Here is a 52,500-nt window from a genome sequence, read left to right as displayed (position 1 = left end):
TCGTAGCTAAATGTTTGGGTGTCGATGTCGTCTTTGATTAGTGTAGAAAATTGAGTGAAGTACCGTAAAACTGTGACCTGAACGTCTGAGTTTCTTTAGAGCTCCATGTGAGGATTAGTTATCATAACTCTATAATATATAGTAGCTATGTGGCAAAAGCCTTTTTAAACAAACTATTATGTACGGTAACTGCTTCTTTGGCTTTAACTTTATATTTTATATGTGTGTGAAAGTCTCAAACTTCCTGTTGACAGTCCATAAAACAAACAAAAATAGATCAACACTTTTTAATATATGTAATTTCAATTATTTTAATAATACGTATGTCTTTACAATTTACATGGCATGTCTGTATTTTGAACAATTTAAGCTAAATACTTTGTCACATTTGCAATAAATAGCTAATATTTTATAGTATGAAATCATTGATTATAAATAAGGCCGGTTATTTTTAAAACAACTGATGATTGAAAACATATTTTATAATTTATTTATTTTTTTAAAGTTCAGTATTAAGACTGTGGAGTATCCTGAGTAACTCCTCACCTAAAAAAGACCCATAACACTTAAATAACACAAACATTTTACCATTTTCATTATGTCTTATATTGAACTGTACTCGATACAGTACTGTATCTACAATAATGTACAGTTCAAGGGTTTGCCTAACAACACCCTTAATATATATATATATATATATATATATATATATATATATATATTTATATATATGTATATATATATATTTATATATATATATGTATATATATATGCATATATATATATATATGTATATATTTATATGCATATATATATATATATGTATATATTTATATATATGTATATATATATGTGTGTCACGCACCACTAACCAAGCCAATGCCCTTGTGTGTGTGTGTGTGTGTGTGTGTGTGTGTGTGTGTGTGTGTGTGTGTGTGTGTGTGAATACGTGACCATAAACCATTAAGATTATAAATAAACACACATTGGTTTGTTGTTATTTGGGTGAACTGGCCCTTTAAGGATCAGAAGCATTACTGGATGCATGGGGAAGAAAAAAAAAGTGACTTTCATCATTAGCTTTTAAATATTGCTCTGTCAATCAAACACGTTTGATACGCCCCCCTTGGCAGCGGTGTTTGCTGCACGCTTCTATAAATATATATAAAAGCATTGTAGGTGTTAATGATGAAAGCGGGGCCTCTTTATGCAGATGCAGCAACGTTAAAAAAGATCTGGCATGTTAGACATTTCTCTCTCTCTCTCACTCTCTCTCGCTCCGTCTGTCTGTCTCTCAGTCCTCCCATCCTTGATGTTCGACTCCCAGCGGTCTTCTTCCAGTCAAACCACCAGTGGGGGGATATCACCCGTTTCCTTACATGTCATGAGCGGAGCGAGGATGCAATTTTTAGTGCCAAAGAGTTTATTTTTTATATATATATATATAAAGAAAAAGTAGGCCAAGAGCATTTTTTTTTAAAGGCGGAATGACAGTGAGACTCAGAGGAAAAGACGAAGGAGAAAAAAAAGACGTGAAAACAAGTTTCCATCATTTTTGTGACGTTTTGGTTGTTTGTTTGTGGGACAACCGTCACTCTTGTTTCACGTGGAAAGAAAACAAACGGATGACACGAGGACAAACTCTTTCTCTTTGCTGCTTCCTCTCTTCTTCCTCTTCTCTACGTTCACGAGCGCTGCCTCTGGCCCAATTCAGTGTCATCACATTTAAAGGCAAACGATCAATACTCAAAGTTAGGTTGCATGTACAACGCATACAGATGGACATAACCAACTTATATTTAAGCAATAAGGGACGAGAGGCAGTACTGTATCGTCAATAATGTACTGTTCAAAGGTGTTGTTATGCCCGACGCGCAGCAGAGTGCCGGCAAACCCTTGAACTGTACTCCAGGCAGTACTGTATCTACAATAATGTACTGTTCAAGGGTTTGACGGCCAGGCGCACCCTTAAACAGTACATTATTGACTATACAGTATTGACTCTCGTCCCTTAATGCTTATATATAAGTGAGTTATGTCCATATGTATCTGTATTTGCCTAAAAACCCTTGAACTGTACTTGAGGCAGTACTGTATCTACAATAATGTACTGTTCAAGGGTTTGCCGGCCGGATGCACCCTTAAACAGTACATTATTGACGATACAGTACAGCCTCTCGTCCCTTATTGCTTAAATATAAGTGGATTTTGTCCATATGTATCTGTATTTGCCTAAAAACCCTTGAACTGTACTCAAGGCAGTACTGTAACTACAATAATGTACTGTTCAAGGGTTTGCCGGCCAGGCGCTCCCTTAAACAGTACATTATTGACAATACAGTACTGACTCTCGTCCCTTAATGCTTATATATATAAGTGAGTTATGTCCATATGTATCTGTATTTGCCTAAAAACCCTTGAACTGTACTCGAGGCAGTACTGTATCTACAATGATGTACAGTTCAAGGACACTTATATTTAAGCAAGAGGCAGTACTGTATTGTCAATAATGTACAGTTCAAGGGTTTGCCGGCCGGATGCACCCTTAAACAGTACATTATTGACGATACAGTACTGCCTCTCGTCACTTATTGCCTAATACAAGTGGGTTATGTCTATCTGTATCTGCCTCAAAGCCCTTGAAGTGTACTTGAGGCAGTACTGTATCTACAATAATGTACTGTTCAAGAACACTTATATTTAAGCAAGAGGCAGTACTGTATCGTCAATAATGTACTGTTCAAGGGTGTTGTTAGGCCCAACACGCAGCGCAGGGCCCTCAAACCCTTGAACTGTACTCGAGGCAGTGCTGTATCTACAATATTGTACAGTTCAAGGTTTTGCCTAACAACACCTTTAAACAGTACATTATTGACGATACAGCACTGCCTCTCGTCCCTTATTGCTTAAATAAACTACACCCCTAGACTCACTCTCAACCAATCAGAATGATTGATTTGATCCACTCGTATTATAATAATAAGTATGCTGTACTTAATTCATGAGAATAATGTTGGGTGTTAGATTATATATACAAAAAACATTTTCTGACACTTTCCTTCAGGCTTTTTATGTCTCTCTGGTGTGTAACTGCCATCAAAGTCAATACTCTGTCCCTTATCTGTCTAAAGTGACTCTCTCACACACACACACACACACACACACTTTCTGACAGAGTTTTTTTCCTGAAGTTAGATATTAGTTATCTGTCAAAAAGAAGAAGATGACACTTCGATAAAAAAAGTGTAGTTCACTGGGGAAGCAGAAACCCAAAATGGGGTCGCGATACAAAAAAAAAGTTGTTTAAATGCAAGCTAACTAGCTAAGCTAGCTGGATGGGTCCAACAAACACATCACATGTTTCAGACATTAGGCCACGCCTCCTTCACCGTGTGAAACGAGAAGTAAACTTTGATTTATTTCTGAGTATTCATCACTTCCCTGTTGCTGTTTGAACCCAAGTGACGATGTTTTCCTGAACTTAACTCGAGTTTCGTTGCATAAACGCCGCGAGTTGTTTCCTGTTAAGACAGAAGTTTGTTCTAAAAGACTTTTGTTTTGTTTGCGTGCAACCAGAGCGAATCAACCGTGTTGCTGGACCTCGGTTGGACAACTCATGAAAGCAATCAGGAGCAACTTCACAGTCAACCGCTGGGGGAGGATATGATGCAATACCAGTTGCAAAATGCACAAAACCAGCAAAATTGGAAGCAACTTTCAAAATGTTGCTCGACAACAGCAACAGTGGTGGAAGCTCCACAGGTTCCCGTTGATCAATAGTTTTATTGGCTTAAACTGTTCAGCCTCCAGTGAAAAGGGGACGAAAACAACCTTTTGTGTCCTTCAGTTTGTGGGAATCGTTGAGAGACTCACAGCTGCTGCAATAAAGGGGGAGGAGCCAAAGAAAATGTTGATTTGTGTCATGTTGACGATCTGCAACCAGAAATATTCTGATGGGAGTGAAACTGCAAAGAAGAGAGAGAGGGAGGGGGGGAGGGAAAGAGAGGGAGGGGGAGAGAGTAAGGAGGTGGGGAGGGGGAGAGAGAGAGAGAGAGAGAAGGAGGGAGGGAGGGAAGGACAGGAAGAGAGGGAGGGAGGGAGAGGAAGAGAGAGAGAGAGGGAGAGAAGGAAATGGAGGGAGGGAGAGGGATAGAAGGAGACGGAGAAAGGGAAGGAAGGACGGAAAGAGAGGGAGGGAGAGGGGGAGAGAAGGAGGGAGAACGAGAGATGGAGATAGAGGGGGAGAGATGGTGGGAGGGAGAAAGAGAGAAAGAGGTAGAGAGAGAGAAGAAAGAAAGAGGGAGGGAGGGAAAGAATAAGGGAAAGAAGGAGAGAGAGAGAGAGAGAGAGAGAGAGAGAGAGAGAGAGAGAGAGAGAGAGAGAGAGAGAGAGACAGGACTGTGGTGCAACAGGAGATGTTTCACGTTGGTTTTCTCGTCCAATTCACCCAAATTACCGACGACCGACTCCTGAAGCGAAGAGGAGGGTGAGATGGATGAAGTGTGTGTGTGTGTGTGTGTGTGTGTGTGTGTGTGTGTGTGTGTGTGTGTGTGTGTGTGTGTGCGCGTGTGTGCCGCGACAAGATCTGTCAGATACACTCTCACACACACACACACACACACACTCACACACACTCAGCCCTCTGAAATATTCACGAGCCTCATGTGGGGGAATCTCTAAGGATTATCCCCAATAACCTGTTTAACTTAATCCTTATCTCTCACACATGAATAATAAATCTCTCTCTCTCTCTCTCCCTCTCTCTCTTCGAAGGAGGACTGAGAAGTAACGCCTCTCTCACCTTCCTCTCCATCACCCTCCCTCCCTCCCTCCCTCCTCACACACTCACTCCATCTGCTTCATGAACACGAGCCGGCTGCTTCCTCTGCCTCTCCGAGCGTCTTTGAGCTGTTCTGACATATGCGCTCCCTCTCTTTCATTTTTTTACTCTTTTTTTTTACTCTCCCGTCTTCCCTATACCGATCCCCCACCTCTCTCTCTCTCTCTCTCTCTCTCTCTCTCTCTCTCTCTCTCTCTCTTCCCTCCTCCCTTGCAGGACAGGATAAGGAACGGTAGCAGGCTGCACCAGCGGAAACTGACCACAATGACGGGGAGAGGAAGTGGGCAGCGACCTGCATGAGAGAGGACAGCTTGTGGTCCAACACTGGACGAGGAAAAAAACTCACATCAGAGGCGACAGGACGAGGAGGGAAAAGAGCCAAAGAGACGCGCAAAAGAAAAACCCCTCAACAACCTGGAAGATAAAGACATTCCTCTGATAGAAAACTTTTTAAAAAGCCTGTTTGAGAGAAGAAAGAAGCAACAAGAAGAAGAGCAATTACCTCCGGAGTGAACTCTGCTGTGTCTGGGATTCACTCTCATTCAAGGGGAATCAAACCCTCATCAACACAGACGTGTGTGTGTGTGTGTGTGTGTGTGTGTGTTTGTGTGTGTGTGTGTTGTGGAGGATTTGTACAGTAAAAATCTGGTGGAAAAAGAACCAAGAGCAGAGGAATCCTGCGACACCTGCTGCTCTCTCTTCAACATCAGAAAATAAAAGAAGAGAGCGAGGAGGAGAAGACGTCGTGGTGCTTTTTCTTTTTTTTTTTTTACTCCCCCTCTCCTGCTGAGCACCGACCACCTACCAGCCTCTCATCTCCACCACAAACCGGCCACAACAACAAAGTCTCGCCTCAGTTTTGAGCGAGAGAAAGGAGAGAGAGAAAGGAGAGAGAGGAAGGAGAGAGAGAAAGGAGAGAGAGAAAGGAGAGAGAGAAAGGAGAGAGAGAAAGGAGAGAGAGAAAGGAGAGAGAGAGCACCTTGAAGGATTTGGTTCTTCATCTTGTGCCACAAAAAAAAAAGAAGCAGAAAAAGAGGTTTGATTCCACTCGGCTTGGACCATCTGTCTGTGGTGAGTTTCCTTTCTTTTTATGTCTCGGGAAACACTGATTGTTCATTTTCTGTTACGTGTGTGTGTGTGTGTGTGTGTGTGTGTGTGTGTGTGTGTACCAGTTTGCATTGATGCCGAACAGTCGTGTGTATCGACACATCCAGACTTTAAGAGTCTGAATGGGATTGAAAAGCAGCGAAATGTTTCACCCAGATCCTTTATGTATATATTTTTTAAAACCGCTCCAAGCTACTTCCCCGTCCCCTCCAGGGGGAGGCGCTGACGAGCACAGGTTCAAAACAACCGTCAAGAATAACTTGAAACGACGGTTCAAGGACGGCGGCGGCGGCGTCCGCGCCCGTCACGCCGATGGTCCCGGACAGCTCGGCTGGAGATTTGAACGCTGTAATTGAGCGAAGACGCGCCGCCGCCGCCGCGCGGAGGCCATTAAGGCGATGGCGGACGATCCGGAAAAAGAGCGGGAAATGAAATGAATCCACCGGGGGTTCTTGCTGTCAGGGGACGCAGCGGCGATGAAGTATTGATGGTGATTTCATACGTCTGAAGTGGTGGAGCGGTGTGGTTTCAGCTGAGGAGATGGCCTTGAACAAAACATTGAAGAAAAGCAAAAGAGGAAATGTTTGAGAGGCAATCAGATCAATGGCGCTTCGGTTTAGTGGCGTTTATAACATGAACTGTTTCTGTGTGTGTGTGTGGGAATAGTTGTGTGTGATGTTTTGCTTTTTCTTCTTCGTGGGATCTGGATCCCGCGGCCTTCCAGAGGTGATTTGATTTGGTTTTGTTACGTCGAAAAGCTTTTGATGCAACTAAACCCAGTGGTCTAATTCCTGGAGAGGGAGAACTATCAGTGGAAATCCTTTGGGTGCCATCTGGGAGACCTCACCCTGCCTCTCACACACACACACACACACACACACACACACACACACACACACACACACACACACACACGCACACACACACACAAGATCCATGATTAGAGGCATTCATTCAGATACATGTCAGACTGGCTGACAGGCTGTCCAGCTGTGGCGACGTTAGCGCAGCTGATTGCAACTGAAAGACAGTCAGGGCTTTATATTCAACGACTGACCTGTATATATATATATATATATATATATATATATATATATATATATATATATATATATATATATTCAATGTTTAACTGTAATGTACTTGGACGTTTCCCTGATTGCTACTGCTTTTTTTTAAAAGCTGCAATCAGAGTGATTGAAGAAGAAAAGGGAGACATAATCGTGCAACTACTTAAACGATATTTACGTGATTTATCAGATGATTCGCTCGGCGCCGTGAGCACAGACAGCCTCCTCGTTTTCAGCCTCCTTCAACATGTTCCTTACTCTCGGCGCCTCGGGCAGAGTCCAGGAGGCCGACAGCTGAGCCCGAAACCGATGAGAACGACGCGGCGAAGGCCTTAAATTGTGTTCAGATGTGTGTCGGTTATTACTGTCAGGTTCCTGAACGCATCGCTCACGTCACCGTCAGGACACCTGATTGGTCTTCATGTGGGGGAAGGAAAATAGAATTAACTGGAAGACGCTGGAACGCCAATCAGAGCGCGAGGAAACTCTGTGACATGACGGCAGTCAGCGAGGACACAGTGTGTGTGTGTGTGTGTGTGTGTGTGTGTGTGTGTGTGTGTGTGGCGTTCCTGGTGTGACTTGCTGGCAGACAGATTGTGAGAAGCTGCTTTGTGATTAAACATGTTTTAATCTCAGCAGCAGACACTCTGCTGCGTGCGGCCGTCACGCGTTTGAAGCTGTGGATTTACTTCCTGAGTCATAAGCGCAGTTTCCACGCTGACTTCTTTATTTATTTATGTGCAATTTGATGGGAACCAAAGCGAAATTAGATTTTTTTTTCAAGGTTGCAAAATGAAGGTTTGAGGTTGAGGTGTTTAAAAAAAAATTAAAACTCCTTTGCTGAATAAATTCTGACATATAGTGAACACTTATTTCAAATATATATATATATATATATATATATATATATATATATATATATATATATATATATATATATATATATATATATATATATATATATATACTTACCCAGTTGAAATAAATCCCTGAAGACCTCGTCAGCCACAGAGACGACCTCTTCTTCCTCATCTCCATCTTCTCCTTCTCCTCCTCCTCCTTCTTCTTCTTCTTCAGTAGATCACCGCCATGCGCAGCCTGCAGCGCCACCTTCTGCCAAAACTACGCCATAGAGGAGTTTATTCACGTTAAACCAGTTGATGGAAACGTGACAAATTCGTATTTCACATATTTTTTTGCACCATTTCTAAAATTTACTTGAGACTCCAACAGAAAACACACAATATATATATATATATATATATATATATATATATATATATATATATATATATATATATATATATACCCAGCGCGAAAGTGTTTTGTTTAAAAACGTCAATATCTTTTAGTCCAAAAGTGGCACTTGAAGTCTGTCCTAAATGAAAAAGGTTCATCCTCTGGGGACCAAGAGTAGACACCTGTTCAGGCTACTTTTCAGGTGTTTCGTTCAGGTGTTTCGGTGGTACAGGAAGTCTGTCCTGAATGGACAAAGGTTCATCCTCCCGGGAGCATGAATGAGCTCAATGAATATCACAGATTATCTGCATAGATTTCCAATATTTCTTTTGTACATTGCTGATAGAGTTCAAGGGGACTTTAGGATTCATCCTGTAAGGACAGTGACCATGACAAACTCACAAAGTAACACACTCTTCATGCTTTAAGTTCATCAAAGACACAAACACACAATCCTCTCGAGGTCGTGGCCAGAGGGCTTGTTGTTTCATCCATTAAATCAACGTATCATCTACTTGGAGCATTTTCGTGCCAATCAAAGCAAAATGGCAGTTTTTACTTCTGTACATCGACTCACATCAATATATTCGAGCTTGTTGACATTTTTTCTGGCTCCATCATGAGAGGACGAGGTCCCCGATCTTCATTTCTGTTTCGTGAACTCAGATCGACACCAAACGCCTTTCATTGGTTCGTTCGAGTTAGCTTGGCGCTCAGATTCTCATCATTTCGGCGTCGGCTTCTCGTCGCCGCTGCGAGGATCCGAGTGACGGGACGTCAGACGACGGACGCTACGGAACGACCTCGTGCTTGAAAAGGTTCATATATAATGTATTGAAATACTAAATATACCCGCGGATGAACTTCGGCGACCACGAGAACGTGGACGTCTCGTCGGCTCGTTTCTCCGCTTTCGCCTTCAGGTTGAGTGAAACTAGGTCAGACCTGTCTGCCAGTCACAAAGCATCCCGGAGAATGACAACTGTATCTCAGCGTCTGCTCCTCCGTCACACACACACACACACAGACACACACACACACACACACACGCGCACTCCCTCAGCCCGTGGGCAATGTACAGATGTAATTACAGATATTTTCTGGGTGTTATTTATTCTTCGTTCCTCCTGAAAGATGCCTTTGATAAACGATGCCATAAATAACGGTGTATAATCCCAAAGTAAGATTTGCATGCGTGACACTTGCAGTTGAGTTACATAAATACCAAAAAATAATGACAGATTTTAACAACCGTGCAAACAGGAATATGTTTAAACTTTACGTGCGTGGGCTTGATCACACATTTGAGACTTTGCGAGTCACAGCAGAGGACTTTTAAAAGTATGAGAACAAGTTTAATTGCAACACCCAACTACAAAAAAAAAAGGTGTTAAATTGGCGTCTTTATGCTTCGCTAATTCGCTTTTGAGGTGAGGCGGAGAGAGAGTGATGAAAAAGAAAGAGGTGAAGAGGAGAAGGTGAGAAGAGGGATGACAGGCAGGGAACAGAAATAGACGGCGAGGAAGAAAGTAAGTTTGAGTTTTCACCTCCAGTGATTGAACCCGGAGAGGAGCAGGGAACAGAAACGATGGAAAAGAAGGAGGCGGAAGGACGAGAAGCGAGAGACATGCCGTCAGCGGCCCAGTGCCAGGAAAGGGCGTGTCCGCTCCCTCCCGTGACCCCCTCATTAACGGACATTTCCCAGAGGGCATTGTGTTTACACTTCCTGCTTCTGATGAAGGGGAAGCAGCGACACGCCGGTCAGCCAAGAGGGAAATGCACTTTTTGAATGAAATGCCCTTTTAGGGAAAAAAGCCCCCCAATGGGTTTGTCATCACAGACATTACCGTGTGTGTGTGTGTGTGTGTGTGTGTGTGTGTGTGTAGGCTGTTGTTGTATACGTGTGAGTAAGATGCTGTATGTGATATGAGTCAAGCTGTCCGTTAATTGTTCTTTAAAGCCCCGGGCAAAGTTCATATTTTTGACGGATGATAAAAAAGTTTTATTGTATTTTTTTCGTCGTGTGGAGTTTTTACTTCGTGACTTCATGTCGGAGGAAGAAGTCGATGCTCCCGATGGTCTTATGCCTGTCATTGACTTCAACATTTGTACACTGAGACAACTAAAAACCACCGACGGGAACACACACACACAGACACACACACACACACACACACACACACACACACACACACACACACACACACACACACACACACACACACACACACGTTAATGTTTGATCGATCTCTCATCCTTTGATTTTTTTACGCAGTTACTTTTTATCACAACATTGCTCACATTAGATACAGTAATATACAATATTTTACAGTAATAAATACTATATTACAGTAATATACAGTATATTACAGTATGAAACAGTAATATACAGTACGATATAATATACAATATGTTAGAGTATGGTACAGTAAAATACAGTTTGATACTGTAATATACTGTATATTACAGTAACATATAATATTTTACAGTATTGTACAGTAATATACAGTAATATGCAGTATTTTACAGTAATATACAGTATGATACAGTAATATACAGTATGATATAATATATAATGTTACAGTATGATACAGTAATATAAAGCCAAAAAAGAAGCACTTGAAATAAATGTGTAAATAGTCAGAATTGGTTCTCTTGTAAGAACAACCATCTTAACACACTTCAGTTTGATTCAAGGTCACAACATTAACACCTTTTACACAACATTATTATACTTCCTGGTCACATGGTGACTATAATAATCCTGATTGTGGGTTGACTGTGTCGTCAGATATCGTTGTTTCATAACCGGTAAAACATGTTTTGCCTCTCAATCTTTTCGTTACACAGATCACAGATTCTGCTTGTTTCACTTTCCTTACTTTCATTTCGAGTCATTGAAGGTTTTCATGTTTTTGGAACATGCGTGTGCAGCGGGACGGGCTGTGTTTGCTTTGTTAATCCAGACCGTGTGGAGGGGGGGAGCATGTACGTGGTGACGCACAGCGAGCGATCAGGCGGAAAACACGGCAGGTCTTCGACAGCGGCCATGAGCCACGGCGACGCGTTTCATCTGAAGCAGAAGCGTGGCTCTGTTAATGGAACTAAACTATTGAAAAGCACGACATAAAAAGAGCCAAAGTGAGCTGAAACGCGTGGCCTCCACGGCTGGCGATGAAAGAAAGGAATGACCTTTAAAGATGTTTCCATTGGAGGAAGTATGCAGGGAGACCGACGGCGGTTAACTGTAACATCCAACCGATTTGCCCTTTTGGGGAATATGATGCATCAGTTTTATTTATGTGAGAGTTAATATTTCATCCGCACGGTACAAGTTTCATCAAAGATAAAAAGGAGAACCCTCTTCGCATCGTTCCTCTTGTTCCTGACACCCTAAACCACAACAACAGGAACATGAGACTCTTTTTGTTTTTTTCACGTAAATGGTGGTCGATGGTCGAGGCAATGATATCTCAGACTTAAACATATCTGCAATGAAATTATTGAAAAAATACACTTTTTAAGGATTTAGACCCTGCATCATATCCACCGTTTACCCCTTCAGCATTGGCAGTCATCCAGTTAATAATATTTTTTGCACATTAATGAGGATCAGAATATAAATACGGCTGAATGAGAGGTCGCCGATAAGGCACCGAGACACCGCCGCTGCTTTTAACCAGTGTGTTACGTTCCTGTGTGTTGTGAAGTAGAAAAGACTGGCTCAGTGGTTAGCGTGCCCGTGGTTAGCATGCCTGTGGTTAGCATGCCCGTGGTTAGCGTGCCCGTGGTCAGTATGCCTGTCGTTAGTTTTCCTGTGGTTAGCGTGCCCGTGGTTAGCATGCCTGTGGTTAGCGTGCCCGTGGTTGGCGTGCCCGTGGTTAGCGTGCCCGTGGTTAACATGCCGGTGGTTAGTGTGCCCGTGGTTAGCATGCCTGTGGTTAGTGTGCCCGTGGTTAGCATGCCTGTGGTTAGTGTGCCCGTGGTTAGCATGCCCGTGGTTAGCATGCCTGTGGTTAGTGTGCCCGTGGTTAGCATGCCCGTGGTTAGCATGCCTGTGGTTAGTGTGCCCGTGGTTAGCATGCCCGTGGTTAGCATGCCCATGGTTAGCATGCCTGGGGTTAGTGTGCCCGTGGTTAGCATGCCCGTGGTTAGCGTGCCCGTGGTTAGCGTGCCCGTGGTTAGCATGCCCGTGGTTAGCATGCCCGTGGTTAGCGTGCCCGTGCCCGTCTTTCAATCAGAGGATCAGTGGTTCGAACCCACGTCGTTGTGTCCTTGAGCAAGACACTTAACCCCTCTTTTCTCCCCGTTGCTGTGTCCACGGTGTATCGAGCAGAAATGTAAGTTTTGCATAAAAGCGTCAGCTAAATGAAACGTAAAAGATAAACGCGATGGGCGAAACGGAGACACACATCCACAAATAAACGGCATCAATTCGTCAAGTTAACTCAGTCTATACAAAACAAGTATTGCTTTGAAATAATGGAGCTGGGAGAAAACAACGTAGTGAAGTTATTGAGTAAGAAGAAGAGCTGCGAGAAGGTTGTTAGCAAGTGAGATTAAGACATTACTAGGCTAAGTACTTTGTTGTTAAATTCAGAGTTATAGTCAATATCAACTGGCACTCCACATCCATTCAGAGGTCCACAGTAAACTGCAATAAAAGATGCTCTTCTGTTAATTAATTTAGTCTTGAAAAGGAAGCTAAACAAAGAAAAAACACAAGAGGAGAAAATAAAACCCCAACAATAGGATGTGAACCGAAGGCCAGCAAACCACTGTCGGGTCTTTGTTTGAGCTGATTTGTGGGGAGCCGTGTGAAGAGGTCACGGCAGGTCAGATTAGGCCATTAGAGGGAGAAGACTTTGTGCCGGTATAATCCCCTCATCGTAATCTCTCCGACTCCCTCCCCGCCGCTAATGGCTGGAAGACAATAAGATGCGCTAATCTGACCACAGGGATAACGCGGGGCTGCGCGGAGATATCTACTGGAGTGCAGAGCATATATATAGACTAAAATGTTTTGAAGATTATTTCCCTGGCATTTCTGCTTTATTAGATAGAGCCCAGTGGGGGGAGGCCGGGACCACGGGGGAGACAAAGTATAGCGGCCGAGAGGGGGTGAGATAGGGAGAAAGGAATGAGAGGGAGAAGCTAGCAAGACGGCTGGTGTTTGTGTGCATTTTTATTTTGGTTTAATTGTGCGAAAATGGCCCGCGGGCACGAACTAGTGATGCAAGGCGGTGAAACCTAATCAATCGAAAGCCATTAATCAGTTAAGGTGCAAGTTTGGTTTTATATTTTAGAAGTGACTTCACCAGATTTAAACTTCTCTATAAAGCAGATAAATGTTGGGCTAGGAAATTATATAATTATGATACTTTTTTGTTGTTGTTTTGTTTAGGTTTTTGCAAGAATTTATTTTTTTTTTTCTATTAATCTTCTTGTTTCTGCATGTTTATTCATTGTGTCAAACTAGGCGTAAATGAACGTCATGAACACATGAATATAACACATTTACATGACTTTTACTACACTTTTGGTATTTTTGTTTTTTCAAGGCATTTTCCAGGCCTGGAAATAACCAGGATTTCCAGGTTTTCCATGACCTGAAGAACCCTGACACAAATCCACAAATCATGAAAGGTTTCCAAGATTGTGGGGGGAAAAAAACACCACTTTAATCCAGACTGAAACACTATTTTTTCTATACAGACAGTCGTGTTCTCCAGAGGATGAAGTCCTCATGACTCTTGTGATCCCCTCACTCTTCCTATAGCGCCACCCGCTGGTTGCTTTGTCTCTGTTTGATGGATTGCTTGTCACCTTTTAACGCAGACAGTTGTGTTTTTGTGAACTTCGGTGATCTCCTCGTTACAGTCTTCCAGTGCTTTGTTTGATCTCTTTGGATTATTTCATGACCTCACAGAACCGTAAATGTGGCTGTTGAGGAAATGGCCTCAAAAGAAAGCGTGGGTCTCTGTGCATGTGGACTTTTTAAAAGGTTAGAAGACACAAGCCAGATTTAAGTGATGCCAAAACACTGCATATACTATAAGGATTTCAAAAACCAAATTATCCTCCACAATCTCAAGGTAAACAGAAGAATTACGTTGTTTATTTAATGACGTAATCCACCAGGGAGTGCAAACTGGCTTTTTTTGTTCGTTTCGGCCAATGCCGTTGCATTACATCACAGCAAAAGCATTTTTTTTGCCAAACAAAAGCTCACATTTCATTTGCCGGAGTCCGATGTGTTGACAGCTTTGTCCTTGTCGCTAATGTCTGTCGTAAAAATGAAGGTGATAAACCGCCTCCCTGGATTCCAATCAATAACCGGTATCAGCAACAAAGCCTCCACCCAAACTCTCTTTTTATCCGACAATTTGATGTGCTGCATTAAAAAGGGGGAGCGTAATAAAAAACTGATCAAAAATTCAAAATGTCAAACAGTCCCTTCCTTGTAAATGGCCTTTTCCAATGGCTGATAAAGACGGACATCCTAAGTGGTTTTAATGTCAGCTCCTCTCTCCGTCTCTCCGTCCGACTGTCTCTTTCCGTTTCTGTCTCTGCCTCGCGCTACGCCAGTGGGTCAGGACCTAAAATGGGTCACAAGCCTATGTTTAATAGATCCCCATACGACCACATTAGTGATCTTGCCTCAGCCCGGGTCCCATGATGAGGGGGCTAAATGTTTCATTTGGGTCCCAGGCTGGAAAGGTTTAAGAGCCCTGGTCCTAAACGATAGCGAGACCTCGAGCTCAGCGGCGGCCTGTGAGAGGACCGCGAGTCCTTGGCCTTCACTCCGAGTCTCACCCTGGCACACTGACGGGGTCTGTCCACAGCTGATAAGTGGTTTTAATGTGATCTCCTCCCCTCTTCTTCTTTTCTGCTCCCCCTCTCCTCTCACATTCCCTCTGCTTCCATATTCCTCTCCGCATCCTGCCGTCACCCTTATTCGTTCTTTTACCCCTCACTGCGCTCTCTCTCCTCTTTTTTTTTTCTTCCCGCCCCTCATCCCTCCCTATTACTTCCTGTCCTAGATGATGGCTTGGCTCCAGCTGTGGACTACGGGGCTTATGGCCATTATGTCCGTCTCCCTCGCCGTCGCCGGAGATTCTGGTCTTCCCGCGCCGGAAGGCCACGTCGAGATTGTGAAGAAGGACACCCATCCGGTTCTGTTCAGGCAGAAGAGAGAGTGGATCTGGAACACTCGTAGCGTGGATGAGGAGAAACCTGCGCCCATCCCCTACAAGATAGGACAGGTAGGAAGCTCGTCCAAACCCTAGGATCCTCCTCCACTTCCTCGTAATCTTCTTGAGTATTTTCGTCATTACGATTCAGTTTTTGAAGCTGTAGCCGTGAATCTGGGGCATTAACTTGTTGCTCACAAGCTCTTTGATGAATATTTGAGTGATTTTTGCTGGAATACTGAGTTTATTTGTGGGAAATTTTGCTGGAAGGTTGTTGATTTGAGTCCTCACTCCAGCTGGGGGATAAAAAAAAAACCGGAGGGGCTGAAAACTAAAAGACATTCAACCATATTAATGTGTTTTTTTTTCCTTCCGCAGCTGAAGTCGAACCTGAAAGTGGACGTGAAGAGCTTCAAAATAGAAGGCGAAGGAGCAAACACCATCTTCACTGTGGATGACAAAGGTTACCTGTTCGTCACCAGATCTCTGGACCGAGAGGAGAAGGACACGTACCATTTGACCGCCAGGATGTATGATGGGAACAACAAGTTGATAGAGGATGCTGGAGAGTTTCTCATCCAGGTGACGGATATCAATGACAACATCCCAGTTTTCCCCAGAACATATAACGGATCCATAGTGGAGAGATCCACGATAGGTGAGTTACTGGAGGAAAAAAAAGATCTTCGGCTGGTTGAAAGGTTGTGCACAATTTTTTGTTTTTCGATGTGTGATAGAATAGGGAGATGAGTCAAGTTGGGTAAATTTGTAAAATTTTACATGTTTTTTAATTAGTTGTATTGGGCCACAATATAAGTGTGTTCCTTCCCAGAATGTTGGCTTTGTGCGTTTCTGCCAGCCACAAATAAGTTGAATGTGTTGAGTAACAAGTTATTGAAAGTTCCGTGAGATAGTAACAAGTTATTGAAGTTCTGTAAGATAGTAACAAGTTATTGAAGTTCCGTAAGATAGTAACAAGTTATTGAAAGTTCTGTAAGATAGTAACAAGTTATTGAAAGTTCTGTGAGATAGTAACAAGTTATTGAAAGTTCCGTGAAATAGTAACAAGTTATTGAAGTTCCGTAAGATAGTAACAAGTTATTGAAGTTCCGTAAGATAGTAACAAGTTATTGAAGTTCCGTAAGATAGCAACAAGTTATTGAAAGTTCCGTAAGATAGTAACAAGTTATTGAAGTTCCGTAAGATAGTAACAAGTTATTGAAGTTCCGTAAGATAGTAACAAGTTATTAAAAGTTCTGTAAGATAGTAACAAGTTATTGAAAGTTCCGTGAGATAGTAACAAGTTATTAAAGTTCCGTAAGATAGTAACAAGTTTTAGAAAGTTCCGTAAGATAGTAACAAGTTATTGAAAGTTCCGTGAGATAGTAACAAGTTATTGAAGTTCCGTAAGATAGTAACAAGTTATTGAAGTTCCGTAAGATAGTAACAAGTTATTAAAAGTTCTGTAAGATAGTAACAAGTTATTGAAGTTCCGTGAGATAGTAACAAGTTATTGAAAGTTCTGAAAGAAAGTAACAAGTTATTGAAGTTCTGTAAGAAAGTAACAAGTTATTGAAAGTTCCGTGAGATAGTAACAAGTTATTGAAAGTTCTGAAAGAAAGTAACAAGTTATTGAAAGTTCTGAAAGAAAGTAACAAGTTATTGAAAGGTGATGTTACACTTGTTACATCACCTTTTGTAAGAAAGTTACGCTAAAGACGGTTGTTGTTTATTCACGCTAGTTACAGTTGTTACGTCACACAAAGCGTGACCTTGTTTCTCACCTTGAAGTAGTTTTGTTGCTTAAAGCTAACCAATTGTTTTTACAACATTATAGCTTGTGGTATTAGGCAAAGCGGGATCTTGTTATACTCTTAACCGAGTACGGTTGTTGCTTAAACCTAACCAATTGTTTCACCATGTTAATCATGTGACTTTGTGCATTTTAAACGTGAGGCGATGCTGATATAAAAAGTATAATGCCAACAATGACTTTTGGTGACTGGGTTGCGTGTTCTGACCAGTCCAAACTTTCTTTTGCGTCAAAGTATTTGACCTTTAACTTCCAGTGATTTAATTAAATCAATTAAAAACAGAGAGAACCGTGAAAAGTCTGGGAAAATAATTACAGTTAATGTCAACACCTGTCACAATCATTAGCGCGTCTTGCTGGGGAAAAAAAATATGGCACATTGGTGACTTAAATAACACAATCTTTGGACATAATCATGTCGTGATAATTAGTTCAGCACTGTTCAATACAAGAGCATTTGGGTTGGACATTTTTGCATGTTTGCCGTACCATTTTTTCTAACATTCATGTTCTTCATCCAGGAACTGAAGTATTGAGGGTGACGGCTACAGATGCCGATGACCCCAGCTCTCCAAACTCAGAGCTCAGGTACTCGCTGCTACCAAACGGAGACATTTCTGCCTTCCAAATCCACACCGAGACAGGTAGGCCGACGTCCGACACGACGGTTTTTATCCTGCAGCAGCCTCCTTTGTTTCCCTTAACAAGTTGATGAGAGCGGAGGTGCAGATGACGCAAGCTATTTTTACCTGAATATGAGTCAGCGCTGACCTCGGAGATAACACCCCCTCTCCTCCGTCTGTCTGCCTGTCTCACTGTCTCTCTGCAGGTATGATCACCTGCAAGGCAAACAATCTGGACCGGGAAGACAAGAGCCAGTACGTAGTGGTGGTCCAAGCTCAGGACATGAGAGGAATGGCCACCGGCAGCACTTCCACCACCTCTGTCACCATCACCATCGACGACATCAACGACAACATCGCTTCTTTCACCCGAAGTAAGCGGCGTTTCAGAAGGGGCGGTCCTAATCCGTTGCTCTTCTGGACACAATACTTCGTCAGGAACATGTTCAAGAGTATGGCTTACTTTTATTCACAGCAATATCTGTTTGTTTTTTTTGTCTGCAGAGACGTATGACCTGCGCGTTCGAGAGGACCACAACCTGAACGAGAAGATCGGCACTCTGGAGCTGGAGGACAAAGATGAGAACAAGAACAAGGAGCCCATCTTCACCATCCCAAATGAGAACGGCAAAGTGTTCAGCGTTGACCTCAGTTCCCCCAGCAAGGACGGCAACCTCATGCTCAGACAGGTAGGCGACGAAGGAAGAGACGATATCTCAGGGCCAAATACTAAAATACATGTTTTTTTAGCTTTTTTCTGCCACGTTTGCTGTCTGCATTTGTGAATGAGCTGAACAGTTGAGTGAGATTCAACAGGAGGACACACCTGGCGGAGATCAGAGTAAACGTTTCTACGACAGTATTTCGTACCCATACTGCATCCCTGGTTGAGGTTAAGGTGTTTGGGGTCTTTCTTTTGGGTTTGCATTCATGCTGCTACCCCTTTAAATAGCAAAAACTGGACATTATATGTACAGACTGTTGGTGGTTAAGACAATACGTGTGCTAGCCTTTAGCATTAGCAAACTCTTTTTGAAAAACATGGACCCATTGGCAACTGTAGAAGTGCCCCTTGGAGAAGAAAATAATCCAAAATGAAATGAAAGTGGTCTAGTGTTTCATTCTCACACGTCCTGCTAATTTTACATTTTTAAGTATCTAAGTGGTGCTTTTGTTTCGGCGTGCTCGGCAGCGTCGCCGTTATAAACACCCCGCGGCTGAGGATTAGCATCAACAATCCCCGACAGGATTTCCATGACTTCCAAGTATGCACATTTGTTTAACATCACGGGGTTTTCAACTCCCTATAAACATTGTCCAACACACATGTCAACCATTTACATGAAAAATGGAAATAGCGACGTCCAATGTGAGATTTCTTTCAACCCAACGGCCTCCTCCTCCTCCTCCTCCCCGGTGAGGAGAGCTATTTATGCTCGCGGGGAGTTCTAACAGCTTTACCTCCCCTGGATTGTGCTCCTCGGATAAAGTACTTGGGACTTCAGAGAGCTGGAAATGTATTCTAATGAACCGCGCCGTGTAAAAGCTTCGACCTGGAATCGAATCGCAAGCCACAATCTCCTCTCCCGCTCGACTCGCCCCTTCAGCTCCGCGAGGCCTCCTCCTCCTCCTCGCTCTCATCTTTCTCCTCCGGCTGTGTTTACTCGCGCACAGAGTAAAGCCAGCTATATCGTCCTCACCGCGGTTAAGGTCTTATTCTTGTTAAGCTGTTTACACACGCCTTTCATAACCCTTGCGACGGAGTATTCCTGTTACCATGAATAATCCAGTTAACAGAATATTCCTGCCTACCTACCTGGTGTCCCATCCGCAGATAAAGAAAAACAAGAATTCCTCTAGAAACCACATTTAACTGAACAGTGGGCTCTTGCTTATTCTCGAGGGAGGGGGGGAAGACACGATAAGCAGCAACGTGACGGCAGCAGAGCTCGCCGCCACGTATCTGTTGACATGAAAGAGCATTCGAAACGCCGCGCAAGTCTCAGTCTGTGCAGACTTTGAAGAAGTGAAAGGAAGGAGGTGGTTTTCATGCATGGCTACATGTTTAACACGGAGAGGGGGAAGAAATGGCACTTTGCGGTGTTTCTTAAATCCAGAGTTTGAGCTGAAGCAGGTTGTGACATTTAGAGCCTTTTTACACCTGGCATCGACAGATGTCCTCGCCGCACAGACGCAGGTGTGAATGCACCGAGGATGAAGATGGGCGGTGCATTCGAGCACATTAAAAAAAGAAAGAAGTGCAAATGCACTTGTATCCCGAGTCTAAAAATAAGAGGAAGATATAGAAGGAAATATACACTGAGGAGGAGAAGTTTTTACTGCAGCACCGAGACATAAAAGTGAAGTCTCACAAACTTTATGTTGAAGAGAGAATCTTACATTGAGTAAGTTTACTGCATTTTGATGAGAGGACAGAAGCATTTAGGAAGGAGCCGAGCAGGTTTCAAACCTCAGGAAACAAATAATAATCATAGAAGTCAAGTTAACCTACAACTGTTGACAGCTTTAGTAGAAAAAATAGCAACATGTGTGTGTATATTTGTTGTTTTAGCCCCTTGTGAACTCTTTAGGGTTCATGTGTGTCTCCGTGATTTGTCCATATGCACAAGGATGAGAAGATATCTGCTCAAAAGTAAATAAAATCTTGATCTAATTACTCATATCACTCATAACTCTTACAGGCTCTGGACTACGAGACGACCAGCAGCTACAGTTTCACCGTCCAGGTGCGAGAAAACCTGAAAAACCTGCGTTTCCCCGCGGACAACGTGAACAGCGCCACCACCACCGTGCAGGTAAATACCCCGCAGGCCTCGACAATCCCGGCCGATTTAAATCTTTAATCTGGACCCGACGTCCAGAGAGCGAGCTGTCGTTCACCTGAGTGGATTTGATTGACAGGTGAACATCAAGGTGCTGGACGTAGACGAGGCGCCGGTGTTCCTGCAGCCCATCTACACCTTCACCGTGGTGGAGGAACGCCTGGTGAGCAACGTGGGAACCGTCACGGCCCGAGACCCCGACAAAGCCAACAAGAGCATTCGGTACGATGACGCGCAAAGACACGATTTATGATGACAATTATCATGGAAGTTGTCATGGAAGTTTTAAAATGCTTATTTCCAGGCCTGGAACAAGTCCTAAAAAGTCCCAAAAGTGTAGTAAAAATCATGTAAATGTGTTATATTCATGTGTTCATGACGTTCATTCGCGCTGAGTGTGAAATAATGAATCTGCTTTTAAAAGAAAGAGGCTCAACATATCAGCAGCATACATACAGGCATCTATATGAATGTTTATTCTTTTAATCAAACTATTGTCTCTCATTCATTTGAGTCATTTAAGGTTTACTGTATGCTTTGAATCCTCATTGTTAGTTTAAATACTACATTTTATCACTTTTTACTGTTCACACACACATTTCACACAATGTTTGCTCATGGACATTTGGTATAAAGTCACGGAAATTGGGTTTAAAATTATGAAAAAGTGGTTGAAAATTATGGAAATTTGATTAAAAGTCCTGAAAATTCGGTTTAAAGTCATGGAAATTTGGTTTGAAGTCATGGAAATTTGGTAAAAAGTCATTGAAATTTGGTTAAAGTCATGAAAATTTGGGGGAAAGTCATGAAAGTTCGTTAAAAGTCATGAAAATGTGGTTTAAAATCATGAAAATTTGGTTAAAAAACATGGAACTTTGGTTTAAAGTCATGCAATTTGGTTAAAAGTTATGAAAATTTGGTTTAAAGTCATGGAAATTTGGTTTAAAGTCGTGTAATTTGGTTAAAAGACATGAAAATTTGATTGAAAGTCATGAAAATTTGGTTTAAAGTCGTGTAATTTGGTTAAAAGACATGAAAATTTGATTGAAAGTCATGAAAATTTGGTTAAAAGTCATGGAAATCCATTGGTCAGAATGTGTATGAACCCTCTAATCATGATCATGCATCGTGACACTGATCTCCCTCTCTCTCTCCCTCCCTCTCTCTCTCCCTCCCTCTCTCTCTCCCTCCCTCTCTCTCTCCCTCTCTCTCTCTCTCCATCCCTCTCTCTCTCTCTCTCTCTCTCTCCATCCCTCTCTCTCTCTCTCTCTCCCTCTCTCCCTCTCCCTCTCTCTCTCTCTCTCTCCATCCCTCTCTCTCTCTCCCTCTCTCTCCATCCCTCTCTCCAGATACTCCATCTTGGACCAGGACTGTCCTCTCAGCATCAACCCGTTCACCGGTCAGCTGTCCACCGTGAGGCTGCTGGACAGAGAGCTGGAGGCCACACACGTGTTTCAAGTTAAAGCTCAGGAGGAGCCAAGTGGTGCGTCACACACACACACACACACACACACACACACACACACACACACACACACACAGAGATTGCGCAATTTATTAATCCGGTTTCTTTTAAACAAAAGAGCCTCAGATAAAACAATGGAAACCATGTGTTTTCTCCAACAATGTTATCAATGTGCAGACGGGGGACGGAGTCAGAAAGGCCACGAGAAAAAAAAAAAAAAAAAGCGACAGCGTGTTCTCTCGTTCTCCTCCGGACGTGTCGAGGGACGAGAGAGTCTCACGCATTAACGGAGATTTTAAATTCTTTTTTTTTTTATAGATTTAACACATTGCCTTCAACACCTGGCCGACCCACACGAGAAGGAAGCGAGGGAGCGAGGGAGCTAGGGAGCAGGAGACATCACATGAGTGGCTCTCTTTGTTCACTCGCAGCCTCCGAAGCCAAACTATATATTTATAGACAAATGAATGAAATCTAGAGATCTATTTTAGAGGCTTGTCACGATGTTTAAGGAACAAAACGGCCCCTTGACAAGATCCTCAATATATATATATATATATATATATATATATATATATATATATATATATATATATATATATATATACAGTACATGTACTGTACTAAAGATAGTTTCTAAATCTCTGAACAAGAGGCAGGAAAGAGACGCAACATATTTATCAAAAGACAAAATGTCAGCGATGTAAAATAAGTGTAAAAGCTGCTTTAATGTGACCGAAAAAAAAAAAAAAAAAAGCGCTCACGAATAGAAATCCTTTCAGGCACTTGACCTTAATCAGCTCCATCAGAGAGAAAGACACGCTGTCACATCAGCCCGTTCAGGTGAATGACAAACACATTGTGAAGGGAGCCGCATGAGATCAAAGTCTGGGAAAAAAGACTTTAAGTCGACTAAAAATGCTTCAAAAACGCTGAAAGAATGATGTTTTTTGGGAGTTTTCATGGTTTCTCCTGTTGGCACACCTGTGTCCTTCAATCTCTGTCTCAGCAGGATGATTTTTTTGTTCTCCTTCCTCCACATTGAGGACCACGTAAGCGTTAAATAAGATCACGTTGCGTCATGAGAGGTACGTACATGTCAGGCGTTTCTTTTTTCATCCCGCGGCGAACGCTTAGCTCTGGCGGATCCCTGCAGGCGGCTCAGGAGATGCTTCCATTGTCGCCTTGAAACAGGAACAAAAAAGGACTAAATTAGCCTCGGCGACAAAACACATCCATCACTGCTACGAGACGCCGTGACGATTTGAAGACCCAGAGGCGAAATAATTCACAACATTATCCTGATAATCATTCAAAACAAACAAACATAAATAATGAGCTCTCCCTGCATGAATACATTCATGAATAAATAAAGACGTCCGTTTTCCCTCTAATGAAAATACCCAGGCGTCAGTTTATTGTGTTTCTTACTCACGATAAGCTTCTGTAGCGTCTCACACACACACACACACACACACACACACAACGCTGCCGTCTGTCCTCCGCAGGTCTGGAGTCCTTCGTGAAAGTCAACATCATCGTTCAGGACATCAACGACAACAAGCCGGAGCTGACCGTGGACGAGATCTTCGTCTGCGAGAACGACCCCACGGACACGGTGAGCGACATGGGAACGACTCGTCTTCACGTTATCAGACATTTACAGTCACTTTGTCGGGTTTAGTCTCTTAGAAAATACCTCTCCGGGTCTGTTTTCAGGACTTTGTCAAACAGGAAGTTCAGTCAGCACCTGAAGAGGAGGGTTAGGGTTAAAAAACGCTTTCTGCACGCCGCGGATTCATTGATTGTAGAGTTTTTTGCATGTGCTTTTGCAAAGTTAGCATAAAGAGAGTCGGTCGTTGGAAGGTTACGTGGTATAAAAATAAGCACGAAAGAACACGGACGTCCGCTGAGGACAGATGAGTCAAACAAACACAGGACTTTCACCCAGGAGGCCGCTGTTTTTGTGAGCTTTTGTCACAACTAGTCTTTAAAATCAGCCTGCTCAGGGGGGTTATTATGAAAAACATCACGTGCGACATTTGCATAAGTGTAGTGTGTCAACAATACGAGCAAGTCCTTCCTTCCTTCCCGCTGCTGTCAGGCTGCACAACAAGCTGAGCTCTCAGTAGACCACAAAACACTTAAAATCACTTTCATTACATTCATCTAGTGCAATATATAATACATTTAAATACTTTTCTGTATATTATTTATTAAATTTAGCTACTTTTTTACAGTTTTTAATGTGCACTGCTGCTGTAATCCTGCACTTTCCCCACTGCGGGACTAAAAGGATGATCTTATCTTCTTGAATTTGAGTAATTGTGCTAATTTCTCTGAACAACATGCGCTGCACTCGTGTAGAAACAAAGTTCCTGCACAGATCAAATGAATCGGATGTGTTTTTTTTCTCCTCAGGTGATCGGGACCTTGCGAGCCGTCGATAAAGACAACCAGCCGGCTTCCTTCAGCTTCAGCGTGGCCGGCCAGAGCTCCAACTTCTCCATCAGAGACTCCGGCAGTGAGTCCTCGTGTGCGCGGCATGCATGTTTTTCATTTTTCATACCTTCATCTCTCGATCGCGGCTCTGAACGTGGGCTCTGGAGAAGAGCCGGCCTTGGCACTTGTTGCTACGCAACAACCGAATCTCCATCTGCGGCTCGGTGCTTTGTTGCTTGAAAGTTTAAATTATTTTAACTTCTCAAAGAGCGCTTTGGGTTCGCCCAGCCAGACGGGTGTGTGTGTGTGTGTGTGTGTGTGTGTGTGTGTGAGGGGTTTAGAGGGCCTGTCTGAGGCCGCAAGTGCCGTCGAGAATGCACAACAGCAAATATTGAAAATAATGAGAGCGAGTGGCTCCGTGGACCTGAAGATGTATTCTGAACTCATCCCGGCTGACGATGTCAAATGACTGAGCTGCTTTCTCTCAACCCATCACGGAGAGGAGAGCGGGAACTGAACCAAGAGGTTTAAGAGGTTTTAATTGATTCAGGCGGTTTTCAGCAGTGTTACAGCTTAAATGCAAAAGGTTTTATTGAAACTTAAACATGCTGGAAGAAGAAAAGTCCCCCGCAGTCAAAAAGGAGATATTTTGCTGCGTAATGCCGTGTTCACGCCAAAAGAGTTATTTTTGAAATAATAATATAAATATAATATAATATAATAAACATTTGTGCGAGGTGATTATGTAAATTAGATGCATGGACGCGAATGGTTGCGAAAAAGCAGATTTTTCGGCTGGCAACGTGAATTTTTGCTTTTTTAAATTTTTGCTTTTTTGAATTTTCGCTTTTTTAAATTTTTCGCTTTTTTAAATTTTTCACTTTTTTAAGTTTTCGCTTTTTTGAATTTCGCTTTTAAAAACAAAATTATAATAATTTTCGCTTTTTTAAATTTAAATTTAAAAAAAAAAATTTTTTATTCCCCTGACGCTGAGTTGCGAAAGCCAATCAACGTTGAGAAGCTCAAGAGAGTCAAGAGAGTAAAATCAGGTGAAAAAGTGTTTTAGTGTGAACGCATTACAAACCCTAACAAACTTGTTTTCTCTTATAAAGGAATTTTATTTTGAAAAAAACAAAAGCATGGAACTAGTGGGAATTGACGCGCGTTTCTGGCTTTTTTTTGTAATAATAAAAAAAAAAAAGGAACATTTTGGTACAAAAAGAACCGTGAACGAGGATCTGTTGAGTTGCATATCGGCTCCATCGCGCTTTCTGTTACCAAAAGATTTCTCTAAATTCAAAGCAGCGTCTCTCCAGTCAGTGGATCCGCTGCCATCCGGGAGTAAAAATGTGTAGATATAAATATGCAAGTTAGAAAATGTCAGCTGGAATAAACAGAGCGTGACACAGATGATGGTGTGAAACCCTGACGGAGGCTTTTGCTTTGATCCAGACGTTGATATTTAGGCAAAAAGGTTGGTGCTCTGTTACGTCAGATTTCCAAAATGCCTATTTGGGTTATTCAGCTTAGGACACAAAATGGCACAAGTAAAACAGTTCTCATCATTTTTGATCATCACGTATAGCGTTATAAAACATGAAAGCCCCAGGAAACAAGTTACCAACTGTTCTAGTCAAATATTAAAAGTCTGAATAGATGAAAGCCTTAGGTAGTCACATGAAAGATTGAAGTGTTACTATTTAATTTAAGTGAAACTTGAAACGCGCTGAAAGGAAGATAAACAGAGGTATGAACTCATCCATTTCCTCTCTGCTCGCGCCTGGAGGGGTTGACATGTTGAACCGATGGAGAGGGAGGAAGAGGGAGGAAGAGGGAGACGAAGGGGAAAGACAGATGAGGCAGAGGTGGGAGAGAAAGATGAAAGGAGGCGAGACGGAGAGATCGGGACTCGGGCAGATGTGTAATATTAAAGTGAGACCGTGTTAGGATGCAAATACGAAGCGAGAGAGAGAACGATGCAGCGCGACGAACAAGAGGATGAAGACCGTTAGGAAAGGAGAGGAAGAAGAAATGGAGAGAGTGGAGAAGAATGAGGAGGGAGGATAGAAAAGGAGAGGAGAGGAAGGAGGAAACACCATTAAATGAAAGAGGAAAAGAAAAAGAGGAGAGAAAGATAATAACAGGCGGCTTCATCTTGAATTTTATCTCCTGACCACCAGGGGGCGACTCCTCTGGTTGTATAGAAGTCTATACTTCATGTGTTGAAGCTGCATTCTCTCTCCTAACCATCAGGGGGCGACTCCTCTGGTTGTATAGAAGTCTATGCTTCATGTGTTAAAGCTGCATTCTCTCTCCTGACCACCAGGGGGCGACTCCTCTGGTTGTATAGAAGTCTATACTTCATGTGTTAAAGCTGCATTCTCTCCTGACCACCAGGGGGCGACTCCTCTGGTTGTATAGAAGTCTATACTTCATGTGTTAAAGCTGCATTCTCTCCTGACCACCAGGGGGCGACTCCTCTGGTTGTATAGAAGTCTATGCTTCATGTGTTAAAGCTGCATTCTCTCTCCTGACCACCAGGGGGCGGCTCCTCTGGTTGTATAGAAGTCTATGCTTTGTGTTACAACTACGTCTCAATCTCTAGTTTCAAGTCGTCTTCTATACAGCATGATGGTCATTTAGAGTCAAACAGACCATAATACTCGCTTCAGGGCGGGGCTACAAAGTGATTGACAGATCGCTGCCGCTACCTGAGCCGTGTACGACGTCTCCACGTCGCTCCTCCGCATTTCGAATACGATCACTTCTGTTAATTTGTCGCATTGAAAAACACACGGTGACAGACGTATATTCCAAGATGGCGACTTGCCAAACAGCCACAAGCCGATGTGCGACGTCACGATGACTTCGTCCTCCGAGTATGGATGATAGAGCTATTGATAAACGAGGAGGAGGAGGAGGAGGAGGAGGAGGGGGGGGGGGGGGGGGGGTGAACTCAGGAGGATGAGGAACAGGAAGTAGACAGCCGGGGGGGAAACAAAAAAAAGAAGACAGATCGGTTGATAAGTGCTGGTTGTTCGTGTGAACCTGTGTTCTCCCCCGTGCCCCTCCAAAAAACATCTGACAGCACCTCACCTCACACCACTTAACACACACACACACACACACGCACACACACACACACACACACACACATGCAACAAGAGCTGCAAAGTGAAGGCTTTTAAAATATTTATCCGCTACCAGCTCTTTAAAACTTGCTTTCATTACCGGAGACCCTGGAAGACACAACAGTCGGTGTCGCTGCACCAGCAAAGTGACAAGGACTCGGCGTTCAGACCAGGAGCTCGAGGAGGAGAGGAAGAGGGACTAATGGGATGCGAGGGGAGAGATGGAGAGATGGAGAGAACAAACAAACAAAAAAATGAAGAGAGGGACAGTGAGAAACATTCAGAGATCCGGAGGGACGGATTCAAACAAAGACGAGGAAGAGGGACGAGATGAAGGGAGGACAGAAGCTGTTTCCATCTTTTATTCAGTTAGTTAAGGCTTCTTCTGTACGCATGTCCTCCCACACACACACACACACACACACACACACACACACACACACACACACACACACCGCCGCCGTGTTGTCTTGAGGACAACAATGGAAACTTGATCACAGCGAGGCGGTTGCATGAATCGTTTTTTTTTTTTTTTGGAGAGAGAGAGTCAGACACGGTGAACTTTCACTAAATGGGTCAGTTTGCACCCGATCGCCCGTGCAGATTGTAGTTTGGAGGTTCAGGATCTGAGGAATCCATCTGTGACATGTGGGGAACTTTTGAGTGCCGAAAGCGACCCGAGCTAATGAGATCACCGACTGGCGGTTGGTAAGCCAGCTAGCTTGTAAAGCCGGGATTTTGACCGACGAGTGCGTTCAGGCCAACCCCGATCTCGCCAGTTTCTTAAGGCGTTCTAGGATGTTATGAAATGTCACGTTATTAAATTATGTCCTACAATCAGGCGGCGAAAAAGTGACTTAATACTGCATTCTGTCTCCTGACCACCAGGGGGCGACTCCTCTGGTTGTATAGAAGTCTATGCTTCATGTGTTAAAGCTGCATTCTCTCTCCAGACCACCAGGGAGAGACTCCTCTGGTTGTATAGAAGTCTATGCTTCATGTGTTAAAGCTGCATTCTGTCTCCTGACCACCAGGGGGCGACTCCTCTGGTTGTATAGAAGTCTATGCTTCATGTGTTAAAGCTGCATTCTCTCTCCTGACCACCAGGGGGCGACTCCTCTGGTTGTATAGAAGTCTATGCTTCATGTGTTAAAGCTGCATTCTCTCTCCAGACCTTTATATGCAAAGTTCGTCAAATAAAGCAGAATTGTTTGCAGGTGTGAAAGCAGATCTTTTTCCAATGGAAAGCCCGTTAAATATTTTGTTTATCACTTGAGTCTTGACCTCTGAAGCTCTGATTAAAAATATCTCAGAGGGGATGAAACCGGTGGATTTCCTTGGTACAAAAAAAAGTAAAATATGTGCAAATGTCAGCAACACCCAGGTTGTTTTCATTCAAGCTGCCTGAGAGTTCAGTGCGTCTTGGTGCGTCTGAGCGCTCGCGAGGGTCTTTTTCCTGCCATTGTGTTCCTGGAGTTCCTCCAGCGGTGGGACATTGTGGAGAAAAGGCCGACCCCGTCGTCTCAGCAGGAAGCGCCGGGGGTTTGAGTAATGTCGGTGTTGTCGGAGCTGCAGGGAGACGCTGCTCCGCTCGACGCGTTCGCTTCTTTTTGCTTTGAGTCGTCCTCCTTTTGCTGCTTTTTCCACTTTAACATGAAAACTGTGCTCCAGACCTCTTTTTCCTTGTGTTTGAGTCGTCGTAGGAACCCTAAATTAAATCCAATACTTGTGTTTATTGTATGTGTTTGTTCAGCAAAGTCTTGGGAAAAAAATGTATATCTGCAAAAAAAAAAACACTTAAGATATTTTGATCATAACTATGAACATCCAGCATGATATGAGCCAGATTCCCCAAAAAAACCTCCTGGAACGTCAATAAGACACCTTTATGGAAAGATTAGGACCTAAAGAATCAGAATCTGCAACAAAAATCACAATAAAACAAAGTCTTGTCCTGTTAGGAAGGAGTTTCAGTCAAAAAACTGTGTCGTTCGGTTCAAAAATTAGAAAAGTTACATATGTTATGACAAAAGATTGTCTGAATGGAGCATGCTGGGACTTAAAATTGTCCCATTGTGTATTTTTGAGGAAATCCGTCTGGCCATCAATAAAATAATCACATTACATTGGAATGATTAGGAGCCATTTTGTTTTTATCAACCACAAGAATCTGTGCAAAGGAGACAAAAGTATGTTGAGAACTTAGTTAAATGTTTAGCCTCATGTAGGCCACTGTTTCAGGTTCTGCCATTAAATATATTCTTAACGCACCAAACTGACAGATAATCACAAGCGATCTGTCTGCTTTCATGTGCCGACTCTTCTTCTTCTTCTTCTTCTTTCCTGCACCAGACGCCGCTGTATAAATAGACTTTAAAGACCATATAGAAGGCAGGTGAACGTTAGATCCGCTTCAGCGAGACAAAGCGATGAGTCAGACAAATTAGAGACGTGGATTTTTGCAGCAAGGATAAAAAAGGGAACTGTGTGCTGACGTGTCGTTCTGCAGGCTCACCGTGTGTGTTCATGTGCATGTTTCTTTCTTTTCTCTTTGAAGACAACACAGCCGACGTCACGGTGAAGCAGGGCCCGTTCAGCCTGGACGACCCCAAAGATTACAGCGTGGACGTGCGCATCAGCGACGGAGGCCGGCCCGCCCAGACCAGCGTCACCAAGCTGTCAATCAAGGTCTGGCTATGTCTTAACCCTATACCTGGAGGGTGTGACGCACTGTCTGCTTCTATACAACCCTGGTGATAGTCAATGGAGTCGAGACATGCAGCTAACCTTTACTTATTTGACCGTAGTTTGTGACACAAAATACGAGACAAAACAACACAAACCTGACCGTGCAGTGTCATGAAAAACTTGCAAAAGTCCGATAAAGAGTCCGAGATAGTCGCCACAATTCGTCCCTTCAGGCCTCGCTGCTAAGCCACGCCCCTTAAATGACCATATTTGGACACTTCGGTCGGTAGACCGTCCAATCAAATTCAATTATTGGATTATTTTTTTCTCAGAGCATCCGATGCGTTGATTGCAGTCATGATTTAATGGCAATTTCAACAAAAATAGTGTACTTTTTTTTTTTTGAAGATCTCCTACCCTGCCTTTAATAAATACTGTAAAGTCAATTTTCCATTTGTGCAAACAGACGATTGAAAGTACGTTTCTTTTCTATCCGACATAAAAAAAACTGTTAAAAAAGATCATTTAAACATAAATCAGGAAACTTTAAAAGACAGTAACTCTGCATTGCAGCAGCATCAGAGTCTCAAACTCGCCCCCGAAGCGTTGTGTAGTTTACGCTCCACTAATGTCGTCACTGTGTGTCTCGCCGCCTGCAGTCGTGTCGCTGCGACGCCCGGAGGATTCCCACGCAGTGCAAAGCCGGCGCTCGGAGGATGGGAGTGAGCGTCCACGCCCTGATCGCCATTCTGCTCTGCATCCTGACCATCCTGGGTACGTTCTCCTCCTTCGTCTTTTCTTGCTTTGTTCCTTCTCGGAGATCATCTGTCAGGGTTGTGGAGATAATCCTATTTTTTTTTTTCGTGCTATTTCTGAAAAAAGTGCCTGAAGAAACTCTCGTTTCATCTTCCAGAGCAGCTCGAAGGCCGACGCTAACAATTCCACACATCAAAGTCTTTTACACGTGTTGTAAAAATCCTTTTGTGACACCAAAAAAAGAGCCGCGGCGTTGAAGTTCATACATTGCCTCAAGTGATGTCACTTGAGTCTGAGTTGGGGTTGAGGGCTACGTTTGGAAATAATGAAAAAAAAACTTGAAAAGTTAGTTAGAATGAAGTGAGCCCGGCAGACATGCTAGCTGCTACATTAGCCACTAGCGGCGGAACGCACCTGAATCTTTAAAAGACCTGTAAGTGGTCACGTTGCATTGTGGGTAATGCAGGCGGCAGGAACAAGCAAGTTGATCTCGCTCTGGTTCTGCTCTATGAATTTGTCTAAACTGCTGGAAAATGCACGAAATATTAAGAGTAACGTTTGCTAACGCGTCATTGGAAATATGGACTCTCGCGACACTTGTGATGTCATCATTTTTTTAAATCATAGAGCATCTTTTTGGTTCATTCATGAACTGTTCAGTAGCTTGAATCAAAGATGGAGAGCAGGACCAAAACAAAACATTGCTGAGAAGATTGTCCATTGTTTGTGAATGTATGGAGGTAGATTTGTGTCTTTTTTACCCGAGCAAATTTATAGTTTGTAAGTAAATTATCTCCAAATGGTTGCTCTCAATTAAAAAAATTGTTAAAAACGAAATAAATAAAAAAAAACACTCTTTCATGTAAAAATAAAAAATGCTTGTCCGCTACCAGAGACACATTTGTACGACCTAGTGTGTACTATTTTTTTTTTTGAGAGAATTTTTTTTTAGAGCAATTTTTTTTTCTGAGAAAAAAACTTTGTTCACAAATTTTTTTTGTTAAGAATTTTTTTTTTTTGAAAGAGAGAATTTTTTTTTTGAAAGATTTTTTTTTTTTTTTTAAGAATTTTTTTTTTTTTTAAGAAATTTTTTTTGGGAGATTTTTTTTTTTGGAGAGAATTATTTTTGTTGAGATTTTTTTTGAGAATTTTTTTTGGAGAATTTTTTTTTTTTGAGAATTTTCTTTTGGGAGATTTTTTTTTTTGGAGGGAATTTTTTTTTTTTGAGAGAACTTTTTTTTTAGAGCAAAGATTTGGAGATAATTTAATTACAAACTAGAAATTAGCTTGGGTAAAAAAGACACAAATCTACCTTCATGTGAATGGAAGTCTCCGTCAACCCGCTGAGGTTTAACCTCCGGCGTAGATGTTGGAGGCGGAGCTCCAGCCCCATGTGATCATGTGATCGGGGAGGATCTACACGTCCTCTTGCTTTGCCGTAACTAAGGTTTGCATTTTGCAGCGAGCATCCCCCCCTCCCTCCTTTGTTGTTGGTTTTATGAATAATGCAGCGACGGATGTGGAAATAATGCCTGCGGTTGTGAGCTCAGTATTCTCTTTGATACCTTCGCCCCCCCGCTCCCTTTTTTTACTTTATTTTCTGGAGGGGTGGGAAAAAAGAGACACTTGTCATGTCGGATGAGAGGCAAGAGTCAGAGAGATAGTCGTCCAAACACGAGGGGAGCCGGGATGAAAAGTGCCGAAGAAGAAGAAGAAGTTGAGGATGAAGACGGACGGAGGCGGAGTGACAGAAAACGTATATCTCGACTGAGATAAGGGAGGTGGAGACGGAGGGCGAGACAGATGAGAGGCGAGCGAGACGGGGATCTGAGGTGGAACGAGTGACGGAGGGAGACAGAAAGAGGTTAAAGAAGACAGATGCCGAAAGAGGGGGATTGTGGGAAGAATGGGAGTGGTAATGAGGAGAGTTTATCGGGTCTTTAGGTGCCGTCTGCTTATCAAACACCGCCGAACACTCAACCTATTAACTATTAATATACTCCTTCGCTATCGCGCCTTTTCCCCCTCTGTTTTCTTTTCCTTCATCTCCCTCTCTTCCTCTGTCTTTCTCTCCCCCCTCTGGGTCTCTCTCTCTCTCTCTCTCTCTCTCTTTATCAAACACCCCCCTTCCCAACCAACGCAGGCCAGATTAACTATTTAATGTGCTCTTGTCATTATCTGCCAGGGCCCCAAAGCAATTTACAGACGCATTTTTCTCACAAGAACTCGGGTTTGACACACGGAGAGAGTTTTTTTCCTACAAAAGAAAGAGCTTCTTCTTCTCCTCCTTCCTCTTCTCTCTCTCTCCCCCTTTCCCTCTAAGTCTGATATCTCCAGAGCTTATTAAACTGCAGAGCATGTGTTGTAAAAGATTAATCTGTTGGTTTCCCAGGCAAACTTAAATTAGTCCCGCTCGCCCTCCGCTAAAAGGCGCCGCTAATGCCGCTCGTCCGCCGAGAGAGAGAGAGGTTGATATCGGGCCGGAGGCTCGGGGTCTAATCTAATGTCAGACGTACCCTTCGTCCTTCTTTCCCCCCTTCAGACGTCTCCTCTCTTGATTTCCTCCGTCACGACTTCCTTCGCTCTCAAAATCGCTGACAGCTTCTCCTGATTTGTTCTTCTCGTTCCTTTCCATTCTTCCTCTCTCCTGCTTCCTCGTCCTCATTACCTCATCTCCACGGCGCGAAGGCCAGAACATGAAACAAAACTTTTGTGTCGTTAATCCCACTTTCTTGTCTTATTTCCTAATGAGGTTACGAGTGTCGAGATAAAACAGAAATGCAGCGAAGGTTTTAACCGGATTCACTGACTTCAAATAACCTTTAAGAGTCTATTTGTCGTCGTAGGAAGACCAAATTAATTACAATACTTGTGTTTATTGTATTTATTTGCTTAGCAAAGTCTTGGAAAAAAAATGTATATCTGCAAAAAAAAAAAATCACTTTTAAAAGATATTTTGATCATAACTATGAACATCCAGCATGATGTGAGCCAGATTCCCCAAAAAAGCCTCCTGGAGCGTCAATAAGACACCTTTTTGGAAAGATTAGGACCTAAAGAATCAGAATCTGCAACAAAAATCACAATAAAACAAAGTCTTGTCCTGTTAGGAAGAAGTTTCAGTCAAAAAACTGTGTCGTTTGGTTCAAAAATTAGAAAAATTATGTATTTTATGCCAAAAGATTGTCTGAATGGGGCATGCTGGGTATTAAAATCGGCGCAGGAGGGTTTTAGTGCACGGTTTCCAAAAGGTTAAGGCGTCATGGCTGATCAGAGGAGATGACATCACACTTTCATTCCCCTTTAAGATTATTTTAAACACGTTTTTTCTATTCTTTACTACTTTGACTGCTCATGGGGGAAGTTTCAGAGTCGATGATCCTCAAACATTATTTCAAAGGAGAAACTTTGGTGCGCGTTGGAAGAGTTTTCTGTGTGTGAGCTGACACATCTGTAGTTATTTGTAGTGTTTCAGACAAACATCAGGAAAATGCTAAATATATGGTTTATTGTGAGAGGTGTGAGAACAGAAGCTGCTGCCGTCGCTGAAAGTTGAAATAAAGTTTGAGCTCTTAGTTTGTAAACATACGTTCAACTCAACTTATTCAGTTTTTCTTCGCGTAATATTCACGTTCTTTGTAAAAGTATTCATAAATTAAATATATATATTGAGAAACGTCCCCGATGTGTAAAAAGGCTCTTGATAAAAAGGTAAGAATAAACATATTTCTCCGGCTTCACAATAAGTATTTTACGCCTCTTCGTCCCGTCTAATGTGTTTACTCTCTTCCTATGGAAGCCCATTCCCGCCACAAGAAAAGTCAAATTTATAAGATAAAAAGTCATAATTATGAGATAAAAAGTCAAAAAACAACCTCTCGGCTTTTTATCTCATAATGAAGACTTTTCATCTAATGATTATGACTTTTTATTTCATAATGAAGACTTTTTATCTTATAAATTTGACTTTTTATCTCATAATTATGACTTTATATCTCATGATTATGACTTTTTATTTCATAGTTATGACTTTCTTATAAATACGACTTTTCATCTCATAATTTCAACGTCTCATAATTATGAATTTTTATCTCATTATTATGACTTTTTCCCATACATATGTCTTTTATCTTATAAATATGACTTTTTATCTCACAATTTTGACTTTATTGTCTCATAATTATGACTTTTTTTCTCATAATTATACATTTTTATCTCATAATGACTTTTTATTTGTATTTATTTTTGTGGCGGTGATGGGCTTCCATACATCACCGTTTCCTGTTTCCTCCTCATTTCTTTCCTCTTTCTTTCTCAATGGTGCATTTCTTCTTCGTCACCTGCCAGATGCAACTTTCCTTCCTTCTCCTTCCCCCTCCATTCATTTCCTCTCCCTCTCTTGTCTCTCTCTCTCTCTCCCTCCCTCTCTCTCTCTCTCCCTCCCTCTCTCTCCCCGAGTGGATTCATGAGTTTTTCCTCGCTGCAGGCGAAACGTCTCAGACACCTAAAACCAGCCGCTCCTCGTTCCCCTCGTTCCTCGTCTCAATCCCTCGTTAGTGTTCCACTTTCCTCACTTGTTTCTTGCCCCCATTCTTTTCTTCTTCTTCTTCTTCTCTCTCTTCTCTCTCTCTCTTCTCGTTTCTCTGCCCTAATTCTCTCTCCTCTTTTGGTTTTTTCCTTCACGCTGTCGGTCCAGCAGGAAGCTGTGAACACGCTGATGTTTTATGTTCACGATGGAAGGGCTTTGTTCCTCTTTTATCTTCTGGCCGATATAATCCTGTATTTACAATATAAAAACAACTGAGCTCAGCTTCCTCCTGACATGAGCAAATAATAATAACTTTATTCATATAGTTTTTAAAACAGTGTCTACAAAACGCTGTACAGAGAAGCAGAACATAGACATACATAGCGGCCATTTTAAAATGCTTATTTCCAGGCCTGGAAAGTCCTTGAAATAAAAAAAAGTGTAGTAAAAGTGGTGTTATATTCATGTGTTCATGACGTTCATTTAGTTATAAATAATGAATCTGCTTTTAAAAGAAAGAGGCTCAACATATCAGCAGCAAACATACAGGCATCTATATAAATGTTTATTCTTTTAATCAAACTATTGTCTCTCATTCATTTGAGTCATTTAAGGTTTACTGTATGCTTTGAATCCTCATTGTTAGTTTAAATACTACATTTTATCACTTTTTACTGTTTACACACACATTTCACACAATGTTTGCTCATGGACATTTGGTTAAAGTCATGAAAATGTGGTTAAAAGTCATGAAAAATTGGGTAAAATTCATGGAATTTTTGTTTAAATCATGTAAATTTGGTTAAAAGTCATGGGAATGTGGTTTAAAGTAATAAAAATTGGGTTAAAAGACATGAAAATGGGGTTAAAAGTCATGGAAATGTAGTTTAAAGTAATAAAAATTGGGTTAAAAGACATGAAAATGGGGTTAAAAGTCATGGAAATATGGTTAAAATTCATGAATATTTTGTTAAAACTAATTAAAATCTGGTTAAAAGCCATAAAAATTTGGTGTAAAGTCATGAAAATGTGGTTGAAGCCATGGAAAAGTCCATTGGTCACAATGTGTATAAAAGGCCGACGTGATGACACCGTATTGTGCGTCAGAGGAATCCTCACAACCAACATGTCCTCACCCTCAACCCGTCCTCCTCCAGTCATCGTGATCCTGTTCGTCATGAGGAAACGATACCAGAAGGATTCTCTGTCCAACCTGAAGAACAGCGGCGAGATCCACGAGCAGCTGGTCACCTACGACGAGGAGGGAGGAGGCGAGATGGACACCAACGGGTACGTAGAGGAAGAGCCACCATTCCTCCGTCATGTGACTTTTCATGGCTGCTTTTCTGGCACTTTGCACTCAGAAGAAAAGCCATGAAGGCTATGAGCGCTTCCTGTGTGCAATGTCTATTTTCTTTGCTGCTTCTGGTCAATTTGATGACCCAGTTAGCCAGTTTGTTTAATCTAATCTGATCTATATTTTAACAGTATTAAAACCACACATAATCCCTACACACAATCCAGAATAACTGCATCGTACACATGCTGACTAAAGTTACACAAAAAGTCAAGTGTTATTATTATATTTCTGTTCTCGTACTATAACACCTGGATGACTTCTTTTAGAGACAACTGTGAATATTATATCAGATAATCTGAGGTTATGTCACTTTTTCACTGTTTTTTTGACTCTTTGATGGTAATATTTGGCTCTAATATGACTGAAATACATTTGATCACTTTTTCATGTTTATGCCCCGATTTCACTACATGTTTGGTCATGGAAATTTAGTTTAAAGTCATGGAAACCTGGTTAAAAGTCATTGAAATTTGGCTAAAAGTCATGAAAAGTTGGTGAAAAGTCATGGAAATTTAGTAAAAACTCATGAAAATCTGGTTAAAAGTCATTGAAATTTGGCTAAAAGTCAAGGAAATTTGGTGAAAAGTCATTGAAATTTGGCTAAAAGTTGGTGAAAAGTCATGGAAATTTAGTAAGAAGTCATGGAAATTTGATTAAGTCATGGAAATTTGGCTAAAACTTATGGAAATTTAGTAAAAAGTCATGAAAATCTGGTTAAAAGTCATTGAAATTTGGCTAAAAGTCTTGAAAATGTTGTTAAAAGTCATGGAAATTCTGTGAAAAGTTATGAAACTTCACACTTCCTCCCTCTTCAGATAAATATGGTTAAAAGTCAATGAAATATTGTTAAAAGTAATGAAAATTTGGTTTAAAATCATGGAAATTTGGTTAAAAGTCATGCGAATTTGGCTCATGGAAATTCACACTTCCTCTCTCTCTCTTCAGCTACGACGTCTCCATCCTCTCCTCCGCTTGCCACGACGGCTCCCTGCTCCGCCACCCCCACCCCCACCGCCACCCCCACGGCCACGCCCACCCGTCCCTCTACGCCGTGGTGCAGAAGCCGCCGCCCACCGCCTGCAAGGGCGACATGGCCGTGATGATCGAGGTGAAGAAGGACGAGGCGGACCACGACCGGGACGGCTTCCCGTACGACACGCTGCACATCTACGGCTACGAGGGGCCCGAGTCTCTGGCCGGGAGCCTCAGCTCGCTGGGCAGCTCCTCCACGGGCTCGAACTTGGACTACGACTTCCTGAACGACTGGGGCCCGAGGTTCAGGACCCTCGCCGAGCTGTACGGCGTGGACGCGCCGGACTACTACCATCAGTACTGATGGATAGGATGCCAAAACACACACACACACGCGTCGAAAAGAGCCATAAGAAACACACTCACGCATAGTCAAACGTACGTAGGAAGTACACACACTCGCACTCGTAGAAACGGGGTTTGACGTCGGCCATTTTGTTTCTCTTCACAAGAGCTTCAGCTTTTTTTTTTTAAATTTTATTCGGAGAGCTTCGGTGCCCTTTTTGTCTCGGAGGAGATGATGGGAAGATTTTAAGTGAGAACTAACTGCTTCACAGATGCACAAGAGGATTGATTGATTGATTGATTGATTGATTGATTGATTGATTGATTGATTGGCGACAGCGTGAGATCCGCAGCGTGAGGATGCTTTTTGTTTTAAAATTATTTTGGTGGCAGTGTTGTGGAGTCTGACACCGTAAACCTGTGTATGTCACCTGAGAAGATCTCAAAGTCCAAATCAGTAATTGACGGTTTAACCTTTTGGAAACTGTGTGTGAAAATAATCCCGCTCCCATTTTAATACCCAGCATGCCCAATTCAGACAATCTTTTAGCATAAAATACGTGTTTTTTTCCATTTTTGAACCGAACGACACAGTTTTTTGACTGAAACTCCTTCCTGACAGACCAAGACTTTGTTTTATTGTGATTGTTGTCTCAGATTCTGATTCTTTAGGTCCTAATCTTTCCAAAAAGGTGTCTTATTGACGCTCCAGGAGGCTTTTTTTGGGGAATCTGGCTCATATCATGCTGGATGTTCATAGTTATGATCAAAATATCTTTCAAAAGTGTTTTTTTTGCAGATATACATTTTTTTCCCAAGACTTTACTGAACAAATACATACAATAAACACAAGTATTGAGATTAATTTGGGGTTCCTACAATGACTCAAACACAGGGGAAAAGAGGCAAAATTGCTTGCACAGTTTTCAACGGGTTAAATCGAGTCGCTGCTGGTCAGATATTTAAATCCTTTACGTGTCGTTGCATACGTATTACGTCTCAAAGCACCATTTTGCATCCCTCTTTTTACAGCCGTTGATCGTACTGCAAGTTTGTTCTTATAAAATGTGTTATTTGTACACATCTATAGCATATGCACCAACACATACACCTACCAATGGTGCACATTTCATATAAATGCACATTTTCAACAATAAAAAAAAGAACAAAAAGTAGGCGTAGTCTTCTTAAATCAAAAGTTGACATTAACTTTATTTATATCAAATGATATGGTCTTTTTAAAAATATCAATGGAAGTGTATTTATGTCCTCCTGGGGATGCAAAATGGTGCATTTCAGAAAAACAACTCTTTTCTGTTTTTCTTTCCGTCTTACGCTGCTCTTTCATATTGACGGCCTGTAATCTCTCTGAACTTTGATGTTTTATTGTTGGGTTTTATTCCCCGACAAAAGGGGCCGTAAGCACGGCGAGAACGGAGGGAGGAGGGGTTAGTTTTGATCTGCCGTTGATGGTTTGATTTGTAAATAAGATCTCGCTTCAGGGGTTTATTGTTTGAGGTGAAAAGCTGAGAGTTTCTACTCAAAGAGGGAGGAAGCGTTTGATCACAGCGAGGCGCTTTTTTACCTGAAAACGCTGAAAAACACTCGTCTTTCAGGAAAAGTTCAAGGCTGGAAAACTCACAACGCGACATCAGGTGTTAGTCGTCTGGAAAAGTTGAGCGGAAGTTCCTGATATTTAGCGTTTCCTCGCAGTTTATTCGAAGTAGAAACCCTGAAAAGGCGAAACCATCAGAGTCATTTTGTCCGTTATCTTCTGCTGCGAGGAGAGAAAACAAACTGGACGGCTGGAGAGGAAACGGCTCCGCTGAGGTTCAGACTTCCAGCTTGTTCACAGGTCTGATTTGACAGAACGTATCATCACAGTTATTGTTGCCCAATCCTCAGAGGCCCACTACAACGAAAGTCATTCAGACGACTCAGGAAGCAGCGAGCGGCAGAAAGCAGCCGCTTGAGCTCCAATAACTTTAACCTCTCATCCTTTTATTCTGGCTACTGTCCGGCCAGACGCCCGCCGATCAAAACCACCATTTAATCTGCTCTCATTGAACAGTTTATCAATGAAAATATCCTAAAAAAGTGGCTGAGATTGAGCCCAAAGATGCCTTTTGCTTGAAATTGAATGAAGATACTCAATTTGCAATAATGTAAAAAAAGTAAAAAGACATTTAAGAAGCTGGAATCGCAGCAGACTTTGACGAAATTTTAAAAAAAAATGACCCATTCGCAACAAAAATAAGTCAAGTAATTATAATCATGGGTCATTACTTGCATACCCGCCCATTTAAATGAAATGTCCCTTTGATTGTGTTATCTCTGACCCTGTGATAACGTAGAGGATATGATGTCGCCTGTTGCATTTAAACAATGACGTTGTTATATCATCATGAAAAACAGTCATAAAGTTACTGCAACGACGTATAAATCAGGTTAAAATGTTGTCCTTTATATTTAAATACATTGTTCTGCTAAAGACAGACATCCATTTGTTTTTACAAACATATATTTCCATTACAGTTTAGAGAATATAGTTTATTTATTCTCCTGTTTATTCTGTTTTTGTTTGGACTTGAAGTTTCTTTAAAGCTCCTTGAAAGGCCACTCGATAAACGCTGGAAACAATAGCTGGAAGCTCTCTCAAGGCTTCCTGTTGGGTTCATATATATTTATATTTATACATATATATTCATATGAACTCAGAGCAGCCAGTTCCTCCACTTGACTCTCAGTCGTTCCCTCGTTCCCTCGTTCGGCGTATCTCTACCTCCTCTCTCCTCGTCCACTAATCAGCTAAACCAAACAGTGAAGTCAACTTCCTGTCTGCGTTGGGGGGTTTTGCTCCCGCCCCTTCCTGTCGGCGTTATCTCTCCCGCGGGCCGCAACACATTGTGCTCGCTTCCCGTTCGCCTTTTCCTGACAAAACAAATCTTGGAGCGACGCAAGAAGGAGAAACACGGGACGAGGAGGAAAGAGGACGAGAACAATGTGCAGCGGTGATGAGTTTTCCAGCAGAGCTAAGATGTGTAATGGTGTCAACATCCTGGATGTGGAGCAACGCCGAACATCCACACATCCATAACCATCAGCCAGCGTCCAATCTATCAAATTCATGAAGGACGACTCGTCACTTTGTTGGTTGAGAGAAGCAGAAAAGCTAAATGTTAGCTTCTGCATTTGCCTTTTTTTTCTTCCTTACTTTCATTTTTAGAAGGTTTAAGCAACAAAGCTAACGTTTCAACAACGCAACAACGTAACAAAGCTAACGTTTCAATGTAACGAAACAACGTAATGAAACAACGTAACGCAACAACGTAACGCAACAACGTAAAGTAACAACGTAACGCAACAACGTAACAACGTAAAGTAACAACGTAAAGTAACAACGTAACGAAACAACGTAACAAAGCTAACGTTTCAACGAAACGAAACAACGTAGCGAAACAACGTAAAGAAACAACGTAAAGTAACAACGTAAAGTAACAACGTAAAGTAACAACGTAAAGTAACAACGTAAAGCCTCGCTACCTTGCTTTGTCGCCACGTTGCATTGTTGTACATTTCATTGTTACATTGCAGCGTTCTCCTTCACTAACACATGATGTCGTGTGTAAGTTACGTTGTTACGTTACACTGACACGCAGCGACGTGACGTCAAAGTTACTTTTGGGTTCAGGCGCCGTCGGCCTCCTGGGTGAGAGTCCTGTGTTTGTGTGACCACCGTGCTCATTATTTAAAGAACGGCTGTTTGCGACATTACATCACTCGCTCCGACCGGACGCACAAACATCCACGTAAATGAATCTAAAAGTCTAAAAAGTCCACACCCGACGTCTCCGCGGTTTTGCAGAAACTTTTCCTCCCGTCTGGGCTTTTGTGAAGAAGAAGAAGACGAAGAGACTTTCTTATTTCTAACTTGCCTTTTGGTAAACTCTGCAGACATTTATTGAACAAACAATGGCTTCCTTTTCTGGCTGCCATCTTCGTTCGGGCCAAAGAATGGAGACTCACCTTGTGAGTCTGACTGGAACAAATGTGTTCCTGTTATCCAGGAAGCAATATTAAAGTGGTTTTATGCATTTTGTTTGTATGTTATCACCATTATCTTTAATTGTGAACGGGGAAAAATGTGTTGTTGAAAGCGGCAGCCTGCAGCAGACAGAGACGCTCCATTATCTACTTTTCTAACAGCAATACGTGAGCTGTGTGTTTTTTGGGGGAACAAAATCAGACATGAAGAGGCAGACGGGTAAATTTGACAACAATTTTAGCCAGCAGCGTTTTTCCACCTTTTTTTTTTTTTGTTCTGTTCCAAAAAAACTCTGTAAAAAGAAAACAAACAACTGAACACACATTCATGCATCTGGACGAGTCCATTCTAGAAAATAATCATTAAATTCATTATTTTAATTATTGTGCATCTGCAAAATTAGTTTTTTAACTCGCAAAAAATAAAAAATGTAAAGTGCCATTTTTATTTCTAATTTGTTCAACGGTTCGGATCCAAACGGTGAAAATAAATCTCTCAGGTTGGGATTCAGGCACAAAATGTAGTTTTTTTAAATCTTTATGTCAAGAAACAAACAAATATGTATCAAAATATTAGCTTCACAAAACCTTTTTGCTTTGCTTTCTTCTGTGTATCCTGTGTGTTATTGAGGACTTTGAGTGAAATGTATATATATAAAAAAAAAGGTGCCTGATGGTGGTTTCTCTCCGGCCTCGCCTCCTTGATCTGTAGCCTAAATGTGTTTCTGTGTCCAGAAGACGTCAAACTTGACACAATCTGTTTTTTTAAGTATCAATTAAGTTTTTTTATACAAAAGAAAGAGTCGTTGTTGAATGGTGAGCGGATACATTTACTGTTTGTGTGTTTGTGTGTGTTTGTGCCCATGTACAGACACACTAATGGGTGTCAAACCAATAAAAAAACACATAGAAATGCATCGTAGTGTAAATACAGTGAGGGTCTCCGAGGGAGCGACATGTGCCTTTATACATCTAACGAAAATACTGTAATTCATTTTTTTGATGGCGAACACGATGTTTTTATATATTGTTTTTATGGTGTATAGCAACTACTTTTTATTACCTGACAATTTTGTAAGTGTAGAATAAAAATAAAACACTACAATAAGTTTAGCTGTCTGTGTTTTTTTGTGTGTTTTGGAGTTTTACAAGTGAACTGAACGGCGTTGTTACGGTCATTGAAAACCTGGAAAGGTCCTTGAAAAAAAAAAAATCCCAAAAGTGGAGTAAAAGTCAACATATTATCATTTTTACTAAATGTTTGGTCATGGAAATTTGGTTTAAAGTCATGAAAATTCAGTTAAAAGTCATAAAAATGTGGTTTAAAGTCATGGAAATTTGATTAAAAAGTTATGAAAATGTGGTTTAAAGTTATGTAAATTTGATTAAAAGTTATGAAAATGTGGTTTAAAGTCATGGAAATGTGGTTTAAAGTCATGAAAATTTAATTAAAAGTCATAGAAATTTGGTTTAAAGTCATGAAAATTCAGTTAAAAGTCATAACAATGTGGTTTAAAGTCATGGAAATTTGATTAAAAGTCATGAAAATGTGGTTTAAAGTCATGAAAATGTGGTTTAAAGTCATGGAAATCCATTGGTCAACATGTGTATGAACTCTGCCTTAAGTTTGATGTTCATTGAATCAAGTTAAATAACTCAAAAGTGAGCGTTTGTGTGTTTTAATCCCGTTACCGCTTCCAGAAACATGTGTTTTAGAGTTATTATTAAAAAAAAGTACTTTCAGGGATTTGAATTTCAAGGTTGGTTGAGAAACAATGACATCATGTTTTGTTAAGTTTCCTCCCTCAAGCCCATAAAAGGAAAAAAGTTAAAATTTGCTGACAGTAACCCGACAAGAAGGCCGGTCACATACATGATTCATAGCAGATTTTCACCAAGTAAAAATGAAGTTTATATAAATATATGTGTGTGTGTCTGTATGTGTGTGTGTGGGGGGAAGTCCAGCTGTTTCTTTGTGTAAAATGATCCGACATGTCGATTGTTACGCGTTGGAACGGCCCGAGGAGAAGCTGTGATCTCCTTCTTCTTGATCTCTGACATGCGAGTCGGAGGATATCCGCTTGTTTTCCCTCCTCAACCGAGTGTGAACTCACCGCGGGTTCAATACCTCCACATACCTGATCACATCCATATGAGACGTGATGGCCGAGGGAACAAGGTCATAGGAGAGAGATGTGAACACACACACACAAGCCTTCAGGCTTTGTTCAGCGTAACGTTGTTCTGCATGAAGTCAGGAAGCTCAATTCCCAAAAGTCCTCACACACCGAAACTTCAAAATACGGATCATTTGTCTCGCTGCCTTGCAAAATGATCCGTGTGACTCCTAAAAAAAAAGACTTGTCACTCCACACCAGTCGGTTCTCACAACGTCATCCGGTCGACAGAAACATCGTCCGTCGGGTCGAACCCGTCGTCTTTCAGACGTCTTTTGTTCCCGAAAATCTAACTGAATAGTTTCCTGTGAAGACGGAAGGTTTGTGTGAAAAAAGACTGTTTGCGTGTTAGAAGGGGAAGACGACCTTTGTTGCTGGCTTTGGTATAAAAACACACAACAGAAACACTTTAAACCAGATTATTTTAAGAGCATAAAACAGGATTCATCATTATTTAGTCAGAGATGGTTCATTGGTTGATACAATCTGTGGTTTTAGTCTCGTTATACGACTCTTTTATAGTTATTTTTTCTTACTTTCTGCAGTTTTTAAATCTTTTGTTTGTGTTTTTTCACGCGTAAAACTTCCATGTGTCCGTCTTGGCCATGCAGATTTGATTTTAAAATGTAAATTGGACTAAATAAAAGCTTCAATAATGAAATAAAACTTGTCCCGTCACCCAGTCGCTTGACGAAAAACAAATATCTCAAATACAAGATGAAAAATAATTGATAAATAAAGGTCTGGTGCCTTCTCTGTTGGAAGAGAAACAACGATATTAAAAAGTACGTCACTAAAATTATTGAAAACAAAAAGACAACCAAAAGTAAAAACAAGACACGCCCCTAAAAAGGTTTGATTGTCGGTCTCTCCTCGACGCAATGAGAAACCAAAAAGCGTTCAGCGCAGTGTTGATGACACCGCTCCATTCATGATGCACAGCGAGTTTGGTGTGAATCGGACCGAGCGTTTAGGAGAAAAGTGCAAAAAACGTGTTTTTCACAAAATTCAAAATGGCGGAAAATTTTGACTTTATGGGTCGGAGAGGCTTTTTGTAGAGCAGGTGGAAACGGACACGTGTGCATTTTTTCAAGTCAATCGGACAATCTGGCGAGGGGCGTCGCCGGTCCAACTTCTAGGGGGCGCTAGAGAGCCTTTTTTTTTAACAGCTATATCAGACGACTATTTTCACATATTTTGACAAGCGATCTAAAATTTGGTGAGTTTTAGAGTTTGACAAGTCTTTCCTGATCCGATGTCCTGTGTGTAGAGATTATAAAGCGCTTCGAGGCAAATTTTAATTTATGATTTTGGGCTGTACAAAATAAACTGAGTTGACTTTTAATGTGCAGGAGTAGCTTGATGCAGGCAGACAGGAGGCCGGGCTGCAGAGATAAAGTCACCCGACCTGGAAAAGCACTTTAAAAAAACTACTTCTCCTTTGAGCATCGTAAAGGAGGAAGCACATGCATGCAGACGACTCTCTGAAGTAGCACGTTAGCATTCATAGCATCCATATCTTGAAGAACACGTTTCCAAAAAAACCATCGAGCTGATTTCTGACTCATCATTTCAACATGGACACCAGGAGGATTCCACACATCCAATCCTTAAATGTTTCCTTGTTTTCCCCCTTTCATGACGACGGCCATCAGGAATGGAGAACGCTTCTTTTTAAAAAGCTTTCACTGGGAGCTGCACCGCGTCCTCTCCCTCCGTCATCAGTTATTCAGGCGAAGGAGGAGGACGGCTGGAAGATGTGACTGATGCCTGCAGGAGTGAGTGACACTGAAAGGAAAGAGGAGAGAGGAAAGCCTCCATCTTGTCTCTTAACCTCAGCGTACTCGTGGCGAGGATGGATGGATGGATGGATGGCGGTGCCGGCAACACGCTAAACATTGCATTGTGGTCAAACTCCTCTCCTCCTCCCCCCCAAAAAACCCAACTATTAAACTGAGGCTCGCTTTATATCCTGGAACACGATTACATGGCGCCTCTGAATGGATAATCCTTTGAAGCCTGATCAAAGAAAGTCTGAATTTTTCCGGTATCGCGGGCCGCGGTGCGTGTTTACACGCGAGGGGAGTCGATAGGAAGCCGTTTACGCGACTAGCGGCGCGTAATCCGGTTAGAGGACGATCTGCGGCTCGCCACGAGCGGCGCGGCTACCTGCGGAAATGTAAAGATGTCACACACGATACGGGACTTTCGCGACGTTTTTAGGAGGTATTTTTCCAACCCGGCGTTCTCTTTTGATACCTTATTCCAGAATGTGGCTTTCATTGGGGTCGTGAAATCAAAATCACCTTAAATTTACTGATACGTCATGAAATATATCCATTTTTTCTTATCATTTTTTAGCTTTCATATCACCTGTTTGTAAGTTTTAGTGTCAAAGTTGTGTTTTTCAACCCCTTCTAGAAACATGTTCCCACATCTCTTCAAAACCAGAAGATTCCATCGACAAAAACATTTCATTACATCTAAAAAAAGAAGAAACTAAGCCTTTTAGTTATTTCAAAATGTAGAAGCGTTAACGCTCATCCAGTTCTAGCGTTCACATAATTCATTACCTTGTCGATTAGCTTTCTATGCTAACCTAGCTAACGGCTTTTACGCTAACGGCTGAGAGGATTTTCATCTGAAAAACCCACAAAAAAAGGACGCAGACGGAGTCCACCTGCAAATATTGCAATGAGTATGAACATCACACAGTCGTTCTCAGGGTGACGTTAAGTTATTAAACTTCTATCGTTGAACACTTTTGGTTGTCATGCACCGAATGCTTGAAGGTGAAACACAGAAAAACAATGCACAGATCGCTTTATGATAAATCGTATGTGACGCTGCAGCCGTTTAAAATTCATTGATGCATAAAAAAAAAAGTAATCTCCATTTGAAGCGGTTTTAAAAGACACTTCAAAGCAGAGAGTAATTCATATTTTTGCACACTAGAGGTCACATAAAGAGTAACGCCACAATATGTGAACGTGATGCACTTTTCTCCATCAATGCACCCGGAGCAAAGCATTCTGGACCTTTGGAGACGTTCAGATCAGGAGGACGAGAAGCCCGACAACATTTCACGAAGCCGGGTTTTCCAAAAATAGATGGTCAGGTTTAAATTCCAACCCGAGGAATGTCTCCCATTGTCACGAGACGGACTCTGTTGATCCTGTAACCTGCCAACTCGTCTGCTTCCTCGCCCACATCTGTCGATACGTCTCATAAATAAAACCCCGTTTTGTTATTGCGGGAGAAGAAACACTGTTTTCCTCTGGGTTGTCTGCGGCGCGACACAAACATCTATAGCGACTAAACACTGCGGCTCACACACACACACAGATTCTGGCCTCACAGGCGGCATCAGGACTCTTTTGTTTCACGTCCTCACTGGTCTGTGGAGCAGATGTGTTTTTGTCTCCCTCACAGACACACAAAGCTGTGTGGCATGGCGCTGAGAAGGTACGGCGGGTTCCAGCTCGTGTAAGTCGATTACTCCCCCTTTTCTCCCCCATGTCGGTGCCCACATGGGAACCGGGGCCTGGTCCTCATTCCTGGTCTGCAAAGCGCTCTGCAGTCAACCATCACAAGAGCCGAGCAGCATCAAACACACACTCGCACACTCTGACAAACACAATATAACCTCAGAGCGAGCGAGCCGGGAGCACCCCCGAGGTCCTGCGACTCACGAGGGGTTTGAGTGGGAAAGAGAACGACGCGAACCAATCGGCATTTAACTGCACCTGGTTGTGTTACTGTTTTTTTACATCTGCAGTCGTGCTGAAACGCCGAAAACTGTATCATCAGCAGCGGTGAAATAAAGTAAAACACACGAGGGGTGACTTCAACAACGACTGACGTCCTGTCTGGATGGTGAATACTTCACAACAATGAGGAGGGGAGGACATCCCTCCTTCCTCATCCTCTCACACTCTTTGTTTGACCCCTTTCGGACGATTCAGTCGCTTGTAAAAAATGTAGAAATCATATTCCCACTGCTTTTGTGAACCTAAGACCTTTTGGTAAAACAATGTCTATCACCAAAACAGTTCGACCACATGAGTAAAGTTATGTTTTCACAAGAGATATGAAGAATTTCCATAATATAGTGTCAAATGTTCTGCTTTGAGGCCATTTTATCACTTCACACTGTAAAAAATGCACTGAAATTGGCAGTTACTGTCATTTTCTACAATACTTGTGGATGCAATGATTTTTTTTTACATTAGAATCTTGGTTACTGTGATTTTCCCGCAGCACTACTGTGTTTAATTTTTTTTTTTTTACTTTGACTACTGTAATATTTAAATGAATACACAGTATTTTACTGCTAAATAGTTTACAGCAGGTTGCTGCTCACAAACAGTAAATTTCACAGGTGTTTTTTTACAGTGAGAACAATGGTTCCTTATTATATAGAGAGCTGAGACTGTTCTGCAATTTTAGATGTAAAACACACGAGTCTGTATCATAGTGACTTTAAAAAGGGAATTCACGAAACTATGTAAAATCCAGAAAATGACCTGTGACCCCGGAGAGAGAGAGAGAGAGAGAGAGAGAGAGAGAGGAAATCACAACCTGAAAAAAAGGTCAACTGACAACTATAAACTGGTGGTTCTCTGTCGCCACCTTGTGGTTCAGATCGCAAATTACACCAATGTGTATTTTTGTAGCTGACATAAAAAATAATGTATTCACATTTTAAGATGGAAGGTCATCATGGTTTATTCAAGGAAGTCATCCTACTGGAAATGGTTCAGAGCAGGAGAAGCATTTCAGTAATATTTTAAATAATTAATGATTTATTTTTTTATCAAAAATGAAATTGGAGATCAAGAAACTTATTTCCCCTTTTTAAAATGATTGAGATGAAGTTTGAGAGATATTGTAAATCCTGACTCAATATTTTTGTTTATCACAATAAAAATAGCAAAATACGAGTTTTTTTTTATGTTTACTTCAATCATAAAAAATTAAATTTCCCCATCGCATAGTGGAGGAAAATTAATAAAGTTTTCCAAAAGTAACTTCTTAAACCCCTGAGACACGTGATGCAGTTTGTCTGTAGCATCAGAGACAATAATTAAAGGATTAACATGAATAATTTACTTCTTTTAAAAGCTCAACAGGTGTTTTCAATCCTGGCTGATTACTGCACAGCCAGAAGGGCTCAGAGGGCCCTCTAGTGGCCACCAGAGGAACTGCAAACACGGTCAGATTACATAAAAAACAAACAATTTGGTCATTTCCAGGGCTACTTATTTATATTTCTAAACGTGATCAAGAATTTAAATGAACTTTAAATTAAAATGTGTACTTCCATTGACTTATTGAAGTGAAACAAGGTGACGTGGACGACGTCATGCGCTAGTATGACGATTTATTGAACACGTGTGTGTTCAATAAATCAATCCGATTTCACTCACCTTCCCCCGTCACGTGCAGATTCACAGGAGTATCTTGAGAGCTGCAGCTTTGCAAAGGTGTATTTCTGTCACGAGCCAATCAGAGCAGCCTGCACTTCTTAAAGGGACAGGCACGGAAACGGAGCGAGAACTCAGGTACATTCAGACTGAAGGAAGGAGGAAACTAAAGCGTTTTATTAATGCATTAAAGCATGCAAACATGCTCTAGCAGAAAACCCACAACACAAATACGAACATGTATATGTATATCTTCCATACTTGGCAAATAAAGTGTATTTTTAAATGATATTGTGTGTTTTCACTCTATCATTAAGACTTTACTTGTAGCTGCATGATCCACAAGATTCAGACCTTTAGCTGCATGGCGGATTTCTTCTTAAAATATCACCAGTTTCACAGAAATTCGTGTTTTTGTGTGGTTTTTTTGTGTGTGTTTTCCTGTATTTTTGGTGAAGGCATTTCCTGTCTCACCGCGCCGCATGATGCGAAACATGACACACTTACTGGGCTGCAGAGCCACGGGACAGAGACACGGCGAGGAAGAGGAAGAGACAGACGAAGGTGATGAGGAAGATGCAGCAGGAGGAGGGAGGGGGAGGAGGAGGAAGGAGGAGGAAGGAGGAGAGCTCGTGCTGATGTTGATGCTTTCGACTGAGGGACGCTGAGAGAGAGAAAAGGAGGAGAGACATAAATCAGCGGTTGGAGGACGGTGACAGTGATGATGGTGATGATGATGATGATGGTGATGATGATGATGATGTTGTGAGTACGGGACCGCCCCGAGCAGCAGGAGGAGGAAGAGGAGGAGGAGGAGGAGGAGGATATCGGAGCCGCTCAGTGTCGATCTTCGTGCGGGTAAAAAATCTCGGGTATCACCGAGAGTTTAACGAAGCGCTATTCTGAGGAGGTGGGCCAAGTCCCGAGAGAGAGAGAGAGAGAGAGAGAGAGAGAGAGAGAGAGAGAGAGAGAGAGAGAGAGAGAGAGAGACTCCGGACTGGTTGATCGTGGGATGCTGCTGCTGCTGTCAGTGATGTGAAGCGACATTCAGGAGCTGATGAAAGGACTCGCGCGCGCGCGTGGACACATATTTATACATTTTATTGAAGGTAAGCTGCTATTTTCTCTCTTTCTATGTCTCTCTCTCTCTGTCTTTCTGGTCTACACACACACACACACACACACACGTACATATTTGCCACAACACAACAGTATGGAGGTACATTGTACTTCATGCTGACATAATCCTCGTAGTATTTTACCTCCTCCATGTATCACGTGTGTAATAATCAAGTTAATTCAGTGGTGCATGTTTATTATATACAACTCAAGTACTTGAACATCTACTCTACTCTAAAGGCACATGCTCCTACTCCACTGATATGGAGCCATAATTACACGTTTTATATATAATATAACAAGCTTAATGCGTAATGCCTTCTTCTAAAGTGTACATAAAGTAGTTAAGAGGATCTTTACGTCGACAACGTGAAAATGCTGCTTTTGCATCATCAGCAATACTCGATATGTACATGAATATTTTAAGAACATAGTATTTTTAAATGCAGGACTTTAAATTGCAAATTGTGTTTTAAAAAACAACCTTTAAATGTCTGCTTCACTACTTTTATACTGAGTAAAGGAGTGCAGATGCACGAGGACGAGTCTACGACACGTCATCAGATCTCAACCCAGCTGGTCACCTGCAGGCCGAGAGCCAGTGTGACACGAGGGAGAGGAGGGGGGGAGTCGAGGAGGGGGGCAACTTTGTGAAATCAATATAAATACAACAAGCCCCCTCCCTCCTTCCCTCCTTCCCTCCCTCCCTCCCTCCCTCCTTACACGCTCTCCCTGCACTCGTGTCATTGATTCACATCGTTCCTTCTTTTGATAATTTCACAGCGAAGCAAATAAAAGTACCGTAAAGCAAAAGGTGCCACAGGGAACCTGCTGAGGGCCCCTGCAGGTCTGAGGGCCCCTGCAGGTCTGAGGGCTCCTGCAGGTCTGAGGCTCCTGCAGGTCTAAGGGCCCCTGCAGGTCTGAGGGCTCCTGCAGGTCTAAGGGCCCCTGCAGGTCTGAGGGCTCCTGCAGGTCTCCTGCAGGGCTCCAGTAGGCGCGTTGTAGGGAATTTTTTTTGGAAAAAAGGCTCATCTCTCTCTCGGCGTTCCTCCACACAGTTTAACTCTCTTGTTTCAGCCGTGAAGTACAGAAGCAGAGAGAGAGAGAGAGAGAGAGAGAGAGAGAGAGAGAGAGAGAGAGAGAGAGAGAGAGAGAGAGCGAGAGAGAGAGCGAGAGAGAGAGAGAGAGAGAGAGAGTGAGAGAGAGGAGAGAGAGAGAGAGAGAGAGAGAGAGAGAGAGAGAGAGAGAGAGAATGTGAGAGAGAGAGAGAGAGAGAGAGAGAGATGAGAGGAGAGAGAGAGAGAGAGAGAGAGAGAGAG

The 52,500-nt window shown here is 42.1% G+C and overlaps 1 protein-coding gene across 1 annotated transcript; it reads left to right on the top strand.

Annotated features, from left to right (window-relative positions):
• The first annotated feature begins 5,073 nt into the window (after nt 1-5,073).
• Nucleotides 5,074-43,572, top strand: cdh5 (cadherin 5). Its single transcript, XM_068570858.1, has 15 exons — nt 5,074-5,911; nt 15,300-15,521; nt 15,828-16,107; nt 17,784-17,906; nt 18,092-18,259; nt 18,390-18,574; nt 20,588-20,701; nt 20,808-20,950; nt 22,078-22,211; nt 23,702-23,811; nt 24,615-24,717; nt 30,324-30,454; nt 31,114-31,228; nt 36,896-37,028; nt 38,044-43,572. The coding sequence occupies exons 2-15, from the start codon at nt 15,300-15,302 to the stop codon at nt 38,432-38,434; spliced, it is 2,352 nt and encodes a 783-aa protein (XP_068426959.1). The 5' UTR covers nt 5,074-5,911; the 3' UTR covers nt 38,435-43,572.
• Nucleotides 43,573-52,500: the final 8,928 nt, after the last annotated feature.

This window comes from Clinocottus analis, unplaced genomic scaffold, assembly GCF_023055335.1.
Source record: "Clinocottus analis isolate CAN_PGR_092001 unplaced genomic scaffold, fCliAna1.0.p SCAF_92, whole genome shotgun sequence".
Classification (NCBI taxonomy): Eukaryota; Metazoa; Chordata; class Actinopteri; order Perciformes; family Cottidae; genus Clinocottus; species Clinocottus analis.
This window is presented reverse-complemented; position numbering and strand designations above follow the sequence as displayed.

What these genes read in the sequence shown, in the direction of transcription:
- cdh5 (XM_068570858.1), top strand. Translation starts at nt 15,300, where the DNA reads ATGATGGCTTGGCTCCAGCTGTGGACTACGGGGCTTATGGCCATTATG. An exon ending in AGTGGAGAGATCCACGATAG is followed by an intron (nt 16,108 to 17,783) that starts GTGAGTTACTGG and finishes TTCTTCATCCAG; the next exon opens with GAACTGAAGTATTGAGGGTG. An exon ending in AGCTCAGGAGGAGCCAAGTG is followed by an intron (nt 22,212 to 23,701) that starts GTGCGTCACACA and finishes TGTCCTCCGCAG; the next exon opens with GTCTGGAGTCCTTCGTGAAA.